This window comes from Melanotaenia boesemani, chromosome 22 (assembly GCF_017639745.1).
Source record: "Melanotaenia boesemani isolate fMelBoe1 chromosome 22, fMelBoe1.pri, whole genome shotgun sequence".
NCBI lineage: Eukaryota > Metazoa > Chordata > Actinopteri > Atheriniformes > Melanotaeniidae > Melanotaenia > Melanotaenia boesemani.
The window spans coordinates 14,064,991-14,137,079 of NC_055703.1; the positions used below are offsets into that span (position 1 = coordinate 14,064,991).

Below are 72,089 nucleotides of genomic sequence, written 5' to 3' on the forward strand. Positions count from 1 at the left end.
CAGAATCAAAGTTGGTTAATTTTGCTCTATAAATAGTTGCAATATTAACATTAATTTAAATGACATGTAAAAGTTTCATATTGCTTGTTTAAGTGACACTTCAATGAAAGTTTTCCAGGAAGACATAAGAAATGTATATCCAGCATTTTCCTCCATGCTAAGCTATCCTCCTGCTTCCTTTGTACCCACCAAAAATTCCCCAGATGTGAAGTAGATTACACCCCTTCTTTCCCCTCCTTCTTCCAGCCCCTCACTCTACTGCAAAGAAAGAAATCATTCACTTTCAGCCTTTTCTGAAAACATCCCCCTTCCCCTGAAACCCCTCCCAACAGCAGACAGGGGCACACAGACGACACTCTCCAGCCAAACCCTAATTGTGTGTGCGTGTCTCTGCATTTTTTTCCTGCCATGAGGAGGAAAACTGACTCCCTCTGCTTGTAAATGGTACTCTTGAACTTTCTGAGTTGATTTGTTGGACTATCACAGCGGAAGTGGCCGAATTTAGAAGGAAAAATTACTAGAGTTAGGTAAGTTAATCTGGATTTATGAAAATTTTAGATATATTATAGTAGTACACTGGTGTTTTCTAACTGTGTACCCCCTTGGTAAAAGTTAAAAGTAAAATTCCATGACAACTAATAATGAAGTGTGCAATCCTAATAAGTTTTTTTTTTTACAATTAAAAAGGATTAATTAAATTGTTATCTGGTTGTAAAATGCTACAGTTGATGTTAATTCTTGTTTTTTAGCTTCACAAAAAACTGTGCTGAGAAATTTATTTCATTTTTCTATCATTTTCATTATGCTATGTTTATGCATGTGATAGCATGCCAGACTTTTTGCATTTATGGATATTTTTTTTATTATATTGTTACACTTAAATAAGTAGGAGACAATTTGGTCTCCAAACGCATAAAGTTAAAAAAAAATCCTTTGAACATGTTTATTGGTTATTAGATAATTATGTTTTAGAAATTTTTTACAAGAAATCAGGAACAAAGCAACATGCAAATTTTGGAGAATTAAAGAGATCTGAGCTCTCGTATAACTTTATCAAGATTTCAGACATTAATGAGCTTGTTGGGTCTATGGATTTAGCACGGGCACAGCAAAGGCCAAATGATGCAAGTTTCACTGCTCTGTAGAATCTCTTCAAACCTCCTCAAACTATTAGTAGCTGTGTCTTCTCTAAGTAGCTGCTTATCATCCTTACAAATACAATAATTAATGCCCAGAAAGTAGTAGAAGGCTAGAAAAGGTTTTTTTGGTAGGTATTTTCTACAGTTCATGAGGTAATTCAGAAACGTCATAGTTATTATTATTATTATTATTATTATTACTATTTATATTTTTATTATTATTATATTTATTTATTTTTTATCTGCTGTGTTGTGCCGAACAAATTTGCTTTGCCAGGAGGAGCCTTGGGGGTATAAGGCTCTTTGTGGGCTCTTCGTGATAATATATATATATATATATATATATATATATGTATATAAACCCACTGGATAACTCAGTGACTGTGTCAACATGCAGAGTATGAGAAATCAGGAGTGAGCAGAGATTAGTGTTATTGTGTAAATGCGTGCAGTCTTCTACAGAGGCTAGAGGCAGACTAGGGTGGCCCAGAGATGCGGGCGATCAGCAGCAATCCCTGAGCATGAACCCAAGCCACCCAGACACAAAGACCACCCAGGACCCACCCAGAAGGTGGCAGAGGACGGCTCCAGCCAGAGGCCCCCACGGTGACAGGGCACAGGTGACAGCTACCGATCCTGCCAGGGACCTGCCATCCAGAGCAGCCAGAGCACAGGGCCCAGAGCTATCCTATCCTCCCAAATCAGACCCCCACCACCACCCTCAGCCACTGCCCCACCACACCCCGCCCAGATGCAGGGCCAGGGCCAGCAGCTCCCCCATTAGCACAGCCAGCCTGGATCCCTGCCCCTCGAGCAACCACCTCCCTCTGCCCGCCCCCGGCAGCACCCAGGAAACAGGGATGAGAGAAGCAACTCATAAAATCGTTCAAAAGCGACAAAAAGTTTTTGCTCAAAATTTTGCGTGCTGTTTAGGCGTATCCATGTCTTTCTCATCATGACATCGTGTCAGGTATGTTATTTGACTGTGTGTCAGAGGTAACACTGAATATGCAGCACCTTTGCCTTATTGCCAAAAACTTTGTTGTCATAGTGACACTGAAGTAACTGTGTTGTGACAGCTGTGAAGTACACCTGTTTAGACTTTGACGAGAGGGGCCACAAGGTCCAACGGCTGCATCACTTCAAACATTCAGATCAGCCTTTTCTTCACAGTGAATGAAGAGAAGCTGTTGTCAGGGATGTTCAAAAGAGATTTTTTATTATTATTATTATAATTAATATCATCCATTGTGTCTTTAACTTGGAAACATTAGTAACTCATGGAACAACAGAAGAGCTGATTACTTAAACATTTAATTTTTTATAAAAATTAAATTTTCTGTAAAAATAAACCTAATAAATATCTAGTCCAAGTATGTTTAAAGATTATAAATAAGACCTGAATGAACCCAGTGGTGGTGCAAACTAATGGCTTTCCCTTTGCAAGCAAGCTTCTGCTTTTTTGAGCCAACAGAAAAGTCAGCCTATAAAAACCATTTCACAGTGACGGATCCTTCACGGTGAAGCCAAAAAAGGTCACAACAGGCCACAGAGTCCAACACAAACACTGTTTCAACTACACCAGCAGACGCCAGCGTGGAAACTTTGCAGACATTTTCCAGTGACAAAGATAACTGCTCCTGCCAGTCTGATACAGAGAGAAGCACGTGTGCTTCTGGTTAGGGCTGAGTTAATGTCAGTAAGAGTCTTTTTACTGCTTTAGTAACTGACTGCAGACACAGTCACATTATATTTTCAGATGAATTACGTTTTCATTTGATTGCATTCTGTCATGAGGCTGAATGTTGGCAATCTGTGCAGTTAAAGTTTTGATTTACTGATGGTCAAAGCAGTTTATTGAAAGTTCATAGGAATAAAAAGTTTTGGATTTGCTGCATTTTCCCAGTCAGGGGACATTAATTGTTTTGAGTAATACATTTTATTCAGAAGTGTCTTGTGAACCCACATCATGGTCTTTGTTTGCATGCTTGGTGTTTGCATGCAACGTTTCACCAACAAATGTGTTTATTCAATAGAAAAACAAGATAGACTTTTGTATTTGCCTACGTAGAGAGCAAGATACATAATTTCGTTGTTGCCTGTATTTGTAATGCACATTTAGCCAGAAAGATCTAAACCTGAATTTTAAAAACTAATCCAACATGCAGTAAAAAAAAATAAGTATCATGCCAAACATCCCAAATTTCCCTGAGGACTCTCCAAAGGGATTAATAAAGTATTTCTATTCTATTCTATTCTAAACACCTCATACCAATTTATCAATAGGGCTAGTTTAGCAGCCTGACTTGAGTGTAGTCAGTTGATTACAAACTTCTCTGTTTACCAAAAATATTCTGCAGTCAAACGTAAAGCACAAAATTGATCCCAAGCAAACCAGCATATCTACAACAAAATGGCTAAAACAGAAAGGAGTCAAAGTAATTCAATTACCCAGTCAAAGTCTAGATCTCATTTCAATTGAAATTAGACGAAGGGACCTAAGGTAGGATGGTGCAAAGTCATTTATGCTGAGCGTTGTTCTACATACTATTGAGTCATAGTTAATAGTTCTGTTTTTAAAAATCACTTCTGGTTTCTGGCTTAGCTTTTGCAAAAATAAACAAAGACAATTGCTAATATGTATGGATGCAAAAGTGAAATGCAAACAAAAAATCATTATCTACTGAATCAGTATCATATTGTGTTGTAATCCTAAATAAACATGTTGAAATACCTCTCTAAATCCACCAAACTTGCACTTTTGATCTATAATGAAATTAATTTTTGCCTAAAAGTTTATAGCTAACTTAAATGTCTTTAATGTGTCTTTTCAACCAAAATTACGTGGTAGGTAAATCACTGGTTTGAAAACAATTATAATAAACCTTATTTAGATAAAATTATTTTTTTTACAGTTCTAGTGTATTTTTATCATGACACGTCACTTTAAAATCTGTTTTATCCCAGTGACATCATCCTATATACCACAAAGCACACATCAATAACATTAAATGAATTTTATCTACCCTACACATGGATAAACAGATTGTGGACAGCTTAAAGCTTTGTTGGAATGTTTCATCATACAACTGCTGCAACATATGTGAAGTCAGCATTTAAAGTGGTCACATAAAGAGTGAGAATACATTTGACTGCTTTATAAGTTTTTGGCCACACCACAGCCATCCTTTAAAAAAAAAAAAAAAAAAACATTTTTATGGTGTCTTTTAACAGTAAACATGACTGGGCATTTATGGTTTTAAATAGATGCAAGTCAAATAACTTAAAGTGCCCATTGAGACAAGGGTGATGTAAAAACCACAGCTGAAACCAAATGTGCTCCGACAGCAGAAAGAACTCTGCAGTGTCTCTACCTCACAGTTGTAGTGCAGGCTTTTAAATACAGCACATTTCCAGATGAAGAGGTGAGAAACTTGGCTAAAGAGGCACTGTTGTACAAAAAACAGTAAGACAAAAAATAAAGAAACAACAATCTGCATGAACAAACAACCTTTCTGTGTTGTTAAAAAAGCAACTCAGTCCTTTCTCTTTTTCTGTTGCCACACAGCCACTCAATACCAAAAACAACACAAACACTGTTGCAGGAGACTGTGTCAGTTTTTACAGTCTTTGTGTGGCATAGCCCCTGCATCTGCCAAGCCATGGCCCAACCACGGGATCTGGACCGCTTTCCACCATTTAACTACAGCTCAAGCAGCTCACAATTCTGTGCTAAATTTTAACAGCACTGACGACAGAAAACCATTAAAGGGTTTAAATAAAAAAACTACATTTTAACAGGAAAGGTTTCAGTTTCCATGTAAGAGACATGCAAACATCTTGTGATGGAAATCCCTACAAAGGCACATAGGGATTATAACAAACCTGATTTTAGGTATTCATGTCTCTGTTTTTAAACAATCAATATTTTAGTGTGCAGATTTAAAATGTCTAATCAGGACAAAAACTGAAGTTGGTTAAAAACATCTGCAGTTCAGTCAGAGAAATCAAAAGATGAAAAGTTAAACTTGAACATTTAAGTCATAAGGAAGCACCTTCATTAGATAAAATGTAACCTGATAGCCGCTTCATTTTTGGAGACCTGGCCGTTTATTAGAAGTTTTTTTTCTTGAAATATGGTATCTGAGTATCACTGATTATATCCGAGTGGTGTGTTTTCACATCTGAAGCAGGCTTAAAGATATTCATTGACAGTTGTGTTTATGCACTGGACAACAGTTCAGAGTGCTCACCCTGTCTGGGGAGAGGAAAGTCTGGGCTTCTCTGCTCAGGCAGAGGCCCCTGCAACTTGACCCTGGATGGATGGATAATATAATCAATGACAGCTGAATTATAAGCCGGAGTGTAAAATTAATCAGCATGGATTGGCCTATAATTAAAATTTGACAACCTGAGAATATTTTTTAATCTAAATATATCTATATACAGGTATGACACAATATGTACCTGTATGTTTTAAGTCCAGTTTTTAACTGAAGAAAAAAATCTGAAATTTCAAAGGTGGGATTTAAACCACAAGGAAGAAAATATTTCAGTCTCATAAATTAAATGGAATTTTGTTTCAAAAAGCAAGTCCTCCTTATACGGCCCTGACCCAATCAGATTACAGCAGCTTACTTGTCTGACTTTATACTACGCATTGCTTTTATAACATTATATAAGATGTATACAACATTTTATGAAAGTCTACGACAGAGAAAATGCTGCATGATGTTACTTGAACATATGCAAAGTGACTTTCAGAGTGCCACATTTTTAACTGCTACAATGTTCAAGATTGACTTGAAGCCATTTCTACATTACAGATGATTTAGAAGGTGAAGGAAAGACTAAGTATTAGAAAAGGTATTATGTTTAAGATGCATGTTTAATCCAGAAACCAGCTGACCAAGTTCACAGTCTCTCACCTCTGTCTCTTTAGGTTACCATGTGGCATTGTTGGATGAAGTTCATCTTGGCCTGGGTATCACTGGCAACCCCACTACTCGGTCAAAGTGGAGATGGTGAATGGGGTTCAGGCTATGACATTCACTCTGCCATTATAGCTACTAACGACACGGTGCAGGCTGTTGGTGATGAGCCTGCAAAGGTGAAAAGCAACCATGACTGGAGCACAACAACATCATCCTTGCCATCATCTTCACCCTTGCTCCACTATGATCCCCGACCAGATATGTGCTCAGTACACTTCAGCACAAACACTGCTGGTTCAGCTCGGAGGCTGAAGGCCCAGAGAGAGGAAGTGGCCTATCTGCAAGCCATACAGCATGGAAACAAGGCAGTGGTGGAGAACTTAGAGCAGTTCATAGGTGCAGAGTTGGGAGATCAGTGTTATGAAGATGTTATTAAAGAAAATATTATTGGCATCCAAGAGGACCACAAGAGCTGCAATGAGGTAGTGGAGAAAGCTAAAGATGATCTTAAAAAGCAGTTTGAGGGAGACAACGTGGAATCCCTTGCTGGGATGCAGAAGTAAGTGCAATGTTACGTTAATGTCTAAGCGTAGAGAAGGAAGTTAAACAGCTGGTCTAATTTCTTCTTTTGGTGTAAAGAAGATTAAAAAAAAAAGCTTATTTTGCTTTTCAATCAAATATTCTTGTTTTGCTAGCTGCTGTTGTATTTCTATTTCAATCTGACAACTCACGGGAAAAGGCTTTATAGAGGAAATGTGGAAAGCTGATATTTTGTGTCCAGCTTTTGACTTCATCAGTACCTGCAAGTATACACCCAAACCCAGCTTCACCCCCAGGTAGCTCAGACAGGGGACTTTACTGTCTAGGGAGCATCTCTAGTCCACTGTGTGAGCAGAGGAACAGTCCAAGCTCTGAAACACCAAGAATTAACCACTTATGTAGAAAAGTGTTTCATTTCCCTATTTTTAACAATATCTACAAATAGCTGTTTTTTTACAGTTGATCTTTCCTGGACAGCAGCTGAGAGGAATTCTAGCCTTACTTTCTTTTACCGACTGTTACTAGGGGGTGAAAGTAAGATGTCATGCATATTACCAATAAGGTCCTACAAATTCATTTACTTCTTCATAACATAATAATAACAGCTGAATTATGAGCTGGGGTTGTAAATTAATCAGTATGGATTGACCAGTAGCTGAAATTTGACAACCTGAGAAATACTTTTTCAGTATCAAAGCAATTATTAAAATCTGGTCAGTATTAGTTCTGTTTAGTATAAAATTTTATTTATGGGTCATAGTGTTTTTATTTGTTGTAGTATATATATTTAAATATTGTAGTATATATATATATATATATATATATATATATATATATATATATATATATATATATAACATCCAAAACCTCCCTGGCCAAGATGCAGTAAAACAGCCCTAAATCATGATAACATCAACATTTTTTCACAAGTGGGATAAAATTCTGGAGCCTTTTTTGTCCACATTACACATCACACTAAAACTGCAAAGATTTAATTCTCTTCATGTGTTCACAAAACAATTTTCCAGCAGCCTCCTGCTTGGTGCACATGAAGTTCAGCAAACTAGATGCAGGCAGCAATGTTCTTTAAAAAAATGTGGTTTTCTCCACTGTTCTCCATGACCAATAATAATGATCTGGAATTTGTTCCATTTGTAAGCAGTCTGTCTGACTGGAGACTGGTAAATTCTGAACACTTTAGAGATGGTTTTCTAACTTTTTCCAGGCTGATTAACATAACATCTGCTTTTCTGAGTTCTCAAAAACATATCCTTTGTTCATGCCATGATACAGTTCTTGAATGATGTTGTGAAGATCAAACTTTTTTTAGACCCTGCCAACTTACACCTGAATGTCATCCCATTTAATTTCAGTTTGCAATTGGCTGATGATAGAAGTTCACATACTTCTGCTTCTCAGAGATTTGTAATTTTTTTTCTTAGTAAATAAATGTCCAATTATATTTTTTTTCTTATTTGCTTAACTTGGTTCTATTTGGCTAGTTGTGGCTGGTGTTGAAATTAAAAAAATGTTTTAGCTCATATTCACATAAGAAACAGAAAAAATAGTAACAACTACATGATTATAGTGCAGTTCATATCACCAGGTCGTCCTTTACTTATGCAGGCTATCTCTGTTTCCTTTTCTTCATTTATGTGGTGCTTTCTCTTCTCATCACTCCACCCACAACCTTGACGGTTTTCTTCTGGAGCAGAATAAGAGAAGAAGCTTTGGTTTTTGAAGACATGCTCCGTGCTGCAGCGGACATCGCCAGCAGGTTGGAAAGCTCATTGCAGACCCTGCATGCTTCGTTCACCAGACAGCTGAAAGACATGGCCAAGATTCACCGCTAAGAAAGGGTGGAAAAGTATTTTAAACCTGTTCAAGTGTCAGATTCACTGTAAATGATGCCTGTGTTAAGCCCAGAATAAGGGCAGTAAAACTTCCTGCAATTCTATATTTTCTTCCTTTATTTCTTCATTCTTTTTTTTTATTATATGACATGGAAATGTTGAGGAAACCTAACAAAGAAAATTGTAAATTTTAAAAAGAATATCCTTTTCAATGAAGTTAAAAACCCACAACTTCTTAAATGTCATTTTCCATCCAGGCATAATTCATGAAATTTGATGAGGTCAAACATGCCAGCAGTATGTGGTGCAGGTTTAGCCAAACTGAATATTTATGAATCATACTAGACGAGTCTTTTGAGAGCAAACCTAATGACTGTGTAAGTCTTCTCCATAGGAGTCTATGAACTGGCCATCTGGTTCCAGGGTAAGGATGGAGGTCAGGATAAGCTTGCAAAGACTATTATGGAAATGGACATTATGCTTCTATAACAACAAAAAGACAGAAGACTGCTGCTGAGCGGGCTCTGTTACAAAGAGAAACCTGATATTTATAGAAAAACGAATCTGGGGACATGCTACCGTAATAATGATCACACATTTCCAGCGATTAGGAAAGAGATCAAAACTGTGACTTTGCACAAGAATGTGCAACACTTCTGCCTTGTCTAGATCTATGAAGCAATTCTCTCTTTTACCCTCCCATGGTTCACAGAAGGTGTCATGCTTTGATCCTCAGCTTCATAAATTGTATATTGTCATGAAGGATGATGTTGTACATGATTTATGTTTAAGCAAATAAAGCATCATTTTGTCTAATGTTCTGCAAGGGTACATTTAGCATGTTATGTGTCATGATTTCAGAGCTGAGAGAACTGAAACATCACTGTGCATATTCATTCACTTAGTCTGCCCTCTAGCTGTTTGCCAGAGAAACAAACTCACTGAAGTTCAGCTGAGTGTGTCATTTATTCATGTATGATTATAAGAATAGTAAGATTAGTTAAGAGGTATTTTTGATGGATAAACAAACATTTCCAATAGGTATATATATATATATATATATATATATATATATATATATATATATATATATATATATATATATATATATATATATATATATATATATATGTGTGTGTATATATGTGACGTGCGGTCAGGGGAGGCAGGTGAGGCAGTACATACAATAAATATTAATATTGTCCACTGATCTGTGTTAGAAATGCATTTTCAGTATGACTCTAACACGTTTTTGACAGATTATTAAGTAAAAATTGCCAAATTTGAGTATTTCCCGATCAAAATCCAGTGCAGAAACCCTGGTGGAGGCACGGGCGAGCTGTGCCTCAGCTCTGACTGTGCCATCCAATACAAACTGGGTTTCATGACACGTGCCGTTTTCTGTTCTTCAGCACATCGCCAATATCCACTTTACAGAAATATTTGTTATACACCATAACTCTCTACAGTCTGTGTAATGTATCTGATGTATTTGGGAGAGAAGTATTCCCGTTCATCGTACAATAAAGTGCAGAGAAAAGTCAGCAGGTGAGGCAAACAGTACTCTGCCTCACCTCAAGGGGGCGCATTCACAGTATTGCCAATTTAGCGACCTTTTTTGTTTGTTTGTTTGTTTGTTTTTTAAAGCGACCAGCTACAAATCCAGTGACCTTTTCAGTATTGGGGACTTTTGTAGACTGACGTATTTGAAAGTAGTTTATTCTTCTCAATGAGGAGTGGGTGCTGCTGTCCAAAAGCAATCAGAAGAGGCTTCTGGCAGCAGCGGTAGCTGCATTCAGAGCAGGAGATGATCACCTGTTTCATGACCAGGCTGAAAATGAAACGTTCAGAGCTGCTGCAGGATGATCTCGCGCTGGCTTACCGTCAGATATTAATGTCTATTAATGAAGACTGTGGAGGAAAACAAGTGTTGTGAAATGTTGCAGCCTCCTAATTAGAAAACAACATACACTTAATAAAATTAAATAGAATAAAAGAAAATATTAACCAAAGAATTAGTTTTATTTTTATTAGTTTTGCCTTTTAAAACATTTTTAGCTTGTCTTTCGTCCATTTTTGCCTTTCTCATGCATGACATTGCTCTCCACAGCAGCCTCCATTATGTACCAGGCTATTATGCACATTATGATGTCATTTAGCGACTTTTAGGACAGCCAGTAGCTACTTTTCCCACTGAAGAGTTAGTAACAGTGGGTGTGTGAGTGTAAATGAAAGAGGAATGCTGATAGGATATGAAGCATTACCAGTAGTTGTATGCTGCTGAATGAATATTGAAATAAGATGCTCTTTTCAGTTCTTACAATTGTAAATCATTGCCTCACCAATCATAAACTTCACCGCATGTCACTGATATATAGTATATATATATATATATGTGTGTGTGTGTGTGTGTGTGTGAGAGAGAGAGAGAGAGAGAGCGAGAGAGAGAGAGAGAGAGAGAGGTAGAGGAGGAGGGACTGTTATGGGTAGCCTACCACATAAGGGCGCATTTCCTTAACTGAATACGTACTCTTAGTTGGATGTTGCGGACTAAGCTAATCTGCCTGTCCAGATCAGCTGTTCATAGTTATAATAAAAAAACTACTTCTACCTTTAAAATGGAAAAGTCTTAGGTTTGATCAACACGTACGCTTGGCAAGCTGCGTAAAAGGCGCAATTGTTGGATACGGCACAGGAGCAACCTGGACCTTTATCCTGTGATTTCTTAATATTAGCCTTGGGAAGGTTTATTTAACTGGCTTTTACACAAGCTATTGCACCAGACGTCAGCCTCAGAAGGAAGGCGCTTCCTGATTCAGCACCGACTGATGGAGAACTCTCCGACTCAGTGCGAAGATAGAGACTTGACATCCAGTTCAGTTTCTACTGGTCAGTTAATTCCACACTGACAGTGAACAAAGTGACACCAATGTTAAGCTTAAGAGAAAAAAAAGGGCAAAGTTGGTCCATCGGGATGTTCTTATTCTCACTCCCCGCCCCGTGATATGACAGCAGTTGACGTGACAGTCGCGGTGAACTTGTCCTGATATGCCTCCCAGCTGCGAAGATGACAGATGTTGCTCTCACGTCGCGGTTTCAAGACAGCACTTTGACAGTGGACGGAAACTGCTCCGCACTCCTCTCTGGTGAAGCTGAATTTTATTTCCCGACCAGAAAACAAAATGGTATGCAACCACCTGTTCTGTGTGGGGACTCCTATCATTATCTTAGCGCTACTTCTGAGTCAGTCAGGTAAGCGCTTACTCACAATTTACATTATTCCCTTCCTACCTGCAATTTTAAAAACAGTCACGTTACCTCGCGCGAGAGTTAGTTTTTTTGGCAGTTTAAGAGCTGCTTATCGGTTAAAAAAGTGTCAGATTAAAAAATTGTTTCCTTACAAGAAACATTGTTGGTCTTGTACAGCTTTCCTTTCATTCTTGCTGATACTCTTTTATCACGCATCACATCCGTCTCCCTTCTCCACCTCTTCCAGCCTCCTTGTACATGTCTCTTCACCTCTTTTCCACATTCTCAATTACTCTGGACTGTATTTCTACTGGCATATCTAACAGCACCTGTGGTGGTCATTGTGGTAACCTGGGCCTCAACCAATCCAGTATAGAAGACATTAAACTGATTTGTATATTTGCTTTGACAAAGGTTTTTCATCACAACCCTTTATTCAGCTTGGGACTGGCACAAGGAGGTCACTAGATTGTGTCCCCTTGGGGCGGCATTCAACATTATTAAATACTGAGGACTCTATAAGAATAGTTTTGACATTTCTTGATATTTTGCTGATATCTGATATATTAATACATTCCAGCTTATTTTGGCTGACACATGAACATATTTTTTCCACTCAGCCTAATCAGAAAGCAACATGTCTCAGCTGTTTTGGAATAAATGATCATACTGTATCACAATCACTTTCTAGCAGATACAGCAGTGTCATTATTTCTAAGATATACACAAAAAAGTACTAACTTTCATGTAAAATATGGCATATTTATTTTTCATAACATAAATAATACTACTTTCATCCCACTTACAGAGGCTTGGATGATGATCCCTTTGAGACTAATAACAACAAACACCAAAAGGTCTTGATAACCCAAAAACTAATTACCATTTAGCTGGCAATTCATCTCTCATTTGTTCCTCTGCAACTTCTGATAAACTACTTTAGTGTCATTTATTTTAGAGTGTTATTAGACTCTTTCTGAAAAACAGCCATTAGACCATTTACATTTTCAGAAGATGCTAATGGCCACAGCTGTGTACAAAAGTAGCAAAGGGGAAGCAGAGATATGTGATTAAAGTTGCATCTTGATTAAGTTTTCTTAACTATTGTTGGGTATTTTCTTGAATAAGTGCTCAATATTTATGTGACTTAAAGTTTAGTGTAGCACAGCCATAAATGTGCATATTTTACAAAAGTTTATTTCTTTCTGGACAAAAAGAGTGTATTTTTTTTTAAAGATTTACCATTTAAATCCATTGAGTTTAACCTTAAACCTCTGAACAGATTCCTTTGGATGTTGATTCAGGTGCTTTATAATGAATCAGTATATTTTTCTCCCAAATGCACAAACAAAAGGTGTTAAAAATTTGCTCAATATAGGGATAAGATGACACTGTCCTTGTGTTACATGAGGGATTCAAAATGCAGCTTCCATTCCCTCCCTCTGCTTCATTATTAAAGCAGGTAAATACAGATACTTGATCTTGTACTGTGTAACCTTGCATTATGATACTGACAGAGATCAGCTTTCTAAGTTGAGCCTTGTAGTTTTTCTTCCTCAAAAAGTGTGCCATGTTGTTCTTCAGTGAACTTTTTACTGTAAGTACTTGACAGTCCAATTTCACCAAAAGCGCCTCTGGCTAGAGAAGCTGCTGACTCGATCATCCAAACCGGTCAGTGTTTTATACACCTCGCCAAGAGGCTTGGCTACGCTCCAACATTGTCAGCCCAGTGTGCTGGATGTTGGAGGTGTCATCTCATTTCAAGACTCTGCTGGCAGGAGGCTTTGATCTATGGCACCCAGGAGCCTTTTGTCAAACTCCACATCTGGTCCTCCCCAGGTGCATGAACAGATGAATGTGCACTGGTCTGTCAGGAGACCAGGTAAGAGGTCTGGTGCACGCTTGTTTGCCAAACTGAAATTAGTTCATGATGGCAGGAAATGAGGTCAAAATGACAATTACTTTACAGACTAATTATTACCTCTGATGTTTTAACTATAAACTACATGTGAAACACACCAATTCAGAAGACAGAGCTTATTCCTAAGATGACCTTGGCATAGTAAAACCCTTGTTCATCCATACGTCTTCATTTTGGTCCAGACTGTTTCTGCTGCCAAACCAAGCAATTGGCTTAGCACAGGCATTAGACTGTTGCAGCAGATTTGCATTTGTCATTAGTGCCATGTATCACTGAAGCATTTTACTTGGTAATCGAGCACTGGACTGTTAGTAATCTCAGAAATGATGTGACCTTGGCTAAGCAACTCTGACTTCAACTGTGACCAAACTTCATTAGAATTCAACATAAACTTTTGTGCCAGAGTTAGAGAAAAAGATTAAGTATTAATTGCATGATGACACAGCAGTATCCAAATAGTTTTATTCTTATTAACTCTGGTTTTAGTCTTTAGCATAATAATTTGAATCTACTTCTGGCTATTTACAAGTATAAGACAGAAGAGTTAAACTCTAAATTAAACAAACAATGTGGTGAATTTGCCAAACTATTACATTATTTTGAGGTTTTTATTTTGACATGTGGATAACAAGCCTATATGTGCACTTTTCTAACAACCAGTTAATGAATTGTAAGACTTTTTAAACTGCAAAATAAGCAGAAAATTAATGACAAATGAAGTTGGACATCGTGGGCCATGGTGCGTGACAGCTTATACCTTTTTCATGCTCTGATTTTAGTGCTAATAAAACAATAAATTGATTTTACAGACTTTACACAGTTAATTCTGTAACTGTGAGTGAGGATAGCTGAAAGTAGTATTGACCTTTATCAGTTAGGCCCACCAGTCATCACTGGATAGTCCCCTGAATAACATTGTTAATATTATGCTCATAAAAGCTGCAAAGGAAGTAATCCAAATAATAATAGTAATAGTAATAATAATAACTGTTGATATGATACCTACAAATCTGAACAATTGCTGCTTGAACCCTATCTTCAAAAGTCTCAGTTAATTGTTTTATGTGTCATCTATAACACAGATTGACAGACAGCTCAACAACAAATACCCTCCACTAGTGAGAAATTAGCTCACCTCCATTTAACACATGGAAGTAATGATGTGTGTAATTGGCTCTGACTACACTGATGAAGGTGGAAGTAGGAATCCCCAAGTGACGAGACTCCTGTCTATTCTTGTGCTTTTCATTCTGCAGCAAAATGATACAGTGACTCAGCTTGAACCTGGATGCAAATCCATCTCGACTGCATAATCAGAATCAATTTGATTAAGCCACCTCTCACTGTGAAGCCTCACATACATCATGATAACACCTCAGAGGCTGGAATGGCTCATATTGTTGAGGAAGAAGTGATACTTCTTCAATCTCCACCTCGGTCTCCACCTGCTCAATGTAAGCTATTTCAGCAGGCGATCCTCATGGGGAGCTCAGATCAAGAGATCAAAAGATTTGCTAAGATGTGCAAAAGTCGATAAGACTTTACAGAGAAAAATCTCTGATGTTTAACGTTGGCTTCTGTGATGAAATACATGTTCCCAGCTCTCATCCTTACTCCCTAAAGCCACAATATGATGCCAGCCAGATTTACTACTGTTTGTTAAGTGAGGATTGGTGGGGGTAAAGATGAGAGAACTTTGACATGAGCCCAACATTTACTCTTGAACCTCCTACATACTCTTTACATACATCGGCAAAATAAATATGAGCATGTGAGCTATTTTAAACAAGAGGAAACTGTGTAAATTGTTGCTTTTCATCTACAGTTTGTTGTCATGAGAAGACCCACTCGCATGCTGAAGACGAGCTCTTCAAGACATTGTTCGCTGGTTACAACAAGTGGTCGAGACCTGTGCCAAACATTTCTGATGTGGTAATTGTCAAGTTTGGACTGTCAATCGCTCAGCTCATCGATGTGGTGAGTCTTCACATATGGACTGTTTCACACAAATAGATGTGGTACAGTACCTGGTGATTTAGGTTTCTGAGTGATTCTAACACAGGGATGTGCAACTCTGGTCCTTGAGGGCCACTCTGCAGGTTTTAGATGGTTTTGTGCTCCAACACACCTCATTCAAAGAAGTGGCCCCAGCACGTTGTTGTCTGCACAGTTCCTAATAATGACAAATTGATTTGAATCAGGTGTGCTGAAGCAGGAAAACATCTAAAACCTGCAGGACAGAGGCCTGGTCACATCCCTGCTCTAACAAAATTATTGTTTTCATATTCATTTATTAAGTAAATGCTTTAGTATATTGTTTTTTCACAAATAAAAAAAATGGACTAATATCTTAAAACTTCTATAAATGATTTTGGTTAATGGGGAACCCTAAGAGTGAATAGATAAGCTATACTTAAATAGATTGTTAAAGGTTTTTTAGTTGTGAAATTTGTACATATGGTCTCGAAAATAGCCTTTTAAAAACTTTTTGATGTAACAGAAAAAAAAACACCTCTATAATTCTGTACATCTCTTGAGTTATTAATTTATTAAGATAAAGGCTCAAATTAATATTTGGTTCTTTAAAAACAATAAATAAGTGCACTATGTATCATGGGTAACAGTTCCTGTTATTTTAAAAATAAGTTATTTCACTGAATAAATTGATTATTGGCAAAATGTTAGAAGTCATTTAAGGGATGTTTGATTCAGTTCTTGATAACAGCAGCATCACATTCTGTGAAATCCAACATTAATTAAGTTTTATTAACTGTCTGTAAGTTACTGTCTATTTAAGGGAAGTCTGTTCATTGACATGAATCCATGAACAAACTTTGGCTTAGTTGAAGTTTAAATCGAAACAGAGCCACCAATTTTTCTTACTTTGCATAGTCTGCTTAGTAGGAAAAATTAATTTAGAATACTTTTATATTAAAACTTCTAGAGCTCATATTCCTCTGGCTTGGCATCACTTTGTCCAACACTGTCTCTGTGTCTCTGTGTCTCTGCCTGTTAGGATGAGAAGAACCAAATGATGACAACCAATGTGTGGCTTAAACAGGTTAGAGAAAATGCATGTCACTATCAATTTATTACAGTAAAATTATCTTGTGTTGTCCATTAAAAGATTTGGTGATAATCAGATACCTTAGCAAGGTTCTATAAAAAGGGAATGATGAGTGCAATGAATAAAGCAAGGATCACACTGTCTTCATAAATGCTTTTTTATGCCTCCCAGGAGTGGAATGACTACAAACTTCGCTGGAGACCATCTGACTATGACAATGTGACATCCATTAGAGTGCCATCAGAGCTCATATGGGTACCAGATATTGTCCTCTATAACAAGTAAGTGTAAGAAGGAAAAAAAAAATCATAAAAAATGATCATAACTTTGGGTTTAAACATTTCATTGGCCTGTTAGCTCTTGTGTCTTGTGCATTTATGTTACATAGATTTATGTTAAGTTTATTTATGTTAACTGTAAGTCGTGTCCAGGTCCAAACATCAAACTGGTAGAAACTGTAAAACTGTAGAAGAAAAAGATTAGCTGCCTTTACCTGGGCCTGTCATTAATATGCATGTGTATACTGTAGGTGCATATATCCATCTAGGTTTGCACGTCCAATGATTCTGTTTTGTTTAATTTGTAAAAGAAAAAAAAAGAAAAAAAACACTGTATATGTCACTTTTTATTTAGAGTCAAAATCTGTTAACATTTCTTTTTTTTTATATAAAACTGTATTGTGAGGTCTACTTTAATTTATTCTTTAAAATGTAAATTGGGGAGCAGCCATTAGATGCAGAATGAATTAATGTAAAAGTTCACTTAAAGTTATCAAATCGATTTTTGGTAAGATTGCTGTGTAACCAGTAATAGACTCAGCTATGCAGCTCTACTAATCATGGGTTTTTGTAGTTAGCTCAAGTTTTAATGTTTGCTAAATCTTTTCATTATATGCTCATAGTTGTGAACAATACAAGAGATTTACAGTTATTACTATGAGGCAGGGGTAACACTGGTGCCAGATTATAAGCTTATATATTATAGGAAGATGGTGCCATCTAGTGACAATATTATTTTAACTATCTTCTCTTTTCTTCTTTTTTATTATCTAGTGGTGTTTATTTATTTAAAAGTTACAAGACTCTTGTTTTGTAAATTATACAATATCCAAAATTTCAATACTCCTCACCCTTCAGCTAAATTTATCTCATGGAAATTAACCTGAGCAGGTTATTGACAGAGTTCTGCTCTACCGAGCCTGTGTGTGTGTGATCATAGTGTGTAAGTGAAATTAAAAGAGGTGTGACTGATGAAATGATAAAGACTCAGCATTACACACTGCACTGAAACTATCACCTCTATTAAACATATGAACGGAGAAGAGTTTTAATGGCAAAGATTATTCAGATTTTTCTAGTACTTGATTTCTAAAATGAACAAAAGACATTTTCCTCAACAAATGCTGCATATCTGCTGTAGCTTTTATTAAATCTTAATCTGCCTTTCCTTCCCAGATATTCAGATACTAAGCTTTTTATATTATATGTCACCCTCACTCATGTTTCAACTTCTTCTTTTCCAGTGCTGATGGTGAATTTGCTGTGACCCACATGACAAAAGCTCACCTATTCCACACAGGGAAAATTCGCTGGGTCCCACCAGCCATTTACAAGAGCTCCTGCAGCATCGATGTGACCTTTTTCCCCTTTGATCAACAAAACTGTAAAATGAAATTTGGCTCCTGGACCTATGACAAGGCCAAGATTGACCTGGAGCAAATTGAAAACAGCGTGGATCTCAGCAACTACTGGGAGAGCGGTGAATGGGCCATTATCAACGCTGTGGGAACATACAATACGAAGAAATATGACTGTTGCCATGAGATCTACCCAGACATCACCTATTTCTTCATCATCCGAAGGCTTCCTTTGTTTTACACAATCAACCTCATCATCCCCTGTTTGTTAATCTCCTGTCTAACTGTTTTGGTTTTCTATCTACCCTCAGATTGTGGAGAGAAGATCACTCTTTGTATCTCTGTGCTTTTATCCCTCACCGTCTTCCTTCTGCTCATCACAGAGATCATACCATCCACATCCCTTGTCATCCCCCTCATTGGCGAATACCTCCTCTTCACTATGATTTTTGTCACCCTGTCCATCGTCATCACTGTGTTTGTGCTTAACGTTCATCATCGCTCTCCCAGCACCCACAAGATGCCTCGCTGGGTTCACTCTGTGTTCCTGGATTTGATCCCACGCTGGCTATTCATGCGTCGGCCTGCACCTGATGGTCGGCGCCGCAGACTATTGCTGCTCCAGCAGGAAGCAATGGCAGAGCGGCGGCAGCTCCGGATAACCGGCTACAAATCCAGCAACTGCATCAGCACCTCTTCTACCTGGTTAAGAGATGGGACCACACTGGAAGACACAGAGAGGAGCTGTTACGAGGATTTGGAGCTGGGAACTCTGTCGTCATATTTCTCCTTCCGTCCTCCTTCACCCAGACCTCCAGGGTCAACTCCTCCATTGCATCAAAAAGCTTCACAGAACAGCCAGAACCGACAGGAGGGGGCTGCAGGGTCCAATAGACAATCAAGTGGAGCCAGAGTTAACTCCACTCAGAGGCTAGCTAAAGTTGACAGTGCAGTGTCAGAGTCATCACTGATGCTTTCACCAAATATTATGCGTGCATTAGATGGGGTGCACTACATCGCAGACCACCTGAGAGCTGAAGATGCTGACTTCAGTGTGAGTAGCACAATATTTAGTCATTATAGTCATGTTACTGAATGCCATATTTACTAATTTCTCTTTTATGTTACATATAAACAAGTAACTTGTATTTACTTTTTAGACAATTTATTTGCATCCTTCTATTCAGCATGGCAAACACCTGTTCTTTTGCATATACAACCTAAAGAAAATTGCAAACTTAGCCTCCTACTGAAGTTGCAAAACTCCATAATTTAGTGCAGACAGAAGCAGCTCATAGATGCCTCTACAGGCTCAATATAACTGTGACTTAAACATTTGACAATGCGCAGACTAATAAATCCATTAATTAAAGGTGTTATACCACCTAATTTATAAACAGAAAAAGAAAGCAGAAAACAGCTCAGTTAAAAAACTAAAATTTAGATTCAGTGGTCATAGTCCGGCTCTCATTAGATGACTGATTACAGACAGTTTGCAGCAAACTGCATTGCCTGAATGAAAGTGAGGGAATTAGTTGCCACAGCAACAGCATGAAAAATGTGTATGGATAGGTCTATATGACAAAGTAGGTGTGCAATATTGTAATCTTTGTTTTTTTGATTGTTTTTCCTTTTCTGTTGCTTTTTCTTTTTAGGTAAAAGAGGATTGGAAGTATGTTGCCATGGTGATTGACCGCATCTTCCTGTGGATGTTCATCATTGTGTGCTTGCTTGGGACAATTGGCCTCTTCCTGCCCCCATGGCTAGCTGGCATGATTTAATGTTTATAAGAAAGTGTTAATTAGGAAAAAAAATAAAATAAAAAATACATTTGCAATGTAGCTAAGCTCTGCTTCAAACCTGGGACTCAAGTTTGTGTAACACTGTATGACCTATGTGACCTCAATGATTAATATTACAGCAATAGCGGTATTGCTACTTGCTATTTCCAGATTATCATCACTCATCCTCATAAGGGTTTATTCTTTGGAACTACAGTAGCAGCTTTAGGATCTCATATGTGTCTTGTCACTCTAAGTAATCTAGGCTTGAAATAACTTTAGCCAGTGCAAGATGCACTTAAATTCAGGGTTCCCCACTCACCTTCACATGGAATGTGATTCAGCTGGTATTTGACCTTGATACTAACATTATCATGTTAAAATTCCTTAAATTTAGAAGGTTAGCTGGATGTTAGCAAATATTGGAAGTAATATTTGGGAGGTTAGCATGCTAATGTTGTAATATCAACCCACTAATATTAATTATATCATCTTATTAGCATGTGTGCACAACATATTAGTTGGTTTGGAACCAATGGAAATTCTGTAACACATTCTGTGACCAAAATTAGGTAAGAAGTGCCATTGTATTGTCCTGAATATCTCAAACTTTATCCTGATATTACCAAAAATCTCCATTTTTAAGATCTGTAGGCCAGAAATTGTAGCCCAGTAGATTTGGGGCATTACAGAAAGCATTACACAATTTTACTTCAGCCCATTACATTACCAAAACTGACAGTATTTGATTAACTTATTACCTGTCATGATAGTTTCATATATAAAAAAGTAGAACCTTTGGTAGATTGCCAAGAAATCGAGAAACATTGGTCTTAATTCAAAATTAGGTCACAGAATTTATTACACCCAAATCAACGCTGGCTAATATTTCAAACATAATCTGAACAAAACCTGTTCTCATTTACAATGATGACCTATACTAGCAGTGGTGGATGTTGTCAGTAAATAAGTTTGGGAGAGTCTAAAAGATTTTCTGTAATACATCCACAGTCAGAGGTCATTGGAGCTGGCTGGATCACATGTAGCTTCAAACTGATCAGTGCCAGCTGACACTTTCCTGGAAAACATGCCAACACTGGAATATGTTTCGGCTAATAAAAACATTTAATCATTATCAGTATTATCAGAGGTATCCAAACATGAGCTGAAATATTGCAAGTACCTGTTGGTGTGCTAAATGAACTGCCACTGGTAGCCCCATGTGATAGTACTGATAGCGTATAACCTGGTTAATCTAGTTGTTATAATACAGGTATATAAGTCTTTACAAAAAGTTCAACTGATGCTACCATTCAACAAAACAGCTACACTGTATGTAAACATGGAAAAATTGATGTCATCTTCTGTCCTGAGACACACACAATGAGGCAGACCCATCTATGTATGACATACATGGTTTACCATACTGGATACACAAACATGGGTCACTTAGTTTGAACAGAGATTGCCTTTGTACAGCCTTTGTTTTTCTCTGGCAATCTTGCCATGGTACTTTATTTTTTTCATATTCAATCTAGGTAATAAATACCCTCATGAAAAACCTCATATGTACAGTATTGTTTGTATTATAACAAAAAATTATCCGACAAACTGCACTTAAAATGAACTGCAGGCATACTCTGGACATGTGTTGTTTATGCATGACACATTACCAAGACATTACATCCCAACTTAGTCATCAACATTTTTAGTAACAATAATAGACTAGTTTTATGTGACAAGTCAGAGTAGAGAAAAAAAATTTCCTGGGGTAACCTAAACTTCCTGAAAATGCAGAAGCACTGAAATCCCTTTCTGATACAATGACTCTCATGATGATGCAGGATTAATGCATTACTATCCAACGCAGCTGCAGGGTGAATTAAATAAAAACAACACCTAAATAATGCAACAGCAGAAGTGTTTTAAGTCTTAAAATAATTTTAAGGTAAATATTAGGTTGAAATAATTATCAAATTATTGCATTCTGTATTTAGATTTACAGTGTATTAACCTTAAAGAAGGTTGTAACTGAAATGTGCATAATATTAACTTTTCGGCGAACTAAGACATATTCAGGGGAATAATCTTCTTCTGTAGGGTTGTATTAATATAATAGTTATCAAGACAAAATGCTGTAAAGCAGAAGCATTTGTCAGAATCACTGACATCTACTTGCTTTGGCCTTGGCTCAAAACTTATTTATAAAACTACAGCGATAACTCTTAAAATTGCAAAATCCAGCTATTGTCACCTCATGCCTTTTAATCTGTTCTTAGTCTGCTGAAAGGGTAAAGAGACTGAAAGGAATATGTTATGTAGTTTTGAGAAAAGAGCAAACATAAAACAAAGAAAGGGATTTAATGAAGTGTGCATACGTTTGTTTTTTATATCTCTTTCTTTATGCCTCATAATCTTTATTGTTTTTAGAATTTTATAATCATAAAACACAAAACGCTAAAAAAAACTTTTGCTTTGTTTCTTGAACGGTCACAGGAGTGTGTCTGACAATTCATAACTCAAAAACTTAATAACTGAAAACTTAAATTATGTCAATCAAACTCAAAATAATCATTGTGTAATGAGGTGTGGGCAACTTTACATTTCACTACTCAGAATGTTGCCAAGAGAAATATTTGTTTTAATTTGCATAATAATCCCAATGTCTCAACTGTCACTATATGATCTATATTTACAGAGTTTAACTTCCTGGGAAGATGAAACATTTCAATAACTCACCGTTTGTAAATGAGAAAGTTTATTGGAACTGACAGTATTCTAAGTATGATATGAAAGGATCAGTCATGAATGTCAGTGTACATGTATGCTTCTTCTCTGGGCTGTCCATTATCTGCCCAGCTGTGCTGTAGAATCACATTAATTTACAGGGTGACAGCTGTCTAAACAAACCTGTGGCCGCTGCAGGCTTTTATTTTTTATCAATTTCATCACAACCAAAATCACTGATGTCTGACAAAAGTCTGATTTCAGCTTGTTGTGAAATCTGAAAAAGGAAGTGTACTAAGGGGCAGCTGGTTTAGCTAAATTAGCCCTGACTCTTGCTTGATCCACAGCATCCAACATGTTCTTGCTGTCCATAGCCAGCGTGTGTGCAGCAGCCAGCATCTGTTTCTTGCACTCCTCCTTCAAAGAGGTGATAGCGTTCTGTTGGGCCAGCCTCATTTTGCTGATCAGCTCCGCCATGTCATTATTCAGCAGCTTCTGGGTGCCTTCGATCTGTATTGATGGAAAAAACAAAACAATATATCCCTTGAACAGGTGGGTCTTTATTTTCACAGGTGTATGGATTTTGGGTGTCCCCTACCAAAGAAATAAACGTTAAATGCTCATAAACTCATTGCATTATTTGTGTTTAAAGTTATTTCTGATATTCTGCTGTTCCATATATCATACCTCAGTCCTTACAGACTCATGCAAGGTGGGCAATATGTCATCAACACTGTGAATCAGATCTCTTAAGGCCATTCCAACAGACTGTGGGAAGAGATCAATACAGAAAATGAATCAACAGTATGACTCAGGAACTTTGTTGTTGCATTTTGAATTTCCAATAAAGCAGCAACAACCTATAAAATTGAAGTGAAGGGCAAGTAATTTGTCTCAGTGTACCTTGACAATAGGAATATACTGTTCTGGCTTCAGCTCAGTAATGTCATTCTTGAGTTGTACAACAACTTTGACCAAGTCCATAACAAACTGGTATACTTTGTCATCAGAGCGGTCTATCTCAGCTGTGGGTGCAGCCTAAATAGGAGTGAGAAATGCATCTTAATTATTAAAGTACATCTTTAAAACACATCATCTTTACAGGCACTGATTTAAATGCAGACATAATAAATTATTTTTAATTGAAAATCTCAATTGAACAAGAAAAAGTTACTAATCTAATTACCTGCGCTTTGAGTCGAGGGGGCTTCTCAGGAGGTGGTACTGGAAACAAAGAGTGTGCAAGAGAAAGAGCAAAGAGGGGAAGACTGAGAAAGAACATGCTCAGAGTTTATTCTATGAAAATTTCTCACTATTTAAGACTTACCATTCTCATTGTCTGCATTAAAGAACTACAAAGAAAAGGAAGAAAAATATGACAATGAGACAACAGCTCAGAAAATATTAGATGCTTCACCTGTCAGTTATTTAGGACCAGAGCAAAAGACATATCTAATTATTTTACACCACATTTAATTTTTCTATATTCAGTCCTTTATATGTTGGTTATATAGCACCACCAACCAGTCAGGGTACTGGAGCAGTGGCATGTGAACTCAAATATTTGCAACATTTGCTCCAAATTTCTTGAAATCATCCACTAATCCCCCACATGAAATCTTTGGAAGAACATGCAGCAAAGACAATGTGCAAACCCAGCAGCAAATTTCCTGGAGCATTTACTACATGTGAGCAAGTGTGTGCAATAATTAAAAAAAAAAAATCCAAACTGAAATATTCTCCAGTGCTCATGCGTGGAAAAAAACTTTAAATGTGGTCACTTCACAAATTGAGCTTGGAAAAGTGAGTAATGTTTCCAAAACTTCCTGTCCTCATGCATTAAAATTGACCGTTTTTACAGGTGAACACCTACCTTTGTAGTGACAGAATCCTCTGGTCCCATGGGGTCCTGCAAAAGAACAGGCAGGTTCATTTTACAGATTATAGAAATGGAGCCCCTCTTTGGAACTGTTATCAGGGGAACATTCATTTTGAGACTAGAGGGGCGTCGAGGATGAACAAGTGGGTTGATTGTTTTTAAAGGTATCCTGTTCCGGGCATCCTCCAGGGTAAGATTGAATTTGTAAGCAGAGGGACACAGAGGCACAGAGAGGGGGGTGATAAAAGTTAATGATGCTCTGTTTCCCACCAGGAGTTTCTCTTCCTTCTCCAGCCACTTCTTATCCTCCATCATCTGCTCCTTCTGCTGGCGCAGAGTTTCGTGCATGTTCTGCCGTTCCTTATTCCACAGGCGCTGGGCATCCTCCATGCTGTTCGGTTCCACTCGGGGAAACTCATTCTCCTATGAATGCAACAAAGAGGAGTGAAGATCTTAGTTTGTACCTCATTAGTGTGAAGTGACTAAAACACAAACAGAAGCTAAAACCTTTGGACTCTGTGCATCTTACCCCCATGCTGCGGGGCCGAGGAGACCTGACTGGAAGCGCAAGAGTGTTCCTGGAGTCAACAGGGGACTGATAGTCACATGGGCTGGCGAGGTCAGGAGAGCTGGCACACAGAGCTTCATTCAGCTGCAAAAACACACATGGAAGAATTAAGACTATAAATTACAGATTGTTAACTTGTCAGAAACTAACTTTCATTAACTGGATTTAGTATACCTGAATGTGTAAACCGATACTGAGTGTGTTCCCAAACCGTCCTGGCTGAACTCTTGAAGGCTTCAGTTAAAGATAAAACAAACAAAATGAAAATGAATAGATAAAATCCTAAATGGGTGCTGTTACACAACCTAAAGATCAACTGGATTAAACATGGATTCGTACCTTGGGAGGAGGTTGTGTAAGATTGAACTTGGGTTCAAAAATTTTGGTGGTTCGTGCTCTGTCTCTTTCTCTCTCTACATCCTGCTCTTTCTCCATCTTCTGGACTTCGCTAATTGATCAAACACAGTTTTAGGCAGTATATTACTACAGCTGAAAGGTTTGTTTTTGTTAAAATGTGAGACAATACACAAGACATGATCAGTTTTCAAACAGGAAGACTGTTAAAAGCAAAAAGTAAATAAATAAATAAAAAGACAACCACAACAAGTTAATGTAACACAAATTAGATTTGATTTATTGTTCAGGAGAACAATTCAATATCAAACATTGTAATATTGAATTGTACAGCAATATAAGCAGCTAAAAGCTTCCGTTCTCTCTTGGTCAGCCCTGCACATCCGCTTGGAGGAAGACAATTATTCTAAAACAGAAGAGCTGCGTGACCCACTTTCTTCTAATTGAGATTCAGCTCATAAAGAAATATCCTGAAGTTTCCCCTCATTATTCACTGGTATAATTTTGCTCTACCAGTTATGGCAAACCATTGTGGCCCACATGTGGCAATACCAAACCTGCCTGCCAAGTCACTGATTGAAAACACCTGAATCTACATTCACCTTCCATTTTTCTTATTAAATAAAATAAAAATGTGATTTTTTTGTTTTGTTTTGTTTCATGTGTTCAGCTGGCTGTTAAGTAGATTTCTCTATGTCTGCTAGGACTTTAATAAAAAAGGTTATATTCATGTAGAAAGTAATCACTACATTAATTCATTCAATTGAGAATTTTTGGCACTTTGGAAGGATTATAATAAAGCAGCATAACCAGCACAATGAATCCTTTACTCGTATGAGAACATAAATTTACCATTTCAGTGCTGCAAAGCATTCACTTACAAGAAAACTGATTAACCTTTACTCATATGAAGTATGGTAGGTAATTTTGTCATCACTGAGGAAAAGAATATCATTACAGAAAGGTCAGCAAAAGATGCAGTGGGTGAAGGTGGCCTGGCTTCTCCACTATCTGAGCCTTAATTAAATGGCCTTAATTTATTTTCATTTAGTCATCAGTCATTTTTATTATATCTCATAAAGGAGTACCTGATCTTGAGCACAAGCTCAGTGAAACTGGGTCTTTCTCGGGGATCGTAGGACCAGCAGCGGGTCATGAGTGAGTAGAGGGCAGGAGGGCAGTTGTCTGGTTTGGGCAGTCTGATTCCCTGCTCAAGCTGGTTGATCACATCTCTGTTCTCCAGCCAGAAAAATGGCTGCTGGCCTCGACTCATGACCTCCCACACACACACAGCTACAGAACAACACAAACACAGAAACAACAAAAGCAAGTTTGGATATGTTCAGCCTCTATTCCACTATTTTTTATGTGATTTCATGATAAGAGTACAAAGGAAAATGTTAAGCAGTGCAGATACAGATCAGTGCATTCAGAAAGGTAAACCAACAGTATGGAGGTCTTTGTGATAACGACAGCATGTGACAGTAATGCCACGCACAACTTTATTCCATAAATACGACAGTGAAAAGCAGTACATTCCTGCTGTAATTGTGTTGGTGCTCTTTGAAACGGAACTACAGGTTCAGTATGTTTAGTTGGTTTAAATTAGAAAATAATAATGGATTAGATTTATATTGCACTTTATTGCTGACAGCACTCACACTGGATCCATTATTCATCCATACCTGGTGATGGTAATCTACAAGTGTAGCCATAGTTACCCTGGGGTAGACTGACAGAAACATGTTCACTAACTCTCCACCATTTATGAATTGGCTTTTATGAACATAGTTAAAATAAAGCAGACTAACGTGGGTCATATAATGTATTTGTTTTCATTGAACTATAGTTGGACAACCATGAATTGGACTGTACCTTTAAGTGCCTTGTGAGGACAAGTGCTGTGCAAGTAAAGCTAAACTGAGCTGAATTTAACTGAATAAGAATGCTGACTTTTCTTGATATCTTCTGTCAGTCCAACAGCTAAGGCGTGTCATGAATCGGACAATCTTCTTAGGGTAAACCCTGGGCCCTGTACATTGCTTCAGAGCAAGTACAAACTTTCCCATCAATGTTCTTTTTTGTTTTTTTGTTTTTTTTGTAGCAGGAAAACTTGTCCTGACATATTGAAAAAAACTCCTTCTTGAACAGTTTGAGGAACATGGTTCTTAGTTTAAGGTATTGATTTGGACTCTGTATTCCTAAGATCTTAATTTGATAACGCATGTGTGAGACGTGCTGGGAAAACAAAAGTAAAGAGGTTAATAGACACAGTGTAGTTGGGCCTTTTATTAATTTTAATACACCAGACCAAACAGTTTTGGTTGATAATACGCCAGCTAGTTTTTCATCTTGTAATGTTTGTTTTCTTTCTGCTTTGCACTCTAAAATAAGACTGTGGATTGCAAGCTCACCAAACATCCAGACATCGCTGGCTGTGGTGAAACGTCTGAAGTTGATGGATTCTGGGGCCATCCACTTGATTGGTAATCGAGATATAGATGCTGGAAAGAAATCAAAAGTCAAGAAGTCAAGACATTCTATTCTATTCTATTCTATTCTACAGTCATTTAGCAGACGCTTTTATCCAAAGCGACTTACATTTGAGAGTAAGAACACAAGCAAGAATTCAAACAAGATGGGACATAATTAAGTGGTAGTCAGACTGCTGTGAGTCCAGTTGGACCAAGGTGATGTCATGTAGTGCTAGAGGCAGTGCTAGTTTTTTTTTTTTTTTTTTTTTAAGTTATTTTGTTTAAATACAAGATCACGAATTCATCAAACAATATCAACTTGGGCATAAGTGCACACAGCTTATTCAGTACTTGGTTGAACCAAAGAGCTGGACAAATCTTTCTAACTCATTCTGAGTAGAAGAGTTAAGCTAAGTGCGGAAATGCTCCTTAAACAACTGAGTCCTTAGACATGAATATATAAAAACGATACTGTACTTGAATTTACTTTTTGTGAATAAAAAGTGTAAAGTTGCCAAATGAGGTAACTTGCTTATTTAGTTAAACCTAATACTTCCTCTTGGATAAAATGACCTATTGTCTTTTAACTTCCCAGATCCTTTATTAATCCATTTTTTTTGGGCCCCATGAGTACCCTTTTGTTACCTTTGTAGTATTCTTCATCCTCTATGTATCTCGACAGACCAAAGTCTCCAAGCTTCACGCAGTCTGCACTGGCAACTAACACGTTCCGAACTGCAATGTCTCTGAAAGGAGTCAAAAACATGATGAAGAGAAAGGTTTATGCAGGTATGGATGGAGATAACGCAGGTAAGAGAGACCAAATCAGGCCAACGTAGAGCATAATACGCTACACTAAAACAAGACAAAAGGAATGTTTATATTTTTATGCAGGCAGACTTTATTCCCTTTGTCAGCATTTTCTCTTCACTGCAGCTTTGAACCGTCTTGGCTGCCTGAAACATGACGATACTGTTTTTCTGTCATTTTATAACTTCCTGTTATATTGTGTCTTAGTGTCAGTATTTAAAGCTTAAGTAAGCACAAACAACTTGGCATTATCACGACCATTTGAGTCCAGTTTACACTCATATTTTTTGTAAACTGTTCCCAATTGTCAGCATCCCAATGTTTTTTCAGTCTGTATTTGTTTGCATGAAACACACAAATAATAAAAAGACATTTCCCTTCAAGAACAAAGAAAATAGTGTTAGTGAGACTTTTTTATATAAATACAAGGTGAAACCTTAGTTTTCTGAATAACAATGTGAAACACAAGAAAGGTAACTTTAAATATAGCTATAAATAACAATTTGGATATTAAAGAATATAGGAAATAAGATTACTAATTTCAGGTTAAATGAAACTAGGATCTAGATAGAGATAGGTAATAATTAATAGACACAGTTGCAGCCAGAGGAATTAAAAGGAAAGTTAAGATGATTTTTTTTATTTATTGTGACAATAATGCCCACTTACATCTATGTCAATTCAGCAGCCAACTAAACTCTGCTGTTGCTTTTTATTAAAGAAAATTAGGAGGTTGATGGATTAAATTTACAATATAAAACGATCAAATCAAACTAGGAGATTAAAATTTTCTTTATTATTAATATTTTTGCAACTTCTTGGAGTCTTTGTCAACTTTCCTTTTAAACACCAATTAAATCAATTACTTATTTTCTGTTAAATGAAAAGTTAAAATGACACAGTCTGGTATCGCCCTCTAAAAGAGTACAACTGTTACATTTAACAGAGGAAATAGATCGAATCCTCACACACATGAAAGTTAAAAACAGAAACTGACAATGACTAATCTTTTAGCAGTTTTTATTCTCCCATGTCTCACCTGTGCACCATGTTGAGCCCTTCTAGGTAGACAAGGGCTTTACAAATCTGCAGGCTGAACAGCACCAGGGTTGTGTTTGTCAGTTTGTTTTGGTTCTCGGTCAGGTAGTGTCCAAGCTGCAGGAATGTCAGTTATATAATCGGCTGTTTAACAAATCACTTATTTAACATCAGCATTGACACATAGCAATAAAAACTGGATCTATAATGGAATCAATCATGTACATATATCTAAATTTTAACAGCATTTCCAATTAAAACAGTGAAATACTGACTAAAACTAACCTCTCCATACTGATAAAGCTCCATGACAATCCACACAGGATCTTCCTCGATGACTCCGATGAGCTTTACAATGTGTGGATGGTCGAGGTTCTTCATAATCACTGGGAAATGTATCATTATTGAATGTTGAGTTCATAGTTTTTCTCATTATATATCATTGTTGGTTGGAACAGTAATTGTTTTAAGCCTTTTTGTGTGTGTACCTGCTTCACTCATGAATTTCTCCATCACATCTGGTGAACAGTCCTTGCAGGTCTTAACTGCTACATTAACCCTGATGCCATTCTGTCCAAATAAACAATAAAAGAAAATATATTTTTTAACATCCTGCTTTATCAGTCTACACCATTTTGGGTGTTATTCATCTTAACTGTAGCTATGGAGACAGACTCACAGCTTTCTTGTACACTCCATCGTAGACTGCCCCAAAAAACCCTTCACCAAGAATTCGTCCCAGAACAACGTCGTTTCGATCGATCCCAAACTTCACAACTAGAAAACAATAGTGGAATCTGTAAAGGCTGTAAAATGAGTCTTATTCAGCTTGAGCCATGAATAATTACTTCAGACAAACCTGATTTGGGCCTCTCGTCGACAATCTCACAGTAGATATCAGAGCCTGAACATACAAAAGACAGCCACCTCCAGTCAACTCACTTCAGATATATAACTGTAGAAAATGTCTAATGTAGAATAATATGTGCTGCGGGAAATGAAAACTGGCTCACCCATGCTGTGTCTGCTGGTGCTGGGCTCTCTGCTGCTCCACAGAAAGAAATTAATTGACAGAAAGTTCTAGTCATAAATTTCCAGGTTAATGCACTGACAGCATGATTCAATAAGACAGTCACTCACCCTGTGGGGATATCAGGCAGGGAACTCCGTGCATTCTTGGCATCTAAAATACAAATTCATTGACAGTATAAAAAATACATTGTAGGAGAAGATTCTAATCTCCATGCAGTTATGTTGGAAAAGTAGAAGGCACTGAATAACACACACCTTTATTTGGTCGGTAGATAACACTGTCCTCTGTGTCATTTTCAAGGCGGCAGTAACCATCAATGAGATCCATCATGTTTTCCGCCATAGCCATCGTGGCCACACTGATCGATAGCCGCTAACAAACACAAAGGTGTGACATACAGAAATATGCGCAGGCTCACATTTCCTGAGCTTTTAAAACACTGAACAAAAGAATATTCTCCAACACAATGTTGTTAAAATTACCTGCCTGGCGCCCTCGATTCCAAGGTTTAGTAGCACCTTGTTGTCACTTTGCTGTGAGCACTGTACTTTTTTTATCTGTTTGAAGTCGGCTAGAAAAACTGCCTGCGGTAAAAATATAAAGGAAGCATTAAGTTATTAAATTATGATTAAGCTTGCTAGTTTTAACATGATGAGGTATCTACTGGTGGTTTTTAAGAAGACGTATTTCTTTCCATATCATGTTGAGACATGCTAGCAAATTAATCTTGAAAGAATTAATTCTCTGGAGAGCTTTCAAGAAAGAACTTTCTTCAAGTATAGGAAAGTATTCCACCCTGATCTGTATATTGGCTATCTTGTTTAATTCATGCACATATAAATATAAATAAAACTGACAAGTGCCAGAATACTTCTCCTCTCTTTTTCCTTGGATTTGTTGAATTTAGAGTTGCTGGTAGACCAGTGGACAAATGCAAACTTGATATTTGCTGCCTTTTTAATTCCTTTTTTATTGCCAGTAAACAACTCTTTCTGATTTTAGTTGGTTTTTGATGTATTTTGGTGTATCATATTCAGTTTGACAAAGAAAACTGAGTTAGTTACACTACTAAGTAATGTGTGTGTGGTACTTATAACTTGAGTGAAAATTAGAAAAAAATCCACATGATAATGTGGCTTTATTTCAGCATGAAGCAGTTTGGTTGTTAAATGCAGTATATTTGGGTTGAATCAACATAAATAATCAGGTACTGGATGGATGGATGGATGGATGGATGGATGGATGGATGGATGGATGGATGGATGGATGGATTCAATTTATTTATCTTGCTTGCGTCTGATTCAGTTTAAATTGGGTTTTTATTAACTAATTATACACTGATAACAATGTTGTCCAGCATAGCCATGACACTGAATGTGACATACAAGATAAAAAGAACAGAAGAGTAAACTCTTCTTGCAGAACTTACTGCTGCATCCTTCTGCGTGCGCTGACGAATGCCCCTCCCACCAATCACCAACTCCACTGATAAACTCCAACCTTGCTGTTAACAAACAAAAACATTTGTCACATTATTTCTAACTAATGTGTTTAAAGTGCCTGATGGTCATAGCATTTGAGAATTTACAGAGAATTTCCACTCACCACTAGTTCACATGGGAAGGCCTCTTCATCATATCTGATAAACTCCTTGAGGGTCTCTAAAAACTTAATCATGCATTCATCCTCCTGGAGCGTTGCATACTGTTGAAATGTTTGCTGGATCAACTTCCGCAGCGGCCTAGACTGGATCGCAACCAAAGAAATTCAAAGCAGTCAGGAATGCCTTGTAAAAGTCTCATGCCAAAATCATTTTTAGGTGACTAAGCAGATTCATGACTTCCTGTACAGTTAGGATGTGTATTATAGTCAGTACTGAATGAATAGAGAAGTTTACCTTCATGCTGTTAATCACCTGTTGAGGAAAGAAAAGGTCCAGGCCCACCTCTTTTCTAAATTAGAAAGCCAAAACAAATAAATAAATAAAAAATAATAAAATAAAATAAAACATCCTTAAAAACAAGCTGAAGGCTCACATTCACCCAGCTTAAGTCTATGTCATCTTTAGAGTAAATGCAAATCAAAGCATACGACTAAAATTAAAGTAAAAAAATGTTTTTACTTGTCAAATGAGATATATGACTGTTTGAATTGTGACTTTTAAACTTACTCTAGGAGCTCAAAGTTAGATTTCTTCTCAAGACCTTTTGAATTCATGTCTTTATAAAATCTCCTGGGGAAACAGAGGCAAAAAAAATCATATAAACATCAATGAACTCGTCTGAAGAAAGCAATTCACTTCACTCACTTACCCACAGTAAAAAAAAGAACAAATAGCCTGCAGGTATTAATAAAATAAAATAAATCTAATAAAATATATTGTGGATTCAACCACTTGGCATATCTGAGGAATGCAGTGACTCACCTGATCTCCAAACAGCCAAGCTGCAGCGCCATCCCATCACTGACTTTACTTGCATGATACTGCATGTAATCACTACGCACCTGTTATGAAATGTTCACATCTGGGTAACAAATATTTACTAACATGCACCATAATATAACTGTAAAAATCTGGCTAGTCCAGCATCCAGAATCTTCTGCTACAAAGCCAAGCTGTAATAGATTCAAGTATGTGGTTTAGCAGTCTTGCTAAAATCTTTACAGCCCTCCCTCACAAAGACATGTGGATGAGAGAATACTTTCTCTGAAACCCTTATCCATAAATGGTGAATCTGTAAGTTGCCAGTTCCTATGATGAACTATCTTCCAGCTTTTTCTTTGTAGTTCCATTTCCTTTTCAAGCATGTCTCAACTTTTTTGAGGTGTGTTGCTTCCATCAAATTCAAGATGAATTTGATGAATTCAGGACTGCATGATCAAATGTATAATTTTCAATATTCTGTGTTCAGTTGTGAATCAGACATTAGTTTGAGATTTACAAATCACTGCATTCTGTGTTAATTTACATTTTACAAAGCATATTAACGTTGGTAATATTGGGGTTGTACTATTTATCTGAATTAAGCCCAGTAATGTTTGCAAATGAATAAAGCAGCACAAAACATTACGTTCACATTCAAGTCTTTTTTTTCTTTTTAATCCAATTTTTTTCCGGTTGTTCACATTATAATTTAAACAACCGCCATCAGCTCTACTGTAGCTGTGTGTCAGAAAAAGATGTGATGTCACATGCAACACACTTTGTTTACAGAGGTAAATATTGATGCTACACAGCATGCAGGTATATATTTTAAAACTTGTGCAATCAAAGCAGACAAAATTATGATATAATATTGTTCCGTCAATTTATGTAATCTTTCAGCTACTATTATTCTGTAGACTGCAAAAAAGAACAATAAAAAGAACCACTGACTTCTGTACCTGTTGGTAAAAATACAAAAATGTGGGTCTGTCATCTTTGAATTTTTCTATGAAGTTAACAGGAACATATCGGATCCGAAGGTCATACCTGGGCCAGAAGAAAAAACACACGACATTCAATATCATCTATGCAATGTAACACAACAGATAATACTGAAACGTTTCACGGTACAGCAGAAAATCTAATGTAGAAATACTAATCATTCATGTGAACCTCCACTCAGCTTCCACATGATGACTCTCGTAGAGCATCTCCACCTCACCAACAGTCAGATCTGGATGGAGCCAGTGAAGTTCCTCCGATTTTAAATGCTTGAGCATTAGACTGTAGCATCCTGCCAGCTTAACATTTGGCCCCAGTCGACCGCTGACCAGAATTGAACGAATGATGGCCTAAGGAAGGAGGAATAAGGAAGTTCTGTTTTTATCATATCATCTTCAAAATCCTTGTAGCTGCATTATTCAAAGCTATGTATAGTGGCAGAGAATTGTACTCTTAATATAATTATGTCAAAAACAAAATAACTCGTTCCTTTTCCTTATGAGGTATTTGTTGCTTTCAATAAAGCTAACTTTAATAAAGATGAACATTTAACACGTCATTCCTTCCATATGTTTCTTTGATTTCTACACTCACCCTGATTTGCCAGGCACTGTCACATTTGACCAGGGTGAAGTTCTTTCCAAAGTTGTTGTTGGTGCAAAAGCATACTTTAAGAATTTTGCCTGGCTTTTCCTCCGCAGAGTTGTGCGCTTCAGTGCTGGACTCTGTGCCACTTGGTCTTGGATTGGACTTCCAAGACAGGGTGTCACCAGACATCACCTCATACATTGTCACGGTTTGGTTGGTGTCATATCCACATCATCTTTACTACAGAACAAAGAAAAGCAATCAAATTAAAGGAAACATTTATTCTTTATAAAATGTGTCCTGTGACCTGCTTCAACATGTGATCTTGTGTTACAGTTTTTTTTATTATCAATAATATGGCTTCTTCATCCTGTTCCGGATAAAACCCCCTATCGGATTCAATTACAAGTGTCTTGGAGCAGCCATCTTTAGGTTTTTACTTGGGTGCTGAATGAGGTTTAAATGTGGACATTGCCATGGCCACTTAAGGAGAGATTAGTCCTGGAACCATTCCACTACTGATGTCACTATAATGCTGAAAGCTAAATTATTGCTCCAGTCTTCCTTCGACTCAGATAAGTACATTTACATTAACAACCACCCCTATAAAGGTAATGCTACAACAACCATGTTTAACCATAAAAATAAAATGAGCTACATGCATGGTCAAACACAGTATTTAAATGCCATTTGACAAACTCAAACTTGGTTGTTGTGTGTTTTACTAAGGAGTTTTTCAGGGCTTTCAGGTACAGGAAGATTATTTCCAAATGCATGTGCTGCACTAAAATGTAGCATGTCATGAGAAGTAATTGTTGCTGCCCATCAATCTGGCTGGGAAAAGGTTAAAAAAGGCCATTTCCAAACCATCTGAGTCCATCCTTCAATGGTGTGAGAGATAACTCACTATTAAAATTCACATTCAAGACAGTTGCCAATCTTCCCAGAAGTGGACATCCAAGCTAGTCCACCTGAGGTCTACATCTCAAGTCCGACCTCAGTTAGCATTTTATATATTAAAGTTCACGACAGTACTAGAAAAAGACTGGAGTGGTATGGCTTGTTCTGGCTTGGCCAGTAGAAGGCATCTTCATTTTAAAAATAAAATGACAGCATAGCAAAGTTGCAGCTGAACAAATCACAAAACTTTTGTCCTGTGGACAGATATGACTAAAGTACACATTTCTGGTTACATTTTCATAAAACTAAACAGCATATCAGCACGATCACCTCAAATCAATTGTCCAGCATGGTGGAGGAGGGCTGATGATTTAAGCCCTATCCACAAGGGGGCGACAAAGAACCAGAGTTTTGGGAGTCCAAAACCGCTGCTCTGCTAAAATGGTTCCCAAAGTGAATAACTTCACAAAGCCCACACTCTTTCATTCTGTGTGTACAACAAAGTGCATATTTTTGTATGTGAACACATTTCTGGAAACTCAATAAAGTCAATAACTTTGACTATTGACTCCACCAAAAACCATGGGTCATGCAACAGGGCGCTAACCTAAAACACACCAGAAAATAGAATGGCTGAAAAAGAAAATTACCCACTCAAAAGTCCAGATCTTAAAAGTTCTGCACATAAACAAATGCTGCAACCTCAATTTAATGAAGCAACATTGAACAGAAGAGTGCGAGAAATCCCTCCACAACAGTGTGAAATAAAATCCTACACTAAATGATTATCATCATTTCAAGTTACTGCAGCTAAAGGTAGTTCTCTAAGCTTAAGATTCAGAGAAACATCAAAACCCTGCAGGACACTGGCCTCCAGCACATACACTACTAGTTTCCATACTTTAACACACCTGACACCAATAAATGGCTGATTACCAGGCTTGCAAAGAACTTGATGAGCAGTTCAATTAATCTCAATCAGGTGTGCTGGAGCTGGAAACCTGAAAAACATGCAGGGCCAAATTAGAGAAACACTGATACAAAGGTAAACGCCCTAATTTTGTGCTTTCGTGCGGTATCTTAAATTATTTATTAAATTCCACCACCTTCCACACTTGTCAATTTGTTTCCCTTGAAAACTTAGCAACATTTATCATTTAAAGTGTCATTTCTCTTTTTCTTCTAAGGGAAGACTCCCTAAGCCGCACTCCCACTGCTTTCTCCAACTTGCAATATTATTCTTCCTAACCCATTTCCACTAACAATGCTGATTTCCTGGCATGTCCAACCTTTAGTGCAACAACTGGGCATTTTTCTGTGACCACATGTTTAAACAAACAGTGGCAGCTGATGATTGTAAATGCTCATAAAAACTTTAATTCCAGAAAAACACACCTAAAACCATCAATTCACTTATTATAATTCCCTATGTACAAGAGCTGAGAGCCTCTACACTTCTGGATTTTTACAAACCTGAGAACTGAGGAAATATGACTCAGCAGAACAAGAAAAACAGCCAAACATTACAAACATGTACTGAAACTACAATATTTCTCTGAGTTACCCACCTCATAGCACTGCTCGTATAAGGAAAGAGCCATTTAGAAACCATAACTGACGCCCCATGCTGTTAGTCCGCTGTGACAGTGCTGAGTTGTATTCACTTCTCTCAGGGCTTTTCTGCCGCTGCTGGGTTGTGTTTTGTTAGCCTGAGGCTACGAATTCCCCAGCAGGGCCGTGTGGGTGTGTTTGTGTGTAAATGTGTAAAGTGAGGGAAAGAAATGGGAAAGAAGATGTGTGAAGCACAGGCAGCTCGTTGCACCATCACCTGGGTGTGGGCGATCTGATAGAGGAGTTTCAGAAGACAGGGTGAAGTTTGAAAAACCAAAAAAACAAAGCAATTTACAAATAGAAGCAATAAGTAAACATAGACTATAGTAATTACATTGCAAAATCACTAGTAACTAAATATTTTCCTTGTCTCTAACGGAGGGAAGCTGTCAGTTTAAGGCTTATTACATAATGTTAAGTGAAGGGTTAAAATTGAGATTCTTAACTGTGCAAAGCAATGGAGAAAAGTATAGTTCACTTAACATGTATATGTGATTTGCTTTTCTCCTACTTTTAGCTTTTAACACTTACACACTAAAAGCCAGAACAATGAGGCCTGAAGATGGGCAGGTTCCAGTCTGAGGAAAGGCTACACATATTCAGATTAGTCATTTAAATGTTTTTTTTTCCAAGCTGCAACTAATACACAAGCTAAATTTGTGTCTAATTGTCAAGGTTTGCTGCGCTTTTGTGATTGATTATACACTTTTTGACAGTTTCATACTTATACAGAAATCAGCATTTTAAAAGTAAGCTGTCAAAACAGGGATACAAATCATGTTAATGCAAACATTGTCTTTAAGTTTCAACATATAGTCAGTACATATTTTATTGTATTAATCATTATGTGAAATTATTTTCATTTGACTCAATATTTCTTTTCTGTATTATCTTGTAACATAACTTATACACATTTAAAATTATGAAAGTGTGTGACTATTAGAATGTGGGTAAAGATTATATGTGTTGTTTTGGTCGTTTTAGGGGAAAAATCTTAAGCCTATAATAAACTTTTTTAAATAAAAATGGGAACCACTTGTCAAGTGGCAATACCAGGACTCATTCAGTGTAACAGCACAGCACTAAAACTGTTATTTAAGACTTACTGAGGTGTTCTCGAAGTTAATTTTTAACTAGGACAACTAGATCAAGCAGATAAAAGCAAACAAAAATGACTTGCTTAACAATAATATGCAAAAAAATTAAATAAATAAACATCACTGAACTCCTCCATTAAGTCCTTTTATCTTCTTGAACAAAACGTGAACAAAAGCAACACTTTCCAGAGCTGTTATGTCTCACATGCTGTCATGCTGGCACTTGAGTTGTTATGGTAACAGATTCCCGAGGGAGATTTTTTTTTTTTCTTCTTACCAAGTTAAAGTAAACTAACTCTTTCAACACTCTACCACAACACATGACTCAGTTTAATAGTGAGTAGAAACGTTCATTAACCAGAATTGTTATAGATAATCGGTCTTCATGCAGTGCAGGTCATTGCACCTTCCCCCTTTCAGCAGCCATGTTGTACTGAAAACTGTTTCTACTTAATAACAGACTGAACTGTGAAAAACAGAAACTGATGACAAATGAGAAATTCCTCAGGGGCTGGTGGACGAGCAACAACTTTAAACAAGGCTGCACTTCAGTAAAAAGGAAGCTAATTTTTACAGAAAGGCTACAGGCAGTTTGCACACAGCATGTCGTCCCTCTACACACAGCTGAAAAATGTCTGAAATATTAATATCTTACTTTATTTATATTATGCTCCATTTAATCTCAACAAGTTATTTTCTCTTCAAGCTGTAAGTGTGTGACAACACTGTTATTGGGGTTGGACTATAATATTGGCATACTGACATAAGATAAACAGAAAAAGACAATCAAGTTGTTAACCATAATTACTTATGAAACAACTGATCTGAACAGCTGTGTGTTGATATTGCTATGACAGAAAAATAGTCAACATAAAATAGTGCAAGCTTAGGAAGATTTAAAGCTTTTTGCTGATAAGCATTTTTAAATTCTTACTGGCAAGAAATGACTAAATGTAAAATTTAGAGAGATAATTAATGATTTATTTCATGTATATAAATAATAATCTGACATATTAGATATGTGTCACATAGAGAGATATATAAGTGGATTTTCTTTTAAATCCCAAAATACTGACACCAGCATTTAACACTCCCTGTTCTAGGAAGAGCTTCTCCACAGACTGAGCCTTTGACACTTTCCATGAAATCCATGTTGCCAAACTGTCAAGACATGCATCCCTGATAGTGCAAGAACATTATTCATTCCATCCAGACAGGTCATCAGTTGTTTTTCTTAGTACTTGCTGTCTTGTAATTCTTATCTAATCTATCCAACTTAGGTTTAGCTTTATCATCTTTTATATTTTCTTTGAAAATGTAGGTTTATGTACATTTTTTAAAGTGTCTCATATATCAATGTCATGCAAGTAAGTCAGTTGGAAATATGAGGCACTACTGACAGTTTTTAAAAGTATGTAAAGACTTATTAACTCTGATTTAACGTTACCTGACCAATAGTAAAACCACTGTCACTGCCACTGTAATACCCACTTCCCAGCACAAGCACGCATTCAGACAGGCCTGCTCTAGGAGCAGAGTTGCGCTGAGGGTCTGCATATCGCAACTGCATGACCCCAGGCGCTGGAATGTGGCTGGCTGCCTCTTCACCTGCACAGACATGCTTTTATAATGAAGAAAGTTCTCTCTCTGGGAGAAAACAACACCTAGTGTCTCCCAATGTGCCGTTAGAATCAACTGTATCAACCTGCACAAGCCACAAACACCCAACATTGAAAAGCAAAAGAATACATAAACGTGACAAGAAATACTTGGACTTTTAAACAACCTCTTATCATAAAATCCTTATAACGTGGGTTAGGCTTTCATTGGAAACACTTCAAGTTTTTAATTACTTGTTCAAATCACCCTACCGGAAGCTGAAACTTTTTGAACTTACATTAACATGAATCAATCACGGGTCTTACCTGATTCTGGCAAAATTTCTCCGGGACAAAAAGCTTGACGGAAGATATAATTCCTCCTGTATAGTCCAGGCCCAACAGTTCGTCTCAGTAACTGTCAGTCGAGCAGAAGGTGGCAGGTGGCCACTCCCTCACCTCTGCAATACTGAAAAAAGGTGGCTCCACTTCCTTATTTTGGGAAGCTTCCGTTTCTTTACTAAATGTGGTGAAGTGTCGAAAAGAAAATTTACCTGAAAGTTTTCGTCTTTAGCTTCTTTTGGCTTCTTTTCTTTGAGAATCCCAAGAAAAAACACTATCTTGCAGGAATTAGCCCATTTTGAAATGCTATTAGAAACCCTAAAAAGGTCAATTATTAGCTCGTTGACTTAAAATGCGTAATCTTGAGAATATTTACAGTATAAATTAATTTCATTCGAAGCCCACATTTAACTTTTTCCCTTCTCTTCCCGGTGGTCTTCATTTAACTTTTATTAGTGTCGTTGTGTTGTAGTTATAGCATTTGAACTGCAGAGGGCAGTGTACACTTTAAAATTGGGCGCGTGCCTCTCTTACTGCCCAACTTTGTTTTAACTATTCTGTATGTTTAATTCAAGCTATTGGTTAAAAATTAGTGTGTGAGGAAAATGATAATCCAATACAAAAATCAGCAGGAATTTAAGAAAGAAGCAGAAACGTAGGAAACATCATGACAAACTAAGATATGTTTCTTTGTAAAACGGATGCTAGCATCTCATTTATTAAAGCTTTTTTTTTTCACAAGCAGGTGGACAATACCACAGATTTTACAAGCACTATCAATAAAAGAAAGAATAATACAATAAAAAAATAAGTTAAATACATTAACATAATAACATGTATGAAACATTAAATATAATAATAATAATAATAATAATAATAATAATAATAATAATAATAATGCCAACAAAATGTGTCTTAAGCTAAATTACCTAAAAAAAAAACACTTTTGTAAGAATGTACTAAGATATTACTGACAAAGAAACACTCCCTTTCAAGCTCAGCTCATGAGGGTAGACCTCTCTTTCTGAGGGCAACCAGAAGGAGGACAGGAGGAGAGAGATCAAGCAAACTAACAAATAACCAGTGCGCCAGCAAGATAATGTGGATATATACAAATAAGGTATAAATTGGGTACAAAGAGCTGTTATTCAAGGTTATGAGTATAGAAAGGGTAAAAAGTGAACTCAAAATGTTTTAATTCTAAGATCAAACATAATTAATGACAGTGATAATGACCGTCTATATTACAGCAAATGTAAAATTATAAGTACATTTTAGTATAACAAGTGCATTGACACACTCTCATATCAATCAAAAGTATTTTGTAACTTAGCAAAGAACTTAGTATAAATGTAGGATATATTACTTTCAGTTCTTTAATGCATTAAAATGCAGCTGATTTTTTAATCTTCAGGCAAAACAGAAAAAAATATGGTATCTGTGCAGCTTAATGTCATAAGAGCATTTTTTATTCTATCGCCACATTATATACCATATGCTAGAGAGACCAGGATAACAAGGATTCATATTATTAGCTCCTTAACAACCTGCCATAACATACATGATATGTTTCTCTACACACACCAGAGTCCCCAGGGAGGAGTGCAAAAGACATTCTGCATGCCAACAAGCCACCTGTGTCCACCATGCAAGGAGGCGGCATCCAGCAAGGGAACAAGTGGGAGAGGTGAAGAGTGTGCGATGATGATGGTTTAGGAGTTTCGGTGTAGGAGGGTTCTTAAAAAGTCAGCGTTAATAATCACATTTAGCCTAGCTAACAGTTAAACCATTGTAACTGCTGTCTGAATGCGTATAAATCCATGACTGGTGGGCACCTGTTGTAGATTCTTGCCCTTGACACTGCTCACTAGATGATGGGTGTGGTTGCTTGTTCTGCCCCAGACTTGAACTCTTACAGCTGTCACTGTTCCACACAGTTATTCCAAACCCTCTGGCTCAGAAAAGCAGCACTTGATGCTGCAGTGAGCGAATAGTGAGGACTGAGCGAAGAGAAGCTGCCACTGGCACGTCTACAAATCTGTGTATTTCAAATATGTCAGTGAAGAAGACTTATTACCAGCAGGGGTAGTAAAACTGATTTTGTTTTAATGTTGTGAACATGTCTGTCCGTGTATGTGTGTGTGTGTGTGTGTTTCACTAAGACTTTGTGAACATATTGTGATTATTTGAGGTCCAAATGAAGGTTGAGTTAGTAAATGGGTGTGATCTAAACCCATGTTTACTCAGTATTTAGCATCTGAAGAAAAGGTTGGCAAGAGACACGTGACCCCTCCACTTTAACATCCCTGTCCCACATTCTGTTTAATTTCTAATTGTTACCACAGTAGTTAAAGTAAGTACATAATTTCAGAAGTTAATCAGTTTAAGGTCAACATTCTTGAACTTAATTAATCTTTTCTTTGTTCATTCTACTTTATTTCAGATTAGGAAGTATTTCTCATAAGGCTTTTACCTGGCGATCGGCCCTATTTTTTCATCTTGCTGAGGTAAACAACTTTGTACAAAAAGAAAAAAAAAGAAAACACATCTGTGAAAGAAAAAAACAAACAAACAAACAAGCATGTCAAACAATGATGTCAAATGTATATGCCCACCAAACTGAGGGATCATGTTATAGGGTCTGTTACCACCTAATTAACACATAATTAGGGCCAACTATCAGCTTCTCAGGGTGAACGTTCTACCTTCTGATGTTCTGTTGTTGGTATAAAAACAAAAAGAGCCCCAGTCAGAACTTTATGTTAATGTTACCAACTTGAAGAGTGAAAGTTTGGAGAGCTTAATTCTCTCCTGGAGTTCTGAGACTTTCTCAATCAGTAGTACCAAATTGGAAAAAAACACCCTTATTGAAGATCCTCATAGCTATGTTGACACAGAAATGTTCTGCTATACAGTTCCTGGAATTCAACCTTAAAATTGTTTCTGAAGCTTTTGCAATATTGAGTGTGTAATAGTTTATTAGGTCAGCCATTCCCCAACTAAAAACAAGGGTGACATGATGGAGAGGACAGTTAGGGACCTCTGGTGTTTTTTGTCCTCCAGTATATTGTGTCCAAGGCTTGCCCTGTCCATATTAAAATATTTCCCAGCCAGGCTTTACATTGTTTACCTCCTCAGGAATTGCCCTATGTGGAAGTACACAATATCCAGAAAGTAGCTCCATGTACCAGCAAAGATGTCTTTCTGGTGTGTGACATGTTTTTTTAATCTTGGGAATTTGCAAATGATCCTAGCAGTTTATAGTTTTCCCCCCATTTAAATTACTTTTGTAATAAAGTAGTTTTAAAACGCAGACGTATTCAAGTGAAAAACCACTTGAGTAAATGTTAATGCATGACTTCTAAAATATGCATGTTTATTTTACAGATGTCTCTGGTCTTTGTTTTTGTAGCATTTATCTTCAAACTTCCAGTCACATTTGTGTTATTTAATAGTGGTTCTTTGTACACAATATGATGAAATATGGTTAGTTATATTTAAAAGCTTTAATTAATATTTATTATCCCAATGTGACATTTCTGCCCAAAACATCTGATGGTGCTGACTGCCCAAAGTGCAAATATTTCCTTTTTGGCTGAATCGGTTGGACTTGCCCCGCTATTTTTAGAGGCAGCTCTTTTATGAGGGATGTAGTGTTATAAATGCTCTAATGACTCCCACTCCTCCCCAAGCATCCCACTCAAGTCCCACCCTGAGCCCTTGCTGTGCAAATGGTGACAAGGAATGCTTTGATGTTACAGGTTTGCTTCTCCCCACCACCTTCTAGTTATAGAAACCCACCGTCTGTCTCTTTAATAATGTCAAGAATATTTATCTTTCCCTTGATGGCCATTAAGTCATATTGCTCCACCAGTGAGGTCAAATTGTTGCTGACGTCCCTCCTCTGAGTAATGTTTCACCATGACTTGTCATTCCTGTGTTTGTTCACCTTTTGACTTGAGCAACGGACACCCGCAAGACAAAGAGATTTCAGAGCAGAACGGCAGAGGAGAAAAGGGGAGCTGTTTGGTTTGGGCAGCAGGTGTGTAGGTCTCCTGTGTTTGTGTGCATGAGTGTGTGTCCTGTAAAAAGTGGTCATTGAATCCCATTCAGACTCAGCAGGGGTCCAAGGTGTTCACTGAGGTGTGAAGTGGCCCAGGCCAGGCCTGGATTATAAACCTGGCCCGCATTACAATGAAGGTGAGAAGCAGCAGGGGCTCGGCACTACAGCTTTAGCAAACAAGTTAAAATGCACAAGAATGTCCCATGTGTAGCCTTTAAAGAAGTTTATTGAATAGAGGCCTGTTGTTTAAATGATATACAATTAAGCCCCCTGGAGGAAAGAGTAAAGGTCACAGTGATGGTTAAATGGCTCCCATAGTAAAAACCCATCAAAAATCAGCAGGTCATTAAAAACAGGTTAAACTGGCAGAGAAAACAGGTTGAGTTAATAACATTTATAGAATACTCAATGCTGGCTAAATCAAATAAATATGCACATATTTATTCATGAAAAAAGTGGAAATAAACATACACAAAAATATACAAGACTCTTAGTTTGATTGCTTTAATTTTAGAAAAACTTACATACTATCCAGGAGCATATACAATACAAATCAAATATGAAAAACAAATTGTCCAGGAAATTTTGGTCTTTTAAACAAAAGCAAGATGCTTTTTACTTTCTAACTAAACTCAAAAAAGACAAAAGCATTGACACATTAGCGCCCAAAAAAGCATATATAACTAAAATACCCTACAGTTGCCCATTAACACATCAAACAGACATGCAGTCATGTCTCCATCCTTCTGATGAATACTGCTGACTTCTATTTTGTTTTGCTCTAAACCAACTTCAGATAAAAATACCAGGTTTAATAGCAACTAAACGCTCGCTGTTCTGATGTCACTTATATTATCCTGGTGCTGGACATGTCACAAACATTAAAGCTCTTCCTAAATCTTAGAAGAGCTGCAGAGTTTTGTGGTAAACATATACGACCAACTCATTATAAGTTTCAGATTGTATTTCATCTGTTAATATACACAGGAAATGTTCATTAAAGTAACTAAAGAAACTCCATATTTACCATTAAGATGTAAAATGCATCACTGATCTATAGACAGTAGATTGGTCATTTATTTTGTGGGATCATAAGGTTTTTGTGGGATGAGTTTTATTTAAATTATGTTTAAATTTAGGGGATGTAACCATGTATGTTTGAATAAAATTGTTACACCAACAATTAAGTTGCAGCAAAAGATTTCTCTTAGAGTGGTTAAAGCCAGCAGACTGCTGCAGAACTTGATGAGAGCACTGAAATAAAAACACAGCTTAATTCTGCTGAGACAAGTTTCTTTCAAGGTTACATTTTAAATGCATTTACCTCTCTGCACCACTTTGTCAACCAGTGGCATGTATGGGATGTGACCCAGAGGGAGTGTATTCAGGGAGTGTTGGGACACGTACAAAGGCCAGGGATGGCATGACTGGCATGCTTCGGTGGGCTTTAGAGGCGTCAGCTGCCGAGGGCATCAGATGGTATAATAACACGACAGAGGTCAGTCTTTGCTGTAGTTGAATGACACACATGATAAAGACAGAATCAGTGGCACAATAGGTGGTTATTTGTTGGTTTGTGTGCGTTTGTGCAGCACCAGGAGATAAATTAAGGTTCGTGAGTCATCTTTAGAAAAATCAATATAATAAAGAACTATTTAAGGAAAGTTAAATTTGGTGATGGAGCATAATGCCCTCATTAAGTCTACAAGCGGAGGGAATCGAAGGGCTGATGGTGATTGTTAGCACCCTACCCAGACCTTACAGCCCTAAGATTAATGCTAGACAAGAAGTCCATGGTTTCCATTTTATTATTATTCAACGCAGCAAATATAATTCAAAATCTTTTGTAGAAGATGTGAAAGTCATATTAGACATTGTTTGTAAAACCTGGCCATATTTTTATTTATTTAAGTTTTTTTTTTTATTTTATTCAGACAATAGTTTATTGTTTGTAAATTTTCCTTTCTTTTGCCATACTGAGTAATATCATGGCAGTCTTAAATGAATATGCTTTGTTTGAGTACTTTTGGCCCTCCTAGTAAAGAGGATCGTCTCAGTTTTGGTTGTAAAGCAGTTTTGAATTATTTTTGAAAGCTCTTGATACAAATTTCTTATCTTCTTCTTAAGAAAATCAAACAGGCAATAATTACTTGAGTGGTGGAATTATACAATGGTTCAGCCAGCAGTGTTGTAGATTTCCCATCGGCTAAAAGACTTTTTGATTTTTTTCGTCTCAGGTGCTGTTCTCATGGAAATAAAACGTTTCCTCTAAACACAGCTGTCTGCATTTGAGTATTGTTTTTTTGATGTATGAAAAAGAAAGTTAGGTTGTTACTATCTGTTCTTTCAGAGCTGCAGAGTTTGTGATGGATGATGCTGCAGGCTGCAGTATGAGTCTAGGTTTCAGCTATAAAGCTGAAAAGCTATAAAGCTGGTAAAGACACACCTTCATGCAGGCTGGTGTTTTGGAGCACAGAATTCCCAATCGGGGTCAATTCATGCTTTGTTTCCCTTCCTCCAGATTTTCATTTTTATAGACAGACTGAATTGTATTTTAGCAAAGCAGATTATTAACATCAGCTTGGAAATCGACCTGCGGCTTCCCAAGTACCTCTGTGTGTTTTATAAATAGAAAGTAACAGAGAGAGTAGGAAATGATGGAAGGTAATCACAGGCCAATATTGGTTTTCCTACCGTAAAGCTCTGTACTTTTTCTCCTGGTTAATTTTTACCTGATTTTAGCAAGTGTGTCTGGAGGGGATATTGTGTTTTTGTATAACATTGTTGTTTATCTGTACCGTCTCCGCATGTGAACTATGCCTAAGATAATTTTCTGTCAATGACAGACAGTTTGGATTTGGATTCTGGTTCAAACTTGTTTTAATGGCACACTGACAGTCATTGTGGATATTCCTGGAGCCATCATTATCCTGCAGCGTCCTGGGACTGAAAAACTGCACTTCATTTTTTTTTTTCCACCCCGGGACATCACATAACAGCTGTGTTTTACTTTATGGAAACGCGTCACAGATCAGCAGCTACAACAGCAGCAACACATTGGCTAATTTGAATGCTCACTGTGGCTGATTCAGCAAAGAAATACAAGCTGACATTTTTTAGGGAAACAAGAAAAAAAAGAGTGACAGAGCAAAAGATAAAACAACAGTCAACATAGGACTGATTCACTGGCTGGAGAAAACTCAGAGAAGAGACAGAATTCAAGATGGATTACATTTACTTAAATAACCAGCGTGTAGGCTGTGGTGACATTGTGACATGAATAGCAGATTTAAACCATGTGAACTTGAAGCATACCTTTCACTTTCAATGTAATTTTAATTAATGTTCTAAGGTTAATTAATACACACTTGTTATAATTCTCACATTATCTAAGCTTATGACAACATAGTTTCTAATATTATTTTGCATTTCTGCTAGTAGATCATTTATATTTCAGCCAGAAAATATTTATTTGCTGCTGGATAGTCCAACACAACAGCAGCAGCAGCAATAAGCGATGTAGAATAATTTCTTTAAATAAGCAGCAGAGTCCTCTCATTGGGCTTCATTCTACAATCTGAGAACCTTGGTACTATCCAGGGAACCGGCTCACATACACACCAGCTCAACCAGAACCACAATGGAAGGACTTTACTTCATGGAAGAGAAACAGCTCGAATATTTTGTCATGAAAATTAATGGTTAGGTCTTCAATTTCGATTTATAACCTACAGTTTCCCCAAATAAACAATGTATTTAGATGGCCAAGCAAATTTTCAACACAAGCTTACATAAATCTACCCTACTGAAATTTAAGTCAGGCAACATAACAATGCAGTGGCATTCAGGTTTTACACAAAATGAATCATTCCATTGTTTGATCAACTTAACGTATCTGAACTTTATTTTCAGTGGGTGGTGTGTAGTCAACCTGTTGTCTTCATTTGTGGGAGACCCAGGGGTGGGAGGTGGGACTCTATCAGTTTCTTCTTCGGTTGTTGATGCTGAATTCTGAATTTACTGGTTAATGATCCATCATGCTGTTCAGTAGCTCAAAAGACAGACACAAAACAACACGTCAAGCTTTTTTGTCCCCGTCACAGAATTCCTTCTTCCTTTCCTTTTGCTTATTGATAATTTGGTCTGGCGTTTAGGTGAACCTAGCCTTTGCCCACTGGTGATATAAAGGTCAAAAGAAGAACTTCTTTTTTTTTTTTAATTTCTGGTGTGAAATGACTTTTCAAGTTCTGACCAACTTTGCTATTCCCTCCCCTTCCTTGCTGTCATTTACTTGTTTACTTTCAGTTTTACTTGCACTTTATTTATATTTAAACAGCAGTTTCCTGCCCAAGTGTAGCCACTTAAACATGTTGGTTGGATTTAAGGAAAGAACTCGTTTGGGGTTTAATAGAGTGAGTTAGACAATGATACAGAAACTCCATTTGGTTCTGTTAATTTATGTAACACATTGAAAACTGCAGGAAAAAAAACGACCCTCCCTGTTAATGTGTGACTTCATAGTCAGTGTTAGGATGGGTTAGTAAGGCAGGATACTTATAGAATGATCACATATTGTTTGGTTTACGTTTTACAAGCTAAATCCATGATGTTTACTAGAGTGCTCTGATTTCAGTTTGTATACTTAAATAAATAAAAAAAAACTGTCCATTCAAAGATCAAACTTTTTTTTGTGGTGTTATTGTTAAATGTTAATCAAAATAAGGGGAAAAAAATGATGTTGACTTTAATTCATTTATGTGTACTTTAAAACAAATGGTCAAAATAACACATTTTATCTGGCATAAAACTGATGTCACAAATATTACTCATACATTACAGCTACAGTAAAAGAGGTAAGAGTAGTTGTGTTATCAAGGAAATTTTAAATGTGTGTGAGGTCAACATGTTTGTTGCAGCTCATGATAATGAAGCGAATGCAAACAACATTGAGTGATTTACATACAAAGTCACGATAAAGGTGGTGAGTCATCGGTTTAACTGGACTATTGTTGTTTTCTCACATTCAAGCACAGGGAGGAAACTAATCTCTTGATAGATGCACAAGTATGTCCAAATCCACGATGGTATAGGCTGTGATCCGCGTCCTTTCAGCTTGTTAATTTTGGTCTTGTTTATATTAAACCAAAGACAGCAGCAAGTGATCAGCTGACAAAACATTAACTCGTTTTTTCTCAGACCAAAACACTTAATTTGGTCATGTTTATAGAATTCCTCTCTTGTTTCCTGCTTCTTCTATAGCTTTTTTTAGCTTCTTGTGTTATGTGCAGGTCAAGCCCAGGATGAATAATTGTGAAATGAGCACTGCCTCTGCCAGTTTCAACACATACATGCTGGAGTGATTTAACTTTCCACTGCATTATCTATGAGTCAGACCAGCTTTGAGAAATTTTGTATTATGTCAGTCAGTCAGATTTACAGGTTGATATTTTAAAAGTTAATTTTAGCCAAAGTAACTCAGTATCTCAGTTTTTACCGATGTAATGAACCAAATGTACCAAGTGTTGGCTGAGATCAAATACAGCCCTGAATCATTTCAGCTTAGTACACTTATTAAAAACTCTTGGCACCGAATGATTACAAATTACATTTGAAGTTGAAAAACTAAGAGCAAATTTCTTTTTTAATAATTTTGATAAACTTTGTTACTGTGGATTGCACACATTCATAAGAAACTTCAGTGCAACACTAGCTCTTAATGAGGCAAAACCAGATCATTGAAGCAGGTTTTGTGTTTTCTTATTTATGAGGGTGTGAAAGAGTGATCACAGACAAACATCCATTCCTGCTTGTATTTCTCTCAAAAATGCCTTCCTGCACACAAACAACACACTGCCTCACCGCCCAGCCTTGGAGAGAACACGGGGGAGGGGCAAAGAGAGGATGATGTCACCTCTCTAGACAGCTAAGCTGAAGCTTGAGATAATGGTGACATTTCAGGGAAGGTGATGTCATTCTTCCACTGCTCCCTCCTACTCTTCATCCCCCCCTTTATTTCCTCTCTTGTCCCCCTCCCTCCCTTCTCTCCTCATCCTCAGTGCAGGTGGCTGTCCAGGCTCTTTGAATCCCAGCGCAGAAGAATTAGCTTTTGAATAGACATACTGGCAATGTGAACCCAGCCCCCCATGCTGAGATATGTGTGTGTGGGTGTCATGTGTTCGAATGTGGGTGTTTTATTATGTGGGAGTGTGTGCATGGAGTTGGATATGTAAGAGCCTTTTTTTTCCTCTTTAATTTCTCAGCCTTAACATGAATTGAGGTTTATGTTATTAGAGCATTTGTGTACATCATTAAAAATGCCAGCATGTGTATGGCCGGCTGTGCACATGCAAGAGTATGTAGATGGGATTTCTGCCCTTCATCACAGTTTCCCACTGAGACCAATCAAGCAGAGAGCTGCCAGGCTGTAGGGCCGGTTGGCAGCCAGTCCCTCCCTCGGCTCCTCACCCTCAGGATCTGCTCATTTAAGGTTTGCTGGCTTCACACATTCCCTATTTCTCTCCAGAAATGTATTATACTATGTATTATAGTCAGTAGATGAAGCTTAAGTGGTTTTAGCAGCTCCATAGGCTGTAAAAAAGTGGGTACATAGAGTTTTATTCAAATTAGACTGAAACAATGCACCCATGAAAGAAAAAAAAAACAAAAACATAAACATGTTCACCCGCCCAGACACATGAATCTTATTCACTGTGATATAAAAACGTCAACTTTGCTTTCCAGAAAGTTTAATGCAAAGACTTTTGGGTCATTTGCATTTTATGGAGATTTGGTTAACCTATTTCAGCACACCGGGCTGATTGCCGCAGATAAGTGATGCTTCAAAGCCTGAAGGCTGTTGTACCTGTAGTCTCACCACTGAGATGGAGGCTGCTCACCGCCTGTATTTTTATCCTTGAAAACTCACCGATAGTGCATTGCACTTTCACTCTGCCAAGTTCTGGTACGTTGTCTTTCTTCCCTTGTCGACAGGACTCAAAGCAGCATGTGTGAGCTGTAAACAAGTTCCCACCCCCCACCCACACCACGCACACACACACACATGCACACTCAGGCTGTATCTGGGCAAAAAGAGCTTTCTGAAGCCATAAGCGTCCATCTTATCATATGATTGCTTTTTGTATGTCACACACTTGGATCACGGGGCATAGAAGGCTTCCCTTCACACCTAGAGGAAGTTGTCCAGAAGCCAGAGCACGTGTTACAACTGTAGAGAGAACAACTGACCACAAATGTGTGCAGAGTAAGAATACAAACAAAACCTCAGCACTATTATAACACATAGCACCCTATTTTTCTTAACTTGATAAAACATAAAAGTCTTTGCTGTGAAAGTAATTTCCTTTAAATTGAGTAGCTAAATTTAAAGCATGTATACTTTCTTTTGAGGTCTTAAAATTCAAAATTGCATGTAAGAAATCCTACATGAACAAATTAAAATATTTGTCTTTCATGCAGAATATCTGCCCGAATATTAGCAGTGATATAGAATTTTATTTCTAATAGCAAGACACATGTTTACACTAATAATAAGGTTACAAGATTAGCTTGTTTTATAACAAAGCATACACATTTTGTCTGGTTAATAGAAAACTGAATTGTGCATGTTAAAAAAATGCTTTTCAAATCAAAGATGGCAGCCCTCTGACTTACTTTAAGTATCATCTGATTTGGCTTCAGATCTTTCACCACTATGGAGAGAAGTGCATCTTTTAGCAGGATGAGAGAAAGCAGCTGAATGATGATATGTAATGGGATCTTTCTTGTTTTAGCGGATGAGATGCTTGCAAACTGAACGCTGAGAATTGTAAGGCAAAGACTACATGGTGAAAATATTTACTAAGAGTGAAAGGAAATAGCTTTTTCTTGCTTTTGACAGCCTGAGAGTTAAAGCCACCCTGCACAAAGTGCCATTAAGAGGTTGTTGATGGGCAGCTAGTCTTTTTTAATCACGTGAGCGGTTCCACCTCGCTGTGTCTACCCAGGGATCCTTTTTCAATCCTGAAATGCAAGCTTAACCCAGCAAATATCATTTTGGGTTTGATTGCCTCATCTGATGTGTGAAAATTGTTTTGCGATGAACAGCATGCAGATACTGCACCTTAATTTAAAACATGTACTTTTTGGGTATGACTCGTAAATCATTCATAGTCTGAAAGCTCCTGACATTTACAGACTGATCCTTAGGGGCGATTACACACATGAACATATTTGACTTGTGGAGAACATTAAGGAAGTGAGAGTGGTGTCACATGTGATGTGAGGTTGCTTCAATTTGCCAATACAAAAAAAAACAAAACAAAACAAACAAACAAAGAAGAAAAAAAAAAAAAAGAAACAGGTGCACTTGCACATGTATTATCTCAAATCCCTGTTTAGTAAATACACACTCAAGATGCAATGACAGATGGCATTTCCAAAACTTAAACAGTCATACTGGTAATCATGCACGAGAGGGTCTCCCAGGATGTAGCTCTGACAGGCTGATGGACTCATTAGACGGCATCAATGTCGATAGACGCTTGGGCCTGCTTCTATCACCCCTGGGCTGTTTGCAACACACTTTCAACACATTGAATGCGTAGTAGACATGCTAATTAAGATGTGGAAATACTCTCCATTGCCTGAGGTGTCACAGAAGAACCTGACACTAAACACTATCCTGTACTTAGTTTAACATGAATAAATTGTGGCACATGGCACAGAACTGATGGAAATGAATGAATAATGAAAATGGTCACTAACTTCCAAAAACAACTATGTTATAGAACAGTCGTCGAAATGCCACACCAAAAGTCGAAATTGCCTGCCAAAAACTTTACATCAAGGAGCTTTTTGTTGCATTCGATTCTTTATTTTGACTCTGAGAGCGACAAGGTGACAATGGAGAGAGGACATCCTACAAAGATCATTCAAGTCTGGGACATAGTGATTACGTGTTTAGCCTTTTAAACATATAACCAGATGTTATTTTTTAATCAGTGTTTTTATCTTTGATTATGAAATTAAGCTACCAAAACTGTGTAACTTTTCAGATACTTTTAACCTCAATGGATAACATAGGGGTCTGTAGTACTTGCTAGTTTTAATGCAGACACACTTTCACTCTAAGTAGTTCCTTAAATATTGTCATGTGTACACAAACAGGTATACTACAAGTGTTTAAATTTAGTGGTATAATACCTGATAAATCAAGCAATGCAATTTAAAATTTTCCCAGGATTCTGCATACATTGTAGTATATGTTTTGTATTTGAAATTGTTAAATTGTACTGTTTACTATTAGACATGCAGGCAGAAGGTCAACTAAATATTAGCATGTAGATGGTAGATGGACCATTTTCAGGAAATGTTGCAATTATCATTTCCAGTAAATGTACAACCTGCTTTTTCAGTTTTGTGACTACACTAACCCAATGAAACTTAGACTTCAGGAAGTCAAATCTCCAAAACAGCAAAAAGATCGTGAACAACTCCTGTAAAATGACTATGTGCCATATATATAGTAACAAACCTGCTGCACTTTAATGAGTTTTATTTTTCCTGGTAGACCAGTTTTGCTGCCTTTGAACAGAGCCATGCTCACTGTATTCTCGTTTTCAAGTCTTAATGTCAAGTGAAACAACTACTGGTTGCAGCATGGTAATAATTTCATTATATTGTGAAATCTCATTTAATTTGTTGAACAAAAGCAAATTTATTCTACTGTGCATCTACTTTCTTGAAATCATTGTTCTGTAGTTGAACTAACTGACTAAAAAACCTAAGTGGAATCTGAGTTAAGACTAATTTTGTGACACTAACAAACTCATTTGTCAACATCACAATCATAGCAAGGTTGTCATACATAGAAAGAGTCATAAGTAAAGTGGTCTGTCAGTCTGAAAAAAAGAAAGTGAAAAGCCATAAAATCATCAGGCATTAAAAGGTCTCATACTCAGTGACCCAACTAGTTTTAGACAATGAAGTAGCCAGCATTCCTGAGGTGGATTTTCCCTGACCATGCTGACTACATGCAATAGGTATGCTGTGATGCTCAGGTTTTGGCCCTTTGCATGGCTGAATGTTTGCCATCTGGGTTGTGGCCTTTCCTGTGAAATCCCCCTTGATTCATGCACAGGGTGATCTCTATGAACTGCAGGTGTCTCTTGAGGGGTCAGATAGGTCCCGTGGGGAGGCCACAGAAGAGTGGCTTAGGCGATGACATCACTTAATCCTGACATGTCAATGGCTCATTCACCACAGAAGTGGAGGCTGCAAATATGTGTGTGTGGGAGGTGATCCTGATGTCATTGTTTGCCTGTCTTGCTACCCTAAAGTCCCGACAGCCCACCTAAATGAGGGGCAAACTCTTGAAGCTATTTCTGTCCACCACATGCCTCTCCCTTTGACTTTCTTTCTACTGAGTAAACACTTGAACTATGGGCTAAATTGAGGTAAAGGCTTTAAAGTCATGGCTGTAACCAGTAGGGGTTTTTTTAGTGAAATTAAGTGAGTTTGAGCACTGAGGTGGTCTTCCCACCTGAACAGACGAGGTTTCTCTTAAAATGACACTTTGTACAAGCATAAAGATGGGAATATTTAAAACAAAATTTAAAATTCTCAAAACATCTAAATTAAAAAGTGGTTTTGTTTGTTAAGAAATCAGATAAACCACAAATAGACTACATTATCTCATGATTTAAACCAAAGAGACAAAGTATTGAGGGGACGACCAGTGGGATTATGATGACATGTTATGGAAATAATGGGTGTGGACACATGCACAAGTTATTACAGATGAATGAGACATGGCATTAACGTTCAGATTTCATTGTATGGCTCAAAATCTGAATATTTTTAGGTTTTATAACTCTGTAACAGGACAGAAATTAAAGTGGTTACTTTTTCAGCATTTATTACCTTTTGTGATAACAAATTTCCATTGTAATACAACTTTTAGATTGTACTTAAACTTGCTTCTTTTATTTTATTTATAAATTTTCTTTTCTTTTCTAGCTTAGAAATATAATTAGTGCGCTTCCCTTTTCCATCATAATCACAAGGACAAATATTTTTGGTGTTGAAAACTTTCCTAAAACCTTGCCCCTGAGTCACAGAATATAACCATTTAACTTCTGCTGTAACTATCAGAATTGTAGAACACAGTTATTGTGCTCACTGTGTAGGAAAATGCAGCAGCAGGCATCCTTTGGCTCCACGGCAGTTTATCAGGAAACAAGCAAGACTCTGCTTTGCGTAAGAGACACTATAATTAAGTGATGGTGTCATCCGTAACATAACCCCTTTTCATGTGTTGTTTACAAGACTCTTTTGATCCTTTACCAGTTGTGTTAGCAGGCATGATGGTGGCGTGTGCAAGGCGGGGTGGGGCTCTTCCTTATTCAGAAAAATTCAGCAAACAATGAAGAAAATCATTCCTGGAGGTGTGTACAAAACGGAGCACAAAGCTTCCAATGTGAATGCAACTGAAATTGTTCATCAGAGTGAGTGCTGTGACATGAGCTGCCATGATGATAAAAGTTATTGCTTATGAAAAGACGAAACTTGTGGCTATTATTCTCATGATGAGCAGAAAATGTATTCCTGGCGTGCAGTGTCATTGTGTTACGAGCATCAACACATGCTATTTTAAAGACTTTCTATGCTGGCACAATGCCTAAATTTGAAACAGTGTCTGTTAGAGTTAGATGCTATAATTTCAGTAAAGGTTTATGGTCTTCTGTAATTTTAAAAACGACTTTGAGGCCAGAAAACAAGGAGCCCAGGGCCCTCTTTTGAATATGACATCACAGGAAATGAGTTCACCTCCATTGGGTCATTATACCAGTTGTTGAATGAACACATGATATCATCGTGGGTTTTGATATGCTTGGATCGCCCTGCAGTGTTTGCGTGTTTTAAAATATATTTATGGCTTCATGATGTTGCTGAATTTGAGTTAGCCTCTTATACTGTACTGACTTATACATTAAGATGCAGCTACAGCTGGCTTTTTACTTGAAAACGTCTGCCAAGTTGTAGGTAACTGCCTCTTTGTTATTGTTTGGTTATTACATGTTGTCTAAAACTTGAGGAAATGCCTTTAAATCCTCTGATGCAATTTTTTATTCAACTACAGCTCTAACTTTCCTTACAAAAAACACAGAGAGATGTATTTTTGTCCTTATTACACCCACATCTGTACAGTACAGCCTCTTCTTTACTGCTACTGTAAAAAAGCTGAAGCAATCATACTGACAGTATACTCTCTTTAAAGCCTCTTTAACAGCGCGTCAATTCCTGCTTCCCCTGGGATGCTTGCTGGGGAAGATGAGGAGACTGGCTGTGATTTCCAGCTACATATGGACCTGCAGCTGCAGCTCACTTCCACTATGTCAAAATCTGCACATCCTCTCTCATGTAGGCAGAGACATATTCGCCTTTGTGAACTCCTCACTTTAAGGCGTGGCTGTCACAATGTTGTCAAAGAGTGTGTGCACTTGCTGGATGATGGTCGTTTGATCCACACTGAAGCACTCTGAGCAGAATGTACTGTCTCCAACCATTACTGCAATTTACCTGGTATATTTTATCATTAGACAGGCAGAGGAGACACCTCACAATTAAATATCTGTGCCAAGGAGACAAGTTTTTAAACATTTAAAACAGTTTCTTGAAAATCCCCAGAATAGCTCATTAAATGGTAATATTTCTTACTTAAGCTTTGAACACATGTTCTATCTTTTTTGTGTGTTAATTTAAGACCCTGATCTTAAGCTTTTGCAAATTTTGTTTGATAGATGGATTGTCACAAAAGTTTATGATTTCTTTTATCTCCAGGGGGAAAATGCTACTAACTCTGGTGATCATATGGCTATTCATCTATTTTGACATGTGTAGTTTTGAGTGATAATCCCCACAGTCACTAAATAACTTACTTTTTATACATATGAAGCACAATCACTCCACCCAGAGATAAGCCTTTCAATCTTTTTCTGATGACACATGTAACTAGATGAACTGTAGTCTGCACGAGGCTGAACTTTGGGTAAATAACCATGACATAAGTTATGACCAGAGCTTACAAAATATATAACATATCATATTTGAACTGTTTAAGAATATGGACTGTTTTCTTATTCTGGGGCTCAGTTCTGGTTCCCAAAACAAAACCAAAGTAACTACATGATCCATGGGAGAGACATGCCACACCAAAAATCCTGAATTTTCTCTCACACATTGGCAGTACAGTCAAAATATCACCATTCTGGAAATATTTCTCTGTTTTTTGGTAACAGTGCTAAACTAATGTATCAACATGTAGTGGGCCAACATTTTTATAAAAATATACAGGAACTGATATTGTTGTATTTTTAAGCTTATATGTAATTTTTAAGTGAGAGCTGATGACTAAATTTCCATTAGAATACATCCAAGTATTTTTTATTTCTTTGTGACCTTGTGTAAATACTGTGGTACCCCCATGTTTAAAGTATGACAAGAACAACTACAGTAGCTTAGATCCTAATTAGGGCAGAGAACACATTGTTTCTCTGTCAGACAGCCCTTTCCATGGGGAATGAAATTATCTCTTGGGATGAGTACCAGAATGAAGATCCAAATGTTGGTAGACACTTAGCAGGTAAAATGAAACTGGTACATTTATAAGTAAGGCAGGGGTCAAAACCAGCTAATCAGTCAGAGAGGCAAACTTCACAAAAAACGATTGGCAAAGGCAGGATCTAGAAACAAAAGAAGCTTCACAAAGGAGCAAACAGTAAAAACATGGACAAAAACTGAGAATAAACTGAGGTCAAACACTTACTAGAGCAGACTACCGGAATTATAGACTGGAAATCTAGTTACAAGGAACACAGGCAATCGGACAGAAAACAAGAGAATCCAGGTTATACATATTCAGAGTAAATAATGACTGATGTCAGTGGATTACATGAGCAGAAAAGTGGGCTAATCAAACAGGTATGACAGAAACAGCAGTGGAAATGAGCAGAAACGAAATTAATGTCAATATAAGCCAGGAAAAATTAAAAAAGAGACGAATTCAAAACAAAACCCAAACAATGGGATATTTGCTCCCTATCCAGTCACACAGACTCCATAAAACAAAACTTTGGATCTGTACAAACCATTTAAAAATGAAGTCCCCCATGCTTCACATACAAAACAGCACCTGCATTTGGATTGTTCACTGTCCTACTAGCACAACAAATATATTCATATGGCATTATGGGAGATAAAAATGATGGGATGAAAAGAAGAGAACACCACAGAATGATTAATTCACATCTTGAGACCTACCTCACGAAAAGCTAGTTGTCTGTAGAACCGACAAACATCATGTCATTGCACTAATGCAAGGGCATAGCTGAGGCTCCATAGAGTCAGCAATGTCTGGAATAGGACAAGCATGCAAAGAGGAAAATACCATTCATTATGATCGCACCAGAGCACTGCAAAGAAGCTTTTAAACCTTAAAAAAAAAACAAATCTGACCTATGGTTCAACACATTGTTTTCATGGTACGTCTTCTATTAAAGCTGCTGTTATGGTCCCTTCCCATTCATTCAGATTGTTCTAGTCCTAACTGAGAATAACTGCAAAGGAGTTGCTTAGTGGGAAGACTTCCAACAAAAAGCAATTTATTTCGGCACATTGCATAAAAACTGAGCTGCTAACATAGCTACAGTTGCTTATTCTGAATAACCAGCTATTTACACCGACTGCCAGTTTCTGATGTGTGCTGCTGGCCATCAAATGCAGGTGGTCCTGGCTACAGGTGTGTTTGTCAAACACTACCTGAAATGGATCCACATCTGTTGAATTAATGCCAGTGGTATAGTTGAACCACCAATACCGTCCTGGCATGCAGACCGCTAACATCTGCTACCCATGTGTCGTGTGTAGCATTGACTAAAAGCTGTGCAAGGCTCAGTTAAACAAAGCCCCAGGGAAATGAGGAAGGAAGCCAGTGCAAAGACACTAAAATTAATTTGCAGCTCAGTCATGCAGCCTCCTTCTCTCTAAATTGACCAGAAAATAGAATTTTGCAAGCATAAAATTCCTGTGGGGTAACCGGATCATTTCTTTACACTGATTGACAAATTTTAGTAAAGCTCGTACAGAGGGGTACACATTTGCATTTAACATATTATAACATTTGAAGTGTGAAACATGGTGGGTGTTAGTTAAAACGCTTTGCATTGTGACTCTGCTATGCACTGGCTGAGCTTCTGCATAGACGACTGTCTAATTAAGACAGCTTTAAAATGATTCAGAACAAGCTAACAGGACTGATTTGGCTGCAGTCGGTTTGTCTCATTTCCTTTCTTGGTATTCTCCTTTATTTTCAGACAGATTGTGGAAATCAGGTCTCATGCTGTGTGTCAGTGCGGCTCTCTCAAGTGCCACTGTCTAATGTTAGGAGCGCTTTGCCCCTGACGATATGAGCTAAGTCTGTTCTTAGATCTTCAGAGGCACTGGTAGATCAGAGGGCGGCTGTCACACCTCCAGGCAATATTCATTACCACAGTGGAGATCCTTCAGAGCTGCGGACCCCCTGAGATACTTCACGACTGCCCAGGAAGCTGCACAAGTGTGATAGATTTCAAAGAAAAGGGATCCATTGATTTTGATTGCTATACCTCTAAACCACATCAGAGAGGTGATGAGCGGAAAATCTAGCAGATCTTTTATGTTTTTTAATCCAGGATGCAATAATTGATTTGGTTAGTAAATGATTTGGGAAAGAAGTTGCTATGTAGGTCAGAGCTGAATGAATTAATGAGGAGCAATTATAGCTACAAAGTTCCAAGTAATTGTATAGTATCATATTCTCTTTCCATGTGGAGTGTGTTCAGTTTTTAATTTAACACTAATGCCAACAGTGTGCCAAGATGATAACAAAAAAGCAACAAAAAAGCAGTTTTTGGATGATTAATAGTGAATAAACATGGGGGAATACTTTTAATTCGAATGAATATCTGATCTGTGGCATTTCCTGCTAAAGTAATTATTTGCATGAAAATACTTCAACCTGATCAGTGTGTGTGTGTGTGTGTGTGTGTGTGTGTGTGTGTGTCTGTGTTTAGAGGGAAAAAAAGAAAGGATTTTGGAGTCTATTCACAGACCCATCTATCTTTCATGTTTTCTGCTGTCTCTGCCAGTCCTTTCCGGAGACAGTGAGGTGCTTAAAATGCTGAATACACAGTGTTGTCATGAATACAATACCTTTATATTTTATTTCCTGAAATTATTCCTCCTAGCTGTGAAGCATGGCTTGATGCTCTGCTGTATCCAATTAGCTTCACAAAGACAGCATAGAAGATTCTCTATTGACCAAACACACACACAAAAAAAAGAAAAAAGTTGAATAGGTCATTTCATGGATGAGGGTTGTGCACTGCTGATCCCCAGCATCGTATATGTGAATCCACATAACTGGAGGTGGTGATGTAATGCAAAACATAAAATCCCCCAAATTGTGACACATATTGGCTCCTGAGAGGTGAAAGATGGGAGACTCATACTGAAAAGGAGGATTTACAGTCTCTTAAAATACGACTTTAAATCAGGTGAGTCATCAATGCTGCAGGACATTTGGACAGACCCAGAAGGGCTGTTTGTCTTGAAGTCATCTCCTCTAACATTAATGAGGCCTTGGCAAAGAAACAGGGTAATTTTTCCAGCTTTTAAGAAGTTAGATTAAGATCTGTGCAAGAAATCAATGTTTAATGCTGAAACTGTTGCAGTAGCATTTCCAGAGTTCTTTTTTTTTTCTGATAGTTTAAACCTAGAGCCTAAATGTGGTGAGTTCTGATGTTTCCTGAGACAGGTCTTGTTAGACTTCCTCTAGCACAAGTTTACCACACCACACACATTTTTTGCTAAGCTGTTACAACTTAATGCTAATTTTGATGAAAAGTATATGATATACGAACACATAAAAAAGAACATTGTTCTTTTCTGTGATGACTCCTCAGGCTAATAGTAACCCAGAGGATTCATTTGAGGAGCAAAGTCATCTCCTATTATACAACAGAGCATGTATACTGACTAAATCAAATGTATATGCACAAATACAAGAGAAAAGAGCAGGAAATCAGTGAAAATGTCAAGGAACATTTTACCAGGTGACTGGTAACTCTTTCATGAGATACTGTAGCTTAAGGACTTATATTTTTTATTGTATGAATTAATTTCCTCATTGAGTATTATGTGAGAAGATTAATATACCTTTTTGCCCTTTATGTAAAAACTGCAACCAATAGACAGACTGGCTGGAATGAGTTAATATTTGAAACTGCTGAAAAATCAAAGTGAAGTATTTTTTATTATATTTGGTCTATAGTTATTAAGTATAATTTCACCTCATTGTACTGTACTGCAAGCTAACATGTTCACCATCTAGGAAGCTGCTGTCAAAATTTTATTGGTTGCAACATCTGTCTATTCAACCAGTGGACTGGAGCCAGTTGAAATCAAAGTCTTGCCAAGATATTACCAAAGAGAAATGGTTAACATCTTTATTAAGATCAATCTCAAGTGTCCTCTTTTGATCTATTCCTTCATTTGCCAATGTTTTATGTAAAGCACTTTGAATTGTCTTGTACATAAAATGTGCTATACAAATTATCTTGTCTTCATTGATGGAATATTTTTGATATCTGGTATAACTAGTGTTATAATATGAGTAGTCCAAAACAACTTGCTGCAAATACAAATGCAAAACTTGAAGATTGATCCTCTCAGGACTTTCTTCTTGCAAATCTCAGGGGGGTTCCAGCTTCTTTGCAAATGGCCTAAAAAAAGAGAGAGAGAGAGAGAGAATTGTTCAATTTGCTCATTTCTCTGGATACAAGTAACTATTGCACCACAGATCATTGTAGTTAAAATTGGCAATAGCTGGGTTTCCATTTACCAGCCAAGCAAATCTTAACTGGGCTGGACAGTATATTGACTTTTTCTCGTAAAATCTGAGCTACACTTGATTATAATTTCTCCCCATAATTGCAAAATTAATGGCTATGTTTTATTTTTTAAAAAAAGCAAACAGCTTTTGAATAGTGCAGCAGCGTTTTAATAAGACAAATCATGGATGAACAATGGGAATATTCTGTGGAAGAGCGTGAACTGAACGAACACAATACCAGAGGATTCCTCTAGGGGGCACATTGGAGCACTCAGACAGAATAGCGTTACCAAAGGGATCGTGTAAACAAACAACAAAACAAAAACAAAAAACACAGAGACAATAGTGGTTGGTATTTGATAGGTTTTTAGACCACAGCAGAAACGAAAACTGTGTTTTAGATGCTGCATTTAGATGATATAGAATACCTCTTAATCATCCACGCTGTGCCATATCTACAAAGCTTTCCATCATTTTTACCGTATTACTACGATAGTTCAAGCAAATGCAAAATTACACGCAACATGATGTCTAAAAGTCTTTTTTAAAAATGCTACTTTCAGTGTGGAAATGGCAAATGTTCAGTAGTTGCAGCTCTTTATGAATTGTACGTATGAACTGAAACTCAGCACGTCCTTTCCATGTGAGCACATTGAAATACATATCGATAAAAATTTTAGATGAACATGTTTAAACTTTGGAATTGCATTTTGTAAAATCAGTGTCTTCTATCCAATGTGTAGTTATTGAGCTGTAAAACTTTTAAACAGGTGAATAAACATATTTCTGCTGTTTACAATTTTGTTGTTTGCACAAACCCAGTAGAAACAGATTTTTACCTAATTTTTATTTACTGTGCATAGAATATTTATTTAATAGATGTTGTCTATTTAAATCCTTTGTCATTTACATGTTTCTGCAACTATATATTTCCAAACAGAGGTGGCCTAGCATTCTGGTTGTTTGCACTTTTTTATTTGCACAGGTGTGAGTTGTTGAACAAAACCTGCAGTAAAATCCACCAAACAACAATGGAAAACTTTTTCTTTTTTCCAGAAATTTTTATCATCTCTAGGAATTATGTTATATGTTGCCGCAATTAGGTCACTGGGCAACCAGCAGCTAAAACAAACAAAATATGGCGTGGTAATTAGTGATCTTTAAGCTAAGTTCAGACAACACAATATTTGTGTTTGGGGTAAGTCACTGAGTCGGCTCATGTAATTATAGGGTTACAAAATCTTGCTTTTACAATGTTAATGACACTGCCACCGACTGTAGGTTGTCTTTCACAACCTGCATGATGTAATCCGGAAGGACTGTAAACTAGGATAAAAGAAAAGAAAAAAAAAACACTGGTGTGTTTCTCCAGTAGGGCTATGTTTATGTTTTTGTAATACCAGTACTACAGTACTGGTGTTTCATATTTTCCATTTTCCTTTCTGCTAAAAAAATATCTTAAGATGTGTAGAAACACAAAAAGAGAGAACAGGTTTAGCTGAAATGGTTCATTTAATCTATCTACTTTATCCATGTGTTAAAAACTTGCCTGTGTTCAGCTCAGCATCTGATCTAAGAATTCACCAGTAACCTCACATCTTCCCACTGTTAAGGCAGCTTGTATTGCAGCGCTGTCGTGTCAAATTGCAGAAGTTCGAGGCAGGTGCACCAGGCGAACTGTCAAGTGGGTGCATTTAAGTGCAGCAAAACCTCTGACATCACTCTAACTGAAGAACAGTTTTTGAGAGCAGGGTTTTATTACTCACACATACCCTGACTCATGGGCGGATCTACAGGGGGGCAAGGAGGGGCAACAGCCCCCCTGGTTTATAGCCATGCCCCCCCAACTGCCCCCCCAATATTTATGTCTTTAAAATGAATCTCATAAAACCAAATTGCTTGAATGTTTAAAAGCACATGTTTGAATTGGAAAAATATTTTACCAAAGAAAAAAAAAAACATAATTTAAACTAAACTCTTTGGCACACGAAAAGCTTAGTTACGGCCCTGCGTCAGACACCTTTTGCATCCCGCTGCGCGACAGTGCACCAGTCACCACGCCTCGTTAATGAGACTGTATTCAGTCTGGAAGGGTGGAGTCATTAAGTAGGACAGGTAAGGCTATTTTTTCGCCATGTGATGCTCTAAGGCACAAAGTTTTTAAGTACAAATAAACTAGTTATAAAATAGATGTCTCCTAAAAAAAAAGAAAAAAGACGGATGACCGCGGCTTAGCACGCTCGCTCGTTAATTGCTTGCTAGCAGTACTCACTCCTGTTTTGTATTGTTAGAGCACATTTTCCTGATTAGTTTTGCTAACAGTTAACACAAAAGCAGTTTCTCCATGGCTCAGAAATGTTTAGGGGTCATTATTTTATGGGCTGAAGCCTGACTGGTGGTTCTATACGATGATTAGAGCAAAAGACCGCACAATGAAACCCTGTTACTCTACATCCATCCATACTGTAAGACATGTAACATAAAAAATAGGCTGCGCAAAATAACACGTGTCTGAATATAACCGTGCGACTTGTGTAAATGTGATAAATCACTTTATGTTGTTATAAGCTGTTTATATTATGCGATGAAAATAATGTAATTGTGATGCTTGAAATCCACAGGCCACGATGAAAAGAAAATTTAAAAGTGGAGACATTTCCAGTTTTTTTGGAAAGAAAGTGAGAGATGATGAGAAGGGGAAAGAGATGGGAGGAAGATGTGAGGAAGAAGAGATGGCAGAGACACCAGGAGGGTCACAGATAAAGAAAGCCACAGTAACAGATGAAGGAATGACTGAGTGTGAAGAAAGTGATGCAGGGGATGAAGAGGAAAAGTCTTCAGAATCACTGAGAGAGACAGAGGACAGCGGAGAAGAGGCTGATTTAGAGAAAAGAGAAAAGGAAGGCACAGAGTCAGGAAATCCACCCTTTATTCCAGCTGGACCACCTGGTATGTACAGTATCTATTCTCCATTTAGGTTAGTGCAGACATTAGATGTTACAATAAACAACATATTGTCAGTGAAATCTACAAGTGCATTAAAAAGCTGAAAAAAGCGTATAAATATATACATGTGTGCGTGTGTGTTCGTGTGCGTGTGTGTGTATGTATGTGTTTCTTTTAGATATATCAAGATGCAAAGATGACGCTGTAGTGCAGCCAGATTTAAAGACATTCCCTAAAACACTTCATGGAGCAGCAAAGAGGAGTTTCCAAAGCATTTGGTACAACACTTGGTCATGGCTTGAATATTCTTCTTCAAAAGATGCAGCCTATTGCTTTGCCTGCAGACATTTTGCTGTGTCAAAAACAAGTGTATTTGCATCAGAAAATGGATATAGCAATTGGAAGAAGGCCACATCCAAAAACAGTGGGTTCAACATACATGCTAAGTCAGATGCCCATGTAAATGCCATGATAGCATGGAGTCAGTACAAGAGTATGTCAAGTAAAGACACTTCTGTACTCAAAATGATGGGAGATGTTAATGAAAAACAAGTAACTGAAAACCGGGAGTACATTAAAACTCTTGCTGAAGTTTTGCTTTTGACAGCAACTCAAAACATTTCCCAACGCGGCCATGATGAAACTCAGTCATCAAAAAACAAGGGAAATTTTCTCGAGATTTTAGATCTTATCAGCAAACGTGATGCCTTTGTGAAACGACGACTGTCGCAAGGTCCCAGGAATGCTAAGTACACCAGTAAAGGCACTCAAAATGAGATTCTGGGGTGTTTAGCTGAAATGGTGAGAGAGGAAATTCTCAAGGAGGTCAAAGAAAGTGAACATTTTTCTATTTTAGCAGATGAGACAAAAGACATGAAAAAAAATGAGCAGTTGTCTTTAGTTGTCAGATATTATTATGATGGTGTGGTTCAGGAAAGCTTCCTGGAATACCAAAGAGCTGAACACTTGGATGCTGCCAGTTTAACCGAGAAAATAATATCATGCTTGGAGAAGTATGGATTGCAGTATAAAGAGAATCTGGTAGGCCAAGGCTATGACGGGGCTGCAGTGATGAGTGGCAGGTGTTCTGGTGTTCAAACAAGAATTAAGGAAGTTGCTAAATATGCGTTCTATGTTCACTGCAGTGCACACTGTTTGAATCTTGTGATTGTTGACTCTGTGAAAAGTGTCCCAGAAGCTGCATGTTTTTTCACTCTACTGGAAAGACTGTACACATTCATGTCAGGCTCATATGTTCACAATAAGTGGACTAATGTTCAAAAAGAAATGTTCAATGGACCACCTCGAGAATTACCTAAACTTAGTGACACTAGGTGGGCCTGTCGCTATGCTGCATGCAAAAACCTTATGGACAGGTTGACTGCAGTTATCAGAGTGCTGGAAGACATTTCAAATGAGGCTAATCCACAAAGAGCTGTAGAAGCAAGAGGATTACGCTCTCAGATTGACTTTAATTTCATAGGACTCCTTGTTGTCTTCAGAAAAGTCCTAGGTGAAACAAAGATTTTGTCTGAGATGCTCCAGTCAACCAAAGTGGACCTTACTAAAGCAGCTGACCTTACTGAAGCCCTCAGACATGCTCTAGAAGACTACCGCAAAGAGGAGAGCTTTGATGAGCTATGGGATGCAGTGACTGAAATGTGCAACAGTTGCAATATTTCTACCATTGCCAAATCAAAAAGATCCAAACAAACATCTATCAGACTGGCTGATAGCCTTGTAACTTCCACACTTGGACACCAAGCAGATGTCAACAGCAAAGATGCTTTCAGAATCAGTATATTCTTTCCCATTATCGACTCAGTGCTGGGTGAGATGGAGAGACGCTTCTCAAACTCCAGCTGTAACATAATGAGAGGTATACAAGCATTAAACCCATCAAACATTGACTTCTTAAAGGAGGACTTGGTGTTTTTAGTGGCTAAGGCATATGGCTCTGACTTGCAAGACTTAAAAACTGAGATGCGCCAGGCATTAAGACTTCTTGAAAGAAGCAAAGCAAATGGCAAAGTTTGCCCAACTAGTCTGACTGAGTTTGTGACGTTCCTGGAACCTTTTAAGGAAGTTTTCTTTGAACTATTTAGACTGTGCAAGATTGCCATTGTTTTGCCAGTGAGTACCGCAGGGTGTGAACGGAGTTTTTCTACTTTAAAGCTTGTCAAAAACCACCTGCGCTCAACCATGACAGATGATCGTTTAAGCAATCTAGCTATCCTTAGCATAGAGAAGCAGCGAGCCAAAGCAATGGATTTGGATGTCTTTGTGAGACGTTTTGCTGCACAGCACAACAACCTTCGCCTAAAGCTGTCTTAAAAGTAATGGCTGAAATCAGTCCTGTACAGTGATTTAAGTTATTTTTTTGTATTTCTTTTCTGTTTTATTTTTTTGGGGGGAAGAAGGCTTTCTTCCCTCCATTATAACAATTTTTTAAATCATTTTCTTACAGGATATACTAATACAATAAATAGCTTTAAAGAGTTTTGTGGGTATTTTTATTGACTGCATTTGATTATGGAGGATTTTCACATAGTTAAATGAGGACGTCAAGCATAGCCACCCTGCTTGGACCTCTTGCCTCTCCTTTGCCCCCCCATGTAATTTTTTCTAGATCCGCCACTGCCCTGACTTCTGTATGACATGTGGGGAGTGATGCTGTATTTTGTCATGTATTTGAAAAGCCTATTTTATGGTGAATTGTGTTTATTGTAATGTTGCTAAAGAGCTTGAAAACACTTATTATAGCTCAAATAACATTTTAAATTAAACCACATGAGCAGAATAAACAACAAAGTGAAGTATTTATTGTTGAAAGTAAAAAAGAATACAGTCTCTATTATAGATTGTGTTTATCTACCAACCCTAAAAACTCATTTGTTAGAGAGCTAAGAGCAATTTCTGTGCTGAATGGTAATGTTGTTTTTACTAATCATTGCAGTATAATGTTCCTGCCTGAGTGAATATTTGCCTGCAGTTATGTTAAATTAGGCTGTATGCATGGCATGCTCGATTCGCAGAACTATTCGAATCCTCCTCTCCCCCATCTCATTAACTATTCAATGTGAACTCCAGATCCTGGGGGGTATTGACATTAATTCCCCACACTACTGGGACAAGCAGTTTGGAATGCTTAAAAAGGTTTTTCAAACCTCATCCAGGCTGCCTTGAACAGCAAAGTTTTCAAAAACAAACTAGCTCCTCTACTAATTTGTGTCTTGCAGCTTGCTTGGGGCAGCCTGTCAAAGTCTGCATTTATTAAGTCACATTATGTCTTCCACTGGCCCTTGTCCATTACAAGCGAGACAATAACAACGCGACAACAGGAGGAGCACTTGTGTTGTTAAACAAGCTGTTGCTCACAAGCTTTAATCCAGGACTAAACATGATGAGGTAGACTTGTTACTAGGATCTTGTTCTGCTCCTGCCTGTCTGAACCAATCCCATTTCAGTATCACAGTCTTTACTTTGACCTTCGGCAGTGGATTTCCTTGAGGGCAGGGTGGCCACTCTGGAAGTTGAACAAAGTGGCTGAGGGTGGAGGAAACAGAGGAGCTAATGCTGATGCAGGCAGAGAAATATATGAATGACTGCAAAGAGAAGAGGATCAAACCAATCAGAACAAAGAGAAAATCTGTGGGCCAATCACATACAGCTTTTCTTTTCCCCCCTTCAGCGTCTCCCTGACTTCTTCTCCTGACTGTTACCAGGTCACTGTGCCTGCCCGCGCCTTGAATAATGTGTTTCATTGGGTCAGTGTGCCTCTCACAATGCTCCTGACTGGCTGGTTAGACATACGCGGTTGCTAGGGAAATCAGCCAATCAGAGTAAGGCGGAAGTTTCCCCTCGGTTTCTAGGCAGGTTTCACGTGCTGTAGATGTTTTGGCGGGAGTGTGGGAGAGCACACGAGCGGGAGGGGCAGCTGCAGAGTGAAGTGGAGCATGTGATCGTATGTGTGTGTGTGAGAGCGGGCGAGTGTGTGCATGTACATGTACAAGTCAAGTGTGCATGTCTGTGAGCGCGTGTTCATTTTGCCCTGCCTCTTGCTTTCTGATGCAACATCGAACTGTGTCTCCTGGGCTACTAGGGGACCTTGTTGTGTGTTTTTTTTTCTTCCTGTCCTCGCAGGAAACGAGAACCAATTGCTGTGCTGTTGCCATCGGAGCGGGGAGGTTTGTTTTCTCTCCACTTTCATCCCTGGTACCTCCCCATCGACAGTTACCGTAGAAACAAGAGCAACTCCAACTCTATTTCCATCCATGTCTCTTCCTTCAATGATTTATCATTGCTTTCTTTTTTTAATCTATCTCGCAGCACCTACCTACCAACACTTTAGTAGCCAATCAAGCATTTTGAAAATTCTTAAACATCTCTGAAGAGAATCTGTATAAAAGCAGAGATGAAGAGCTGCAGAAGCATGCTGATGCACTATTTGTACAGAGGTACCTGATCTTTTGTCAGACATGCCAATAGTGAGAAGTAACAAGATTAATTGCATTGCAGATCTTAGACTCCCCCCAACCTTAAGAACAAACTCAGACATATCTTTCACCTACATGTTATCTCCCCCTCCCATCGTAAACCCCCACAATGAACACAGGGAAGCAGCTCATCACATCTGACACTGGCCTCCCAAAATCCCATTATTACCACTTGAGTGCACACAGAGTTACAAGAATTAAAGTAGAGAGGAGGAATGGAGTGGACAGTCGACCACTGTGCAACCACGACAGCCAAGACAAAAGATTTAGAAACTTCAAAACACAATACTTATCTTTTTTTCTCATAATAAATGTACATAAATTACTTTAATGGTCACTTGAATAGAATTTGTGTTTTTATTTGTGTTTTATGATTAATATGGTAATTACCAGTTTTATTTTATTGCAAAAACTTTGCAATTCAAAACTTTCTGGAACACTTTTTGGCAATTCTGTTGAGATTTTTTTTTTCTAAAATGCCAATATCTTTTTGTGTGCTTTCATTTACTAACAACAGACTGGCCATGAATTCAGTGTCCTTCACATACTTTTTTCCTTCCTTGCCCATCCTCCACTATGACCTCCCTAACCTTTGCTTTCAGCCTTACCACATAAAGGTTGCCACTCTTTCTGCACAGAAAGTGGACATGGTCGGGTGGTGAACAGTCTAATAAGGGTATAAATAATAGCATAAAAGTTTAGATAATAATGCAACCTGCATGTTGGCTGAATCCTCTCTGCTTACAATAGTTCAATTATTTTGTGCAATAATGGGCTTTTGCAAGTATGTAATAATTTAAGTGACAGCTGCTCCTGTTTTACAGCTAACAGAAACCAATTTAGGGAACCAGAGCATCAGTCATATATAGCCTTTCCATAGGCCAGCACGTTTAGACCAAAACATAATAGGTTCAGAACCTCAAAAGTTGGTTCTCAAGTGGAAACAAAAAATAGTTTTTCTTTACAAACCAGGATGTCACCAAAGGGCAAAAGCTGTGTTCATCCGAATGCTAGACAAAATCATCAGTAAGCTTAAGAAAGTGAAAAAATAAATAAATAAACAGTGTAACAGTTAAAAAAATTTGGGTGACAGTGCAGCTAGATGTGGTGTTACATGTCCATCTTTCAAGTTGCTGGACAGAATGAATTTTCATTGACCAGCAAACCAGACAACAGGGGTGCAGAATTCCACCAACGCAGCAGCCACAACCGAAGAAAAACCAACAAAATACTGCCTCCCACCCCTGGGTATTCCAACAGCACACTGTTCCAAAGTAGTCCAACAAGCCTCTGCAGTCAAAACAATCAAATAGTGTTGTACTAAAAATTCTACCACTACAGGTGGCAGGAGGAAAATATGACTCATGAGTTTCAGCATTTTCAAGTGCAAAAGAACAGGTGTGGATGGTGTGATTACTTACTTTTGTTACTTTCACTTTTGCTTATCTGTAGCCAACAACAAGGCAACACTTTTCTAAAGCAGTTTTGTCACTTTCTGTCTGGATATGAATCCTTACTTGGTTAGTGGTAGAATTTAAAACTACTCAGGATAAAACATGATGTTGTTGATTAGAACCAAAAGCCATCCCTTGTACTACACTAGTGTCAACTTAATAGATGACATTTTTACACTTTACACGCCGTTGCTCTCAGAATCACTACATTTCCATATTCTTTGAATACAAATGAAGGTATTCATTACCTGCATAAACTAGTGAAGCAAGGGGTTGTCTTTAGTAGATGTGGTTTACAGAAGCCTCTTTAGACCACACTTGTTACGCTATCCAGCAAGGTACATTGTTTATTTCCACAGCTTTAATGCACACCTACTTCTGCTAGAGACCCTTTCAGCAATCACATACAGGTTTTGTATCTGTTTCTGGTTTCAAATCTAAAGACCAGAAACTTGGTTTTATCAAAATACAAAAAAAAGTGTACTTTTCTGCACTATTGGAGACCTTTGAGCAGCTAAGTAACCATAAAAGAGATTGGCATTTTGCTTAAGGCCTGTCTGTGACCTGGAGTTCAAAATATTGTCAGGTACTAATAAAAGAGACTATAAAGAATTATATAATGTAGATTTGTAAAA

At 37.6% G+C, this 72,089-nt stretch overlaps 3 protein-coding genes across 4 annotated transcripts; 2 read left to right on the top strand and 1 right to left on the bottom strand.

Moving 5' to 3' along the window:
• The first annotated feature begins 400 nt into the window (after nt 1-400).
• Nucleotides 401-9,272, top strand: si:ch211-142k18.1. The gene is made up of 3 exons (XM_041976176.1): nt 401-527; nt 6,082-6,632; nt 8,328-9,272. Exons 2-3 carry the CDS (start codon nt 6,088-6,090, stop codon nt 8,464-8,466), a joined length of 684 nt encoding a protein of 227 aa, XP_041832110.1. The 5' UTR covers nt 401-527; nt 6,082-6,087; the 3' UTR covers nt 8,467-9,272.
• A 1,741-nt stretch (nt 9,273-11,013) lies between these two features.
• Nucleotides 11,014-20,584, top strand: chrna2b (cholinergic receptor, nicotinic, alpha 2b (neuronal)). Its single transcript, XM_041976089.1, has 6 exons — nt 11,014-11,718; nt 15,462-15,613; nt 16,653-16,697; nt 16,875-16,984; nt 18,226-19,393; nt 19,995-20,584. The coding sequence occupies exons 1-6, from the start codon at nt 11,649-11,651 to the stop codon at nt 20,118-20,120; spliced, it is 1,671 nt and encodes a 556-aa protein (XP_041832023.1). The 5' UTR covers nt 11,014-11,648; the 3' UTR covers nt 20,121-20,584.
• Nucleotides 20,585-21,756: 1,172 nt separating this feature from the next.
• ptk2bb (protein tyrosine kinase 2 beta, b) lies at nt 21,757-40,675 on the bottom strand. 2 transcript variants are annotated; one of them, XM_041976086.1, is made up of 31 exons: nt 40,552-40,675; nt 35,025-35,258; nt 34,602-34,780; nt 34,388-34,475; nt 33,429-33,508; nt 33,174-33,236; nt 32,901-32,955; nt 32,609-32,749; nt 32,433-32,507; nt 31,486-31,587; nt 31,258-31,375; nt 31,111-31,153; nt 30,984-31,015; nt 30,830-30,874; nt 30,650-30,747; nt 30,459-30,540; nt 30,256-30,356; nt 29,972-30,087; nt 28,768-28,868; nt 28,063-28,152; nt 26,737-26,941; nt 25,634-25,742; nt 25,469-25,528; nt 25,256-25,378; nt 24,997-25,149; nt 24,721-24,756; nt 24,175-24,199; nt 24,034-24,071; nt 23,751-23,885; nt 23,535-23,615; nt 21,757-23,357 (listed from the first exon to the last, which is right to left on the bottom strand). In XM_041976086.1, exons 2-31 carry the CDS (start codon nt 35,217-35,219, stop codon nt 23,142-23,144), a joined length of 2,985 nt encoding a protein of 994 aa, XP_041832020.1. In that variant the 5' UTR covers nt 35,220-35,258; nt 40,552-40,675; the 3' UTR covers nt 21,757-23,141. The 2 variants fall into 2 exon arrangements, with proteins under 2 accessions (XP_041832020.1, XP_041832021.1); XM_041976087.1 differs by lacking the exon at nt 40,552-40,675 and adding an exon at nt 37,487-37,581.
• Nucleotides 40,676-72,089: the final 31,414 nt, after the last annotated feature.

Bases quoted from the DNA above. Each gene is read 5' to 3' on its own strand.
- si:ch211-142k18.1 (XM_041976176.1), top strand. From the start codon at position 6,088: ATGTGGCATTGTTGGATGAAGTTCATCTTGGCCTGGGTATCACTGGCA. The intron at 6,633-8,327 runs GTAAGTGCAATG...CTTCTGGAGCAG, and splicing joins TCCCTTGCTGGGATGCAGAA to AATAAGAGAAGAAGCTTTGG.
- chrna2b (XM_041976089.1), top strand. From the start codon at position 11,649: ATGGTATGCAACCACCTGTTCTGTGTGGGGACTCCTATCATTATCTTA. The intron at 11,719-15,461 runs GTAAGCGCTTAC...TTTCATCTACAG, and splicing joins GCTACTTCTGAGTCAGTCAG to TTTGTTGTCATGAGAAGACC. The intron at 15,614-16,652 runs GTGAGTCTTCAC...TCTGCCTGTTAG, and splicing joins TCGCTCAGCTCATCGATGTG to GATGAGAAGAACCAAATGAT.
- ptk2bb (XM_041976086.1), bottom strand. From the start codon at position 35,219: ATGTATGAGGTGATGTCTGGTGACACCCTGTCTTGGAAGTCCAATCCA. The intron at 30,748-30,829 runs GTTTGTCTGAAG...ATTGTTTTCTAG, and splicing joins CGACGAGAGGCCCAAATCAG to TTGTGAAGTTTGGGATCGAT. The intron at 30,541-30,649 runs GTGAGTCTGTCT...TTATTTGGACAG, and splicing joins ATGGAGTGTACAAGAAAGCT to AATGGCATCAGGGTTAATGT.